General features: G+C 39.0%; 4 protein-coding genes and 1 long non-coding RNA gene across 10 annotated transcripts; 2 read left to right on the top strand and 3 right to left on the bottom strand.

Annotated features, from left to right (window-relative positions):
• Positions 1–4545: 4545 nt before the first annotated feature.
• On the bottom strand, positions 4546–5772 carry LOC122820532 (protein S100-P-like). The gene is made up of 2 exons (XM_044098023.1): positions 5567–5772; positions 4546–4791 (listed from the first exon to the last, which is right to left on the bottom strand). Exons 1-2 carry the CDS (start codon positions 5702–5704, stop codon positions 4651–4653), a joined length of 279 nt encoding a protein of 92 aa, XP_043953958.1. The 5' UTR covers positions 5705–5772; the 3' UTR covers positions 4546–4650.
• Positions 5773–9592: 3820 nt separating this feature from the next.
• Positions 9593–15090, bottom strand: LOC122820531 (B- and T-lymphocyte attenuator-like). Its single transcript, XM_044098022.1, has 5 exons — positions 14939–15090; positions 14062–14415; positions 13827–13931; positions 10033–10133; positions 9593–9782 (listed from the first exon to the last, which is right to left on the bottom strand). Exons 1-5 carry the CDS (start codon positions 15012–15014, stop codon positions 9717–9719), a joined length of 702 nt encoding a protein of 233 aa, XP_043953957.1. The 5' UTR covers positions 15015–15090; the 3' UTR covers positions 9593–9716.
• Positions 15091–31673: 16583 nt separating this feature from the next.
• On the bottom strand, positions 31674–35862 carry LOC122820529. The gene is made up of 7 exons (XM_044098021.1): positions 35725–35862; positions 34668–35033; positions 34530–34598; positions 34339–34407; positions 34174–34233; positions 32698–32814; positions 31674–32607 (listed from the first exon to the last, which is right to left on the bottom strand). Exons 1-7 carry the CDS (start codon positions 35777–35779, stop codon positions 32465–32467), a joined length of 879 nt encoding a protein of 292 aa, XP_043953956.1. The 5' UTR covers positions 35780–35862; the 3' UTR covers positions 31674–32464.
• Positions 34645–39123, top strand: LOC122820530. Its single transcript, XR_006368814.1, has 4 exons — positions 34645–34785; positions 34984–35208; positions 35730–35868; positions 38782–39123. It is a non-coding gene; the product is annotated as an uncharacterized LOC122820530 (long non-coding RNA).
• Positions 39124–42576: 3453 nt separating this feature from the next.
• Positions 42577–70859, top strand: LOC122820527 (equilibrative nucleoside transporter 2). 6 transcript variants are annotated; one of them, XM_044098019.1, is made up of 14 exons: positions 42728–43002; positions 63397–63448; positions 63583–63664; positions 65185–65327; positions 65411–65550; positions 65636–65770; positions 66061–66158; positions 66318–66387; positions 67456–67628; positions 67713–67818; positions 67915–68000; positions 68886–69085; positions 69875–70005; positions 70104–70859. In XM_044098019.1, exons 2-13 carry the CDS (start codon positions 63417–63419, stop codon positions 69984–69986), a joined length of 1377 nt encoding a protein of 458 aa, XP_043953954.1. In that variant the 5' UTR covers positions 42728–43002; positions 63397–63416; the 3' UTR covers positions 69987–70005; positions 70104–70859. The 6 variants fall into 6 exon arrangements, with proteins under 6 accessions (XP_043953953.1, XP_043953948.1, XP_043953954.1 ...); XM_044098018.1 differs by lacking the exon at positions 42728–43002 and adding an exon at positions 42577–42711 and having other exon boundaries at positions 69875–70859; XM_044098013.1 differs by having other exon boundaries at positions 42606–43002; positions 69875–70859.
• Positions 70860–71060: the final 201 nt, after the last annotated feature.

Genomic DNA, 71060 nt, shown 5'->3' with positions numbered 1-71060 from the left:
TGCTCACCGACGTGTTTTCTCCTTCCGGATGTCAGGCCACGAGATGAGCCGGGACACCGTGGTGGATCATATGACCCGGGATGTGTGGCTTTAAAGCTGAGTGACTTATTCATGACTGCGCTTGTCTGTCTCCTCACATGGACCGGGGGTTCAGCAGCGTGTACAGCAGCCGTGTGCTTGTAGATGTGTGTCCCTGTGGTCAAAAGGTCTGACCACCGAAATCCTGTGCAAGGTCGAGGCTGAAACTTTGCTACACAAAATGATTCAGTTATTTTATATTGGTGGAAATATGCTGAGCTAAACGATGTCAGCTCAGGTAAGGTGCTAAACTGAGCGCAGAAATTAGTGACGACTATTAAAAGTAAAGGTAATTTTATTTATATACCACATTTTCAGCGACAAGGCAATACAACGTGCTTAAAACAAAAGTGTTTGTACGTGTACGTGTGTGTGTGTCCAGGTGAGGTTTCTACCTGCATTAGATGAGATACAGGAAGACAAAAATAACTTTATACATCATTAACCTTTTTTAACATAATTTAAATGTTATTTTTGTTCATCGTTGTTGCACTACTGTAACATGAAACTCTGCCGCAGTCTCAGGTTTGTTGGGGCTTATAAGAAGTTTTCTTCCAGCCGTCCTCCCAAACGGCACTCAGGCTTTATGTGCCAAAAATCTGGAACAAACTTCCAGAAAACTGCAAAACTGAAGAAACACTGAATTCTTTTAAATCGAGGCTAAAAGTATTTTTGAGTTGTTACTGATTAATAATAACTGGTACACTGATTAATATGTTTGAAAATTAGATTGACACAATGTAATGTTTGTTGCTTTTTTCATAAAGCGTGCCATGCAAATAACATTCACATGATATTGTCCAGATTTTCTGTCCTTGGTGAAAACAATCATCCCCATAGCATAATGCTTCCACCTCCGTGTTTCACCACAATACAAACCCTAACCCATAGAAGTTCAAGTTTGATTACAGATTCGATCGTCTCTGGCCCCTGAAAGGATTTTCTTCCGCCTCCTGACCACAAGAATGGTAAAAATTTGAAATAGAAAACAATTGATGACCCAAAACATTTGAAAATTGCCTGTTTTAAGGCAACAGTTCAAAGCCATCTTTATGTTTTGGCTCTTTGATTATATACAGATTGAATTTTAAAAATTATTTACTGCTGAGCAGGTAAAACAAAACAAAACCCCCCACTTTTTTCATTTTTAATCTAATTAAGTTTGTGGCCCACCAGTGGCTTAAATTTGCGAGTTTTGCCAAAAAAAACTTGGACACCACTGACCGAGAGATATCAGTATCTAGTGGTATTATTGTGGCCCAGTCAAACCGCTTCTCTCCTGACTCAAGGGCCACATCCTCTTCCCCCGTCTCTGGACACCTAATCCCCATAAGCCTCCGTAATGGCCCTGGACAGGGGAGAGGAAGCGGTGAGGGGAAAGTTTGAACTTTATGACCCCTCAAGCCGATTATTTCGGGCCAGCTGAGTTTCACAAGTGGCCTCAGTCTCAGCCTGGACAGGCACATTGCGACAGAAACTTGAAGACATCGTCAGGATATCTGTAGCTCAGGCCGAGAGCCGCCAAGGCAAACACTCCACTCTACTGCAAACGCTGATCTGACTTCTTTAAAACGAGGAGGAAAAAATATCGTTTGCCACTAGAGGGCAGCACCGACATTTGGTAATTACACAACTGCTCTCTGCGGGAGAAAGTGTGTCACTTGGCCGCTGCTCCGTGGCGGGCCGAGAGGGCGATGACCTGAATCTAAAGCAGAAAGTATCACAAAGGTGGATTAGCAAAGACGCTCATCTAACCGTGACCCCCTTCAGTCAGAGGACCGGAATAGTAATCAAGTGTAAAAACATTACAGGTCAGTAATGGCAGAAAAAACTACTTAAATAAAAGTAGTTTTACTACTCATGGTCAAATCTTACTCAACGAAAAGTAAAAATTGCTCGGTCAAAAGTTTACTCAAGTTAAAGTACTGAAGTGCTTACTTTTGAAAATACTTAAGTATTCATTCATCCATCCATCCATCCATTATCTGAACACCCTTTGTCCCTAATGGGGTCAGGAGGGTTGCTGGTGCCTATCTGCGTCCCGGGCGAGAGGCGGGGTACACCCTGGACAGGTCGCCAGCCTGTCGCAGCTTAAGTATTCAAAAGTACCAAAAATACATATTCAAAATGATATAATTCATACTTGATAATTTAAGTACATCTTGTTTTCTGAGTGCTTTTACACAACCTTGTAACTGATGCCAATGAGGAATTGGCATGTAGAGCCAAAATGTCTACACCACCTGTAAAAATATAAGCTTAAAAATCCATCCATTTTCTATACACCCTTTATCCCTAATGGGGTCAGGAGGGTTGCTGGTGCCTATCCCCAGCCAACGTCCCAGGCGAGAGGTGGGGTTCACCTTGGACAGGTTGCCAGTCTGTCGCAGGGCAACACAGAAAACAAACAGGACAAACAACCATTCACACACACTCACACCTAGGGAGAATTTAGAGAAACCAATTAACCTGACAGTCATGTTTTTGGACTGTGGGAGGAAGCCGGAGAACCCGGAGAGAACCCACCATGCACAGGGAGAACATGCAAACTCCATGCAGAAAGACCCCAGGCCAGGAATCGAACCCAGGACCTTCTTGCTGCAAGGCAACAGCTCTACCAACTGCGCCACTGTGCAGCCCAGCATAAAAATCCATTTTTTTTTAAATTACAGCTACTTTTAACTAGCTTTGGTTTGAATTTCTCCAACCATCTTCATCGTCATCTAATCTATTTTAATGGTGGTTAGCAAACAACTCAAGGAAGCGCTACCGCCACGCCAAAAAAAACAAAAAAGAAAAATTAGAACCTTTTGTACAGGTTATACTGCCTTAAGAAATAAAATATGGCACGATATCCTCTGCTTCCCGAATGTTTCTGCACCAAATCAGCAATGTTCAATTTCATATTTCTAAGATTTTTAGCTACCGTAATTTATTTATTTATTTGAACCAGGTTATTCATGCAACCTTCTCCAACCGTCTCCATTGCCGAGTTTGAATGAAAGCGGGAGCTCAGCTCGGGACACTTAAAGAGGATGACGTAATTCCACGTCTCAGGTGTGAGTGGAGACTATAATTGGTTCTCCGTCTTCAGGAGCAGAGCACATGGTCAATTGCATTTCAGTAAAGAAAAACAGAAGTAGCTTGTTTTAGCTAGCTACAAAGCTAGCCAAAAAGAACAAGTAATGTCAAGCATCCTAGAAATGTAGTGGAGTCAAAGTACATCGTTTGTCTTTTAAATGTAGTGGAGTGAAAGTCATAAGTTCCCACAAAAATAAATACTCAAATAAAGATACTCAAAAAATGTACTTCAGTACAGAACTGAAGTAAATGTACTTTGTTACGGTTTGCCACGGAGAGGTCAGATAAAAACTCCTCTGATCTTCAGGGGGTTATTATCTATAAATTTTTTACCACAGGATAAAACTTTAAACTTTAAGAAGGTCATTAGGTGTTGCTGTGTGTATTTTGAACACCCACTCGAGTTCAAAAATAGCCCTGCTTAAGAAACAGCTTGAGGGAAGGGAAAAAAGGTTTGTTCGTGGCTGACTTTGCAGAGAAGAAGCCGCAGCTCGACCGCTCGCTTGAGATGTTTACAAGGGTCCGTTTCCATCCAAGCCATGCGTCTGGTGAAACAAAGTGACTTGTGGGGCTTTAAAAGATAAAGCATCTCCACGTGTTGAAAACTTTACGCCTCTGAAGTGAAATGCACTTAGAGCTTTCAACTGTTCTAAGATCAGATGACCCCAGTAAATCTTTCGGGACTCAAACCTTCGATGTCCAGACAGCAAACCAACTATGGAACTTCTAAAAGACGACTTTGTCAGCATGATGAAGCATTTCAATGAGGAAGTTTGTGATTGCTGGTAATCTGATGTGTGAGAGAGAACACGATGTACGGGCCTGAGCACACTCTCATTATGAGTTGTCTGGACGGAGTGTGTAGTCTCTGGCTTTGAAAATAAAAGATCTAGGGAAGGCTTGAGAAGAGCATGGCTTTGGTATTTATGATACCAAATATTTTCCAGTGAAAAATTCCATGTGAATTACATTTCCTTTTGTTTTGTTCTGCAAAATGTTTGGTTTGATTTTCACCCGTCTTCGTTTTTTAATGGAGTGGAACACAACAAATAAATTTCAACAATAAACTGAAAGTTTTATGAGATCCAGTTATATTCTCTTTGTTTTAGCGGTAGTCGAGATGCGTGAATTAGTTGTTGAGAAAAATGTGAAAAATAACTTGTGGGTAAGTGAAGTTTAAGGAACTTCAGCAGGGTTTTGTGTCAGAATCTAGTGCACAAAAACTTTCAGTTTCATCCTCCCATGAAATTGCTCCACAACGGCGGACAACTCACTACAAGAGCTTCCTTCCCCTTTTATTTATTGTTCATTTCTCCTTATAGTACTTCATTTGTTGAAAACATCCTACTAAGTACAACTGTTTAACAAAAACATTACACCTCAAGGTACATGTGTGTGAATCTCTTTATTTGCTCAAAGTAACAATAAGTATAAGGTTTTTTTCCTGCTACTCCCGGTGGTGGCCCCTGGGCCTCCAGGGCTCCTCGCTCTCTAGCGTTTGCAGAAGCGGTTGTGTGCTGCACAGGTCAGGGCGACGACCAGCGTGATGAACTCTTGGAAGTCAACTTCAGAGTCCCCGTTGAAGTCCAGATCTTTCATGAGCTTGTCCACTTCGCTGGGGTTCTTCGCTGCCTGCACACCAGGATTAGCAAATGAAGGTTTTACTGGCAAGTTTGCTTTCACCAAGCTCCTTTTACAACCACCTTTAGCTGATTAAATAGGTATATTTTAGATAAAAACAAGGTCTTTGAAGATAGAAATCAATGAAAAGTCGTCTCAGTGTATAATAAGCCCTGCAGAGACAATAGCCTTGACGTAGGTCGACTGACTATTTTTTGTCTAATTTCTAGTATATCTTAGTTCACTTGAAATAAGACAAAATTGCCTCACAAGTAACTTTTCAGCAAGATATAGGAGCTTAAAATCAATTATGAATGAAAAAGTACTAGTTCCACTGGCAGGTAATCACTTAGGAGAAAAATGTTTTGTTATAAGTGAAATAATCTGCTAGTGGAACTCTGTCTTTTTAAAATGAATATTAGGAAATAATTTACCTAAAACCGTCTCCTCTATCTCACTGAAAAGTTACTTGTAAGTTAGTTTTGTCTTATTTCAAATGTACTAAGATATTTGCACCAGAAAATAGACAAAAGTACTTAGTAAGATTTTGTGTTTTTGCACCATAGTCCAAAATATGCTCCCCAGCAATGATGCATTATTTCAATGGACGTTTAGAAACTCTGCCTCTAGGACCCTAGAGGTTCCACTGGTGGGTTCCACCGGTGGAACCCACCAGTGGGTCTGTCGGGTTCTAGAGGTTAATGTCAATGCTATGAGCTCTGCATGATTATCTTGTCTGTTTCCACCCCGATGCACACAGGCATGCCTCCCCAGGTGAACAACGTACCTTGAGCAATCCAGGCAGCTCCTTCTCCATCAAAGTCTTCACCTCAGTTTTGCTCAGCGTGCACTTCTTCCCGTCAGAACCAGCGTATTTGTCGAAGATTTGTATCAGGGTGGCCATTGCTACCTCCAGTTGACTCATGATTGCAGCCGGTCTGGTCCTTAGCGTAGTTCAGAGGAGAATCGGATGCGCAGGGTGTGGGCCACAAAAGGTGGAGGCTGTTTTTATATTGCGTGGACCAGGGATGAGGCTAGACTTGAAAGGTTAAGCAACGCCGTGTGTTTACCATAGGTGGTGGCTCCGACTCTACACACACCCATACTCCACCCAATGTACATACCCACTAAAAGCCAGCTTCTATCATTGTCTTGTTGATTTAAGGAGAGGCCCTATCTTTAATGTAACCACAAGATGGGTCCCAAATTGGAGACCAAATTATTTTAATACTTTAGGTTGTTATCATCTTATTGGGTAATTTTGGATCCAAACATTGCAGATCGTCATCTTTATCTTTCTTTTTTTTTTTTTAAGGATCACGATATCGAAACAGATTTAAATCCTCAATCACTACATTTCACCGTGGTCAGTGGGTGACCATACTTCTGCACACCAGCGAACACAAACAGGTTTCGTGAACACAAATGTTTGCTTTTGCTTGTGTTTTCACTTGTGCACCTGATTTCCTGCAAACAATCCCTTAGGGTTTCTGAAAGTGAGCTACCTTTGCTCACACAGTCAACAGCTGTTTTCTCTGCCTTATTTTTATCTACAGAGATCTCATTGCAGATATATCATAACAAAGTGCATCAAGAAAAGGTACAAATGTTCATTGCTAGTGTCAGTGTCTCATTGTTGATGTGACCTGATGACCCCAGACAGGAAAGTAGAACCTATATTTGTATCCTGGTTGTAGCATGAATGTTACTTTTGTACCTCTGACAACTGTATCTTCAGTTTTCTTTGCATTTATTCTCTACTGGCTGCAAAACAGATTGCTCCTTGGAAATAATAAAGTTTATCTGGATCTTGTTGTACAGCATGTCTCTATAAAAAATGAACTAAACCTGACAGTCAAGCCCCTACTGATGGCCAGAGATCCATGTCAGATTGGATGACTTCACCTTACAGTTCTGTAAAATAATAAGTTTTCACCTTACAGATTCCTTCCCCATTGAAGATCATCAATCAGATACTATTTAAGTGACTTCTTGACTCTTTGGGACTGCCATTATTTAGACCCAGATGTGGCAGCTTTCCAAAACGTTTTAAGACTGCTTCTTGTATTAACTTTGGTGAATTTGGTATAATAATTTTCTTTAAGATCTTAAAAATTTTAAACGTTATCCGTAAGGGGAGAAATGCTCTTTCATAGCACTGTATGTGTATTTTGTCAAAAGAGCTTGGCGCACAAGACCGTCCTACGGATGTGGTGAATATGTTTGTCTAGGGCGAAAGGAAAAGGCAACCAGAATAAACCAGGCCATGATATGAGAAAAGCTACAGTAGGTGGTTAACACCTTCTGCTGGTCAATGCAAGGAATATGAAATTGGTGTGGTCATCTGATGATGCAGAGTTGTTTGGATTCAAATAGGTGAAGGAGAGTTTTGTTGAACTTTTCAACCAGGAGAGAGGTCTCTTCTTTTGACCACATTTTTGGCCACGAATGTCATATCAAGTTGGGCCTTTAGTTGATTTGTTTCTACTCTTCTTTTTCTGGATTATTCTGATTGCATGACATAGATCAGCAGTGTTTTTTTTTTTTTTTATAAACCACGTCCAGTGCAAATGTTTGAATTTAATGTGGATTTTATTCCATCTACACAGGATCAAAATTATACATACGGGCTCAAAGAGAAACATAGACACCCTGCAGAAACATTATTGGGTGAATGTGTTATAGGAAGTTGCACTGTGACCACACACTTCTTTAATTCAATCATTCTTGTACTCGTCAGAAAGCTTTTAGGGTAATTAGCATATTCAACTGTTGTTGACAGAATTGGTGAAGCTTTGGATGGTTTTTTTTTTATTTGTCCAGAAATTAGCTTTAGTTTGCGTTCTGCCTTAAGTTGACATCTTGTTCTGTTATTGTCACGTTTAAACATCCTGTTGATTCCAAGTCTCAGCCACCTGACAAAATCAAATAAGAAGCCCAAGACAAAAACTGACACAAGCTCACTCAAACATTGTAACATGGACGATAAATAGATTCAGTGTGAGGTTTTCTAACCTTATGTGACTTCGTTTTTACTTTAATTCAATCATTGTAAAGACAATTAGAACACAAAGATTGGTTTGTTTTACATTATCATTTGTATTTGAAACCCTTTTCTAAATGCTTCTCTGGGTGTTTTCTGTAACCTCTTTCTTATCCTGTTGTAATCTTTCTCGGTAATGTCCCTATGATACCTCAGCAGCTTTTGCATTCGCTGCATCTCTTCAACAGATTCTGCAGATAAGCTTGAGTTGAGCTCATCTTCTATTTTGGTCCTCTTTGTTTGTTGTGTTGGAAGAGACATTTTCTTGTACAATGCACACATTCACACAGGATCCTTGTCCAAAGAGCTCACTGCCTTTCCTCAGACCAACTTAACAACTTTAATATTATTACTTCTGAATACATTGTTGTTTCAAATACAATGGACTCCTGTATTTGCAAGTGTTAGGGCCCACAGTCACCCACTAATAGCTAAAATTCCCAAATACTAGAGATCCCCTCTAAACATCTGCATATTATTATAGTTCAAATACCAAATCTACTCTATATGCAATAATTTGAAGAGTGGAAAATAATTTGGTATTACCATATACAAGCTAACGTTCACAATCTTCCTTATCTCCGCTCTTGGAGGCACCTTCCTTCTTCATGATGAAGTATTAGCATCGCTAGATGGTTGATAATAGGGTAGAATTGGAATCCAGAAATCCTGGGTCTGACGGATACAGATGACACGTTTTTGTGACTAGATGAGACTTTGTGAAATAAAGCACACAAAAAGACTTTTAGTTTCATTTTTGAGCCGTTTCTTCATCAGATTTGACTGAACTTCTAGCATCTTCTAGTGGCTGCTAGCTAACTAGCTTGAAGAATGCTGCTATGTTTTAAGTCCTTGGGAAGCCACTTGTGAAACCTTATGTAGCCTATATGTAGCTAACATTTTATAAAGTGGTTAGTCCATTGACATAAACCTGTAGTACAGTCCTGCTGTTTCAAACTGAAAGAAAGTTGTGTTTTCTTTACCACGGTGCTTCTATTTGTGAATAGCTGTAGAATCCCCCGTTAATCTGAAATGTGTGTGTTCAGCGGTGCTGGGAGCGTTTTAGCAGTAGATGTATGGAAGTTCCAGTCAGAGGACATAACAACCTGTATGTAAGCTCACAGATAATGAGTATTTTGAACGATAACATCACTGACACACGGTCGCAGCAGAGTAACTCAAAGATGTATTGATACAGACAGACCTTGACCGTCATGTAGTCGCTTTGCTCTTTCCACTTCCTGCCTTTGACCTAGTATGCTGCAGCACGGCAACACCGCACTTTCCACTCAGGGTCCGTATTGTGAAACTTCCCCCCAAGCTGTAGAGGTAGTATGTCTTTGTGATGTGGACCACTGCCAGTAATGTGGTTAAGACACACTGAGGTACTTTTGACACTTTTATCCTCATAAAAAAGTACATGCGTCATATTTGTACCCTTACAGTCACATTCAGTAGATCAGAATGTCTTTCAATGAGGGTTATGTCAGATTAAAAGTACCTTTTCAAAATAACTGTATGCAGGTCATAATACCTATTAATCCCACTTTTCTTTATGAAAAACATTGTTTTTATCTGATATACTATTCTTAAACATATAATCATCATAATAATAGAAATAAAAAGTTGAAAAGATCAGTGTGTATGATGTGTATAGTGTATGTAGTGTTTCACTGAGTGAGCGGTCTTACTGAAAAAAATAAACTTTTCAATAAGTTGAATATGATTGTATGTGAAATGACAACGTGAATAAATGACTTGGCCACTATATTGAATAAGAAATTGTTTATATGAAAATGTGAAATATTTACACGCATAAAATGACTTCTGTTACTCAGATATAGAAACATACAGTATTTACAAAATTACAAGTAGGAACGAGTCGGATGAGATTCTATTTAGTTCTTTTGGGCTCCACTCGCTCGAAGTAATCCAAGGAATCATACATGGCCACTTCACACTAAACAAAACAGAGAGAAACAAGACGTGTCAATACAACAAAGTTCAAGTTGTTTAATATGAGCTTTTTACTTTTTTTTTTGTCATACATGTTTTCTAATTTAAGTGATTTGAATCCACAGATGCAAAGTAGCTTTGTGTTATCATTTTATCACAATGCAGGAAGTGTTTAAAAATAATCAATAAACACTAAAGGCTTTTTTTAATGGTTTCTCATAACACTAAAACTGAATGTCCAGTCTCACACTCACCCACTGAGTTGATCCTCTGGAAGAACTGGTGCTGCTTTTGTCCATATCTGCTTCGACAGAGTCAGTGTGTGGAACTTCATAGATCACCCTGGCCGCTTGTCCTGAAACGCACACACACACATTTTACATTCATGATGAAGTATTAGCATCGAGTTTTCACATATTTACAGGAACAACCATTTGTTTTTTCACCTGAAGAATTAAATGAAATTGTTAAGTTTTGTAACAGTTTCTATGAAAGTGAGACTTGATATCACTTCTACTTTAAAATAGTGTTTCCTCTAGGTCCTTTTTCACCAATAAGCTCTAGTTTAGTCAGACACCTAGAGTCCTATAAACATAACATCACACTTCAAACTGAAGCAGGAACTTATTTTTGCTGTTCCTACTGAAACACTGCAAGCTACATATATCCTGTTGTATTATATATATATATATATATATATATATATATATATATATATATATATATATATATATATATATATATATATATATATATATATATATATATATATATATATATATATATATATATATATATATATATATATATATATATATATATATATATATATATATATATATATATATATATATATGTCATGTACCACAGGGTGCATGCTTTGGTCCCATTTTCTTTCATTTCATAATGTTCTATTAACTTAACCAAATCTTATTTAAAAATGCAGTTTATAAAGACTTCTGAATGGCTTTCAAGAGATTTTTCTGAACATAAATGAATAGCAACTCCCCGCTGCGCATAGTGACAGAATAAATTACTTTATGAAAACTGGTTATATGTAGATTTGCTGGTGCTGCATTGAGATTGGCTGATGGTCAAAAGTTGTTGACTGCAGCTGGTACACCAACAACTAGGACAGGAAGTAAAAGGAGTGGCTACAGATTGTCTCACCCTGGTTCTGGTACACCGTCACGTTGCTCACCGATCAGATCAGTTTTACATTTGTCTCGTCTTAAAACAGTTTGGTGGCTAAAAACTTGAAACAATGTTAGGTTTTTCAGACACTTTCATGTGTATTAATATATCTTTATCAGATCAGGTAAATCATGAGTGGCAAATATAATATGACTGCCAAACGGTCACTGGTGATCATCTTGACTTTAATACTGTTATTGGCATGCAATTTTCAAGTTCCTGAATTAATAACTAAAATGTAAGTGTGTACATGATAGATGGTATTGAATATAAAAAAAAGTGTATTTTTGTAATGGTAATTACTCTGTGTGAAAATATTTAACACGTTCCAATTTAGAGCAACTTCTTCTTTAAACAGAACCATAGCAAACCTCTTTGGCAGAAGTGTTCAGACAACAAACCCACAGAGACCAGCATCTCTGGGCTGCCACTGGTGCTTTACAAATCAACAACCTGCCACACACATTTGATGCGTCAAAACTTAAGCCAGCAACCCAATGCAACCTTTGAACGGTGGTGTGAAACTCAATAAGTTCACAATGTACTAGACATTAAATAAGGTACGAGATATTCCTGAAGCAGAGTTCTTCTACTCTGGTTATCAAGGGCTGGTATCCTGCAAGTTTTAGAAAGGTTTCTGAACCAAACTCATTACCTCCACAAGTCCAGTCAAGTTCTCCAGAGTCGTGCTAATGACCTGATTACATAACTCCTGTGAGCTAAAGAGACACAGCTGAATGTTTCAGGACGTTGGAAGCTGTTCAATCTGAAGACCCCTGTCCTAAAGGGCTGAGCAGGTCTGTGACCCGTGACGCCTTTTTGGTCTTAAGTGTGGTTTTAAGTGTGGTCGTAGTTTCAACTGTAGCTCTTTCTGACGGTACCATGCTTGGCTGAAGTTTAGTGATCTACATAGTTGCCTCAATTCTACCCAATGTCTCTTAACGGCAAAAACTTTGTGTCAAACACAAACCGCACAGGGATGATCTCTGAATATCATCAACTTAAATCTTCAGCTAGTGACGCTGCATCTCTCGAGCAGCAAATATCCTTTAAACTTACACAAGTCAACAGTGACACGTTGTCTGACTCGTCAGGAATGTAACACTGATGGGTTGACTTTAACCCTCCTAGACTTAGTCTTTTCTCAAAACACACAGAACGGGTGAATAGGCCTCATGAAATGTTTTGTTGAAAGCGCTGTAGAATCCAGTCTTGCTCTATGGATGGAGTTTTATGCACATCCTTCCTGTGGATTGAACGTCATATAAACTTTGGGCTTTGAATGATTTATATGCAGTATTCTTTAAGCAGTATGATGGATTTTCGATGGATTTTATAGACAGTGATCAAGTGTACAAATATGAACTTGTGGTCAGTTTTCCCTTAAGCCACACGTACATAATTATACATACAGGATCAAATGTACACAAGCAATCTAAGTAATGCTTGTATAAATGTCCCTGGAGGAAGGCACCTCAGAAGCAAACTATACTAGCAATGAATTGAAGCTTAAATTATTTTTGGCAAGATATTTAAACACATTTTGTGACCAAATTAATATAGTTTATTTGAATTGGTTTGGTTTCCTGGAACTGACCTAACTTGAATCCGTTAATCATGACTGAGGCTTCAGGAAGACAAAGCACTGAAAATTATCATTCCCTGATTTATCAATTCCAAAACAAGTTTTGGCTGCGGTATAGACATGCTAAGATGAATAACCACATATCAGAGAAAAAAATCAATAAATTCAAACTTTTGGATTAAAATTTATGTTTGTAGAAATATTGGTGGTTGTTTGTTGTAGAAAAAATTATAGATGAGTTAAAAATCAGATGGTGAGTGTATGAAAATCGGACCACAACTAACGCAAACGCCCCAGTGAAACTGCAGTAAATTTGTGTTTGTTAAGCCAAAACCCAGTTTAGTTCTGATGTTTGTTTTAGTAAAGCGAATCTTAATCTAAAACTTGTTTTGAATTTTTATCCCTTAGAAACTTTGCAAATTAGAGAAAGATTTTCAGAGAGATCTAGTCCACAATAAAAACCTTGATATGTTTGTTCTGTCAAAAATAAAATCAATGTGTTCAATAATGCAGTCAAGACTATATTTACAGGTAGACTATGAATGTCAAAGTGTTTTTTAAGAGACTCTTTTGCTTCAGCCTTACAAAAGCCATGTTTATAAAGTAAAAATCTGTGGTTGCTAATTTTTCTTTTTTCTGTTTTTCATCTCTGCTGTGAGATTGTTTTTTTATTTTCTGAAACAGTTTCTGCGAGTGTTAATCATTTTTGCGTCTTTACAGAAGGCAAACAACACATTGACTCAGATTTGTGTCATGTTGACATTAAATGGTCTTCACTGCTTTATAAATCACTAAAATGCTCCTTAAACAACCGTTTATGTTGCCTGTTGAGCATTTAAAACTTTATTCATAGAATAACAGCTAACAGTCCAAAGACACAAGATGAACGCTGCAGGTTTGACGTAACATTACAAAGGCCTTCCTCGTTTGTTCTTTGCAGCTCAGCGTTTCGTTAGCGGTTTTATTTTTTGCATTGTCAGTATAATTTGGCTCTTTGGTACATTTCACAATACCAGTCAGAGGAAGCCGAGGCAGCATTCTAGAGAAATTTAGCACAACTTTTCCAAGTTTTTCTAAATGATTCAAAGAAATACAATAAACTTTGTTTTTGGAGATTTCCAAATAAAAATGATTGTGCATCTTTTTTAAATTCAAGTAAACAAAATAAACATTGTTTGAAGGGAACTGTCTGAAAGGGGAAAATGCTCTTTTGCAAAACAAAAATAAAAGATGATATATTTTGTGTTTTTGAGGGAGTTTTCATCGTACCTTCCTTCTTTCGCAGACAGCAGAAACAGATGAGAGTGATGAGGAAGAGCGGGACCACGACACCCATGGCAATGATTACAGGTTGTGGCAGATTTTCTTTTTGATCTTAATGTGAGAAAAGGAATAAATGTTCATTTTTATTAGCAAAAACAAAGCATTCTTTCCTACATTAGCCTCAGATGAAACACAGTTTGTCTATTAATCTATTAGAAAGGCTGCAGGTTTAGTCACCTACCTTTAGTTGTGCTATCAGTGATGTTCTTTCTGGATGTAACAGTGATGGTCGTTCCTTTTCCTTCAGCTATAGCTAAAAGTGGTATCTCCACAGTAACCTTGCAGATGTATCTTCCTGAATCACTTCTTATCATGTTTTCTATTATCAGAACTGAACACTTACTTTTCTGCTCATTCTTAGAGCCTGTAGACTGAATTAAGACAGTCTTATTATTTATTAATGTTTGATTTTTCAACCATTTAATGCCAACTCTTTCAGCTGTTCCTTCCCAGCAGCAGGTGATGTTTCCTGTCTCTCCTTCTTGGACAGAAACATCAGGACTCTGAGTGACAACAAGTGCATCTGAAGAAACACCTGGACAGAGACATGATGGACACATTAGTTTATACAGAACAAATATTTCACGATTGCAGAACCAAAACTAGAAACTGAAAGTTTCCTCAGTTTGAAGGTTTTTGGTAAAGCCAACGTTTAACTTCAACTCTTAAGAATTTACAAGACAGAAACTTGCATGTAGCAAAATCTATATAGTACTTTTCAAAACATAAATATCATATTCCTTTTTTACTTTTATTGAAACATTGACACTCAAATAAACACCTATAAAAAGACTCACTGCATATAAAATGGAAGGTAATAAATGTCTCATCATATATAAAGCGATATTAGATATAAAATATTTAAAGCTTTCAAATAAAAGTAAAGGACTTGTACTGGATGGGTGAAAGACTCCGACCATTGTATGCACATTCATTCTTTTGTCATAAAAATGTCCTGATCGGCTGTAGCTACAATGTAATGTAGCTCAGTCTGGGGCTCAAGCTAAAACGGCGATGCAAAGAAGTGGAACCAAAGCAGACGTTTTGTTTCTACTTACTCCATGATGAGAGCGCGCAGAGAGAACTAAGAAGGAGACTTCTCAGTAGGAGCTTCATCTTTCCACCTCGATTCATTACAGAAGACTGATCTACATCTCCTGTTGCAGCTCTAAGTACCACCCACTGTCCTCCCAGACCAACACACGCTCAGCGACACACATTCGACAGAAACAGAAACATTACAGGACTGTTTTTTTTTTTTTTTTTTCAAAGAATCTGAACCCACAGATTCTGTTCCTTCCGTCTTCAGACAGACGGCAGAGAGAAAGCGAGATGATTCAGAGAAACGGTCTCTGAGATTCACTCTTCTGTCCTTTATAATAACACAATCGCTACAGATCTCTAAGAAACACTGCAGACAGAGCAAGAAAGGAAAGTCAGAAACGTTCAGAACAATGACAAGTCGGTGTTTGTATATGTATCTGGTGATCAGTTTCACTTTAGTGCATGCGCTCCTTAAGGTTTAGCAGGTACACAGATACAGACTCCTGGCTGATAATAATCTATAATAACTTCCTAAAAGCTTTTTTGAACCTGAAAAACAGCCACAGTGTCAATCAGCAAAACCTTAACTTTAACAGAAACACTTGGAGTATCAGTCCCAGAATGCCCTGCGCTTTTATGGGCGTCTGAAACACAGTAAGGCTTTGCTGACTTTATAAAAGGCTGCATTAACTGTCAAATAGTGATATTTTCACATTGATTAAAACATTCGTAATTAAACCTTATAAAGGTATCTTGCTCTGGGACATTTGGTCAACATCAAGGTATCCCAAGCTTTTAAAAAAATGTTAGCTGGGGCGTGCTCCGGTGGCGTAGAGGGCAGCGCACCCCACGCTTGGAGGCCCCCAGTCCCCGACGCGGCCGTCGTTGGTTCGATTCCCGGACCCCACAACATTTGCCGCATGTCTTCCTCTGTCTCCTTCCCCCCTTCCTGTCAGCCCACTGTTGTATAAGGGACACTAGAGCCCACAAAAAAAAACCCTGGTGGGGAAAAATAAAAAATGCTAGCTGTGTCCTTGTGTTTTACCTCCATTTTACTGACCGTTTTGGGAACGTCCATAACTTCCAGCTGCGAAAAACACAGAAAGTCACAGATTGAGCATTACGTCACGTCACCCAGATTAAGGTTGTTTTCAGTTTACAGCTGGTATTCTACGATAAGGATGTTTCTCGTCATCTTCATCATTATGTTAGAATATTTTAGCGTCATTATCTTTGTGTTTCCACTCCTGACAGTCCGATAGATTCAGTTCAATTGGGGACCACAACTTCTACATTGGTTCCATTTTCAGCTGCTGCAGTTCGCTTTCACACTGACTGCACTTTGAATAACCTGTTCCCCTCCTCGCCTGTGGTGGCGCTGCACCAAGAATCAATGGAGGAAATGACACAAAAACCTCTGAAGAAGACATTTAATGCAACTTCCATCTTCACCCAATGTAAACAAAAATGGAGGGACGTCAGATTTTAGCGTTTGTAGGATTTCTCTTTTGTGGTTGATAAAATAAAAATAAAAAAAACACGAGCCATTTCTCAGGCTACTGCTAGCAGGTTTGTTTTGGTTACATTTACCCAGAATGCCCTGTGCTATAGTCCGCTTCCTGCTTTTGGAGTGGTCTACGGTTTGCATGGCGTTCACACATGCATTAGAATCGCATCAGAATTCACTTCAACCGAACAAAGACAGAGTTTGTAGGCGGACCAGAGTTAGCTTTTTTTGGTGCCCCGTCGGAGACCAGTCACCTGAACAGTCATGGTTCTGGACTGTGTGGAGTCCAGAACCCCACAGTGAGAACAGAAAAGCTCTATCAGAACCTTTCCTGATAGAGGAAAATAACTTGACACCATGATATTATTCGTCAATGTTGTCATATCACGACAGTCTCATAATGCCCAATGCCCAGTTTCTGGGTTCTGCATGTCTTATGAAGTGTTACCCATTTTAATCTACATTTAGTTCTAATATCTTTGGACTGTCTTCTCTAATAATGCAATGCATGAAACTGTGTTCATTAAATATTTGCTTTATTTCCTGTTTTATTGTACTATTCATATCAAAGGCCTGTTGGTTTATTTCCTTGCTGATGCTCCCCTGTGGTTTTCTGCTCTGGCCCTGGCTTTCTGGTGGTTAACACTTCAGCAAATGTCAACAAAGCTAATAGCAGGTTGCTAGGAGACACGATTTAAATAAAACGAGGCTGATACTGGATCTGATGGTGAATTTAGCTAAAAGTTAATTGTTGAATGTGTACATTTTTCTTCAACTCCTCTCGGTTTGACCTTTGTCTCGATTATCTTCTGTGCCATCATATGTTCTGAATCATGTTTTCTAGAGATGCACAGAGGAAGGAAGTCACTGGCTGCCCGATCAAAGCAGCAAATAGGAAATAACACCTATACAGTTTAGTAAAATTTTGTGCTAGAGCGGCGGTTTTCAAAGTGTGAGGCGCGCCTCCCCTGGGGGGCGCCAGAGCACTTTAGGGGAGGCGCGGTGCGAGGGAAAAAGTAAACCGGAAAAGCTATCTGCTTGCTGTCTACTGATGTGAGAGAAACGTCTTTTACGCATCACGATCAACTCTTTGGATTTAGGAAAAAGTTGGTAGTGGGGTGCGCGTGTGGAGCGGGGATCAGTGGAAATGTTTCCCACCTTAGAGGATGTTTTGGCCAGTGATGTCAGTAACGTTACTGACGTCGGACCACTTTTTTCTGTAACGAGTAATCTAACACGTTGCTATTTCAAATCCAGTAGTCAGACTACAGTTACTTATCAAAATCATTTTTGCGTTACTGTGCGTTACTATCTTCTTTTGTTATTTAATCGTATTTCCTCTACGCGTCTTGTCGAGTGACCGACGTCTCTATGCAACAGAAATGTAAACAATGGAGGGAGATGCGCATTTTGTTGGTGGAAAAACTGGAACTATTTTGAGTTTCTGTCGTCAAGTCCAATTATTATAAGCGGCTTTGGGCTTCATTTTTTAAAAGTCGCTTGCAAATTTAATGAGTGGCAGGTTGCGCCTTTTTGGGCTCGTTTTTGAACGTGAAGTTACTCATTTGGGCTTGGAAATAAGCAGAGACTCACAATAAATCCCAGAATTTGTCCGTCATTAAGGTAGTTTTAGTCAGTCTCTCCCTGTTCATCATTTCCAGGATGATCCGTCCCGCTGTGTCTTTGTTAATGTCAAGTTAATATATTACCTCTCAATGACATCGAGCTTCACGTTGCGCTCCAGAAAACTGCAAACATCGAGACCAATATGAACAGCGCAATAAACATGAAAACAGCCACGAATAAACGTGTTCGTAGTTGCCAATAATTATAATGGCAAGTTAGCACCGTTATAATTATTAATATTACGTTAAGTGTCGCAGCCATCTGAGCTGTGGAGCTGCAGGAGGAGCTCTGTGCGCTGCGACATCAAACTCAGGGGCGTAACGCAGAATCTGGAGGCTGGGGGGAGGGGGGCTTTAAATCCTTCTTAGAGTTTTCCAGACAACAGTGGACCACACAAATTATTCATGTTTTTTATTTTTTGTACTGTTTTTTGTACAATCTCCTCTTCAGTTCAACCTTATCAGTGGAGACACATTGTTGATGTTGCCATTATAAAATAACTTACAATTAAGTTTTGGCAAAGCTCAATGTGATTTTCACAGGAGGCAGAGCGTTGTTGTTAGCAGCTGCTGAAAGTAACTAAAAAGTTACTTTTAATGTAACTTAGTTACTTTCCAAGTCAAGTAGTCAGTAATATAACTAAGTTACTTTTTCAAGGAGTAATCAGTAGTCCGATTAAAGTTACTTTTTCAAAGTTACTATGCCATCACTGGTTTTGGCCAGAGCGGGGCTGAAGGTGGAGTTTTTACAAATCCACCCCCTTCCACCCCCCTCCACGGGGGGCTGGGGGGGCGCAGCAGGCATTGTGCTCCTTGAAGGGGGGCTCACCCTTTCATACTTTGAAAACCCCTGTGCTAGAGGGTTGGTGGCAATATTTGTTACGGAGGCATGCAATGAACTTTGTACCTATTTCTCACCCTTCTGTTTAGATCCACATCTGAGTAACCAAAGCAACCAAACTACATTGTCAAGTGTAGTTTTTTATTATTATTATTATTATTGCTTAAAAATCTTGTAGACAAAAGTTTCTGCTTTCATTGGAGATGAAAGCAGTGGAAAAACAGGATTTTTATGATTGTTGTGATGAATAACGCACCAACACATCCACATGCTTTCTTTGGTATGATTCCTAATCAACATTGTCTTGTATTATATTAAATGTATATTCCAATGCACTATTTTAAAAGTATCTCAATTCATATATCTGTGCACAAATTAACCTCATAGTGCTATGTTTAACTCCTAACAGGAAGTCATGGTTGTTTTTGGAACAATCTGATTGGCTGACACAGATTTTAGTTTTGCACTACACTGCCTCCTGTGGGTGTTACATGTTAAAAAAAATATTCAGGGGCAGATTTGTGGAGATTCAAGTGGAGGAAACCTTTCCAGAAAACAATCCCGTGTCTATAGATATTATGCTTTTAAATGATGTGATGGAAATTTTGACAAGGCCGCAGTCTTCTCCCACAGCGTTACCGTTCCTAACATTCCTTGAAACTCACATCTCTATAGTGGTAACAATAAGCCTCCACTCTTCTTATTAAATACATTTATTATTGAAATAGGGAAGAACATTATTCATCTACGCAGTGACTACAATCGTCTGCTGCATTCCTGTACCGCTGCAGCTCTAACGGTTGTAGCTGAGCCCATGTGGTCAGAGTCTGCCTTGTCCTTTAAGTAAGCCTCCAGTTGTAGCTGGTGGGGCGTGTTGATTTTAACCACATCCTCAGTTTGCTGCCTCCATCTGAGGGGCCGAGTGTTCATGCTCCCCTCCTCTCTCTCATTACTCTCTCTGCTATTCTACAAGTCTTTCTGACATGAGTGTTTTAAAAGATGTTGTGACCAGTGTTTCTCTTAACCCTCAATAAGCCTCACTTTTAAACTGTTGGTGTTCTAGAGCTCAGCTGGAGTCACGTCTAGAATGTTTAGATCTTTACATCAATGCTGCCTATCAGCTTTTATCATATTTCCATTAATCTTATTCTTTGTTATGTCAATCGGGTTGATTTTCATCAGTGTCTAATTGCATTTTAAACAAGCACAGGTATAGACAAGTTGGATGTTGCTGTTTACAATTTTGTGCATGCTCAGCAAAACGATATTCTTTTAGCTGCCATCCAAAGCCGCGCTGCTGCAGTAGAACAATTTAGTTCACGAACTAAAACCTGGATTTGTAGTTATTGTTAATTAAGTGCCGTCCGCCATGTCAAAGGAAAAAGTAATGCAGAAGAGGCGCCAAAGAATAACTCAAAATGACTCGTTTTCTTATTTTATTTATTTTTTTGCTCTCTGTGTCAGCTACGCCACAGGCTTGTTGCCGTAGCAACTGACTAACAACAACGCCACTAAACGGATCAGAATTCAACACCAGAAAACATGCAAACATTTCCCACACAAAAATAACAGAACATTCTTTACACTGCAGTTTTATGTTTTCAGGTTTGATCTTTATTTTGAAATTCGTAATGTGATTATTAAGTGATTGTTGTGGTAGATTAGCTGCCACAAAAATGGTTTGATTAGCTAAATCAAACACCTGCTGTACTGATGATCTGTCATCTGATGATGTGCGTCGCCTTTTTTTTTTTTTTTAACTGAACCAAACCACCAAATTCTGCAGCACGTCTAAATGTTAAGGTTGTCAAAGTCAAGCTAGCATAACTGACCTTTCTCTCTATTTTGTTTGTTATTGAGAACGTTTCTTGTCATCTCTTCCTCTTAGTGTTGACAGTTAGATAATGTTTTCTGTCTTATGTCATGTGTACATGTAAGATTTTCACGCATTATGTTGACAACTTCACTACTAAAACCAATGGGAGTCAACATTGGTGACCAGCTACTCTAGCAGGGATTTGAGGGAGGAATTTTACTGCAGCATTTCCTACTGGCCACAGGGTGGTACTATAAAATAATTAATCCAATCAATTAATCAAATATTAATAACTTGTAAAACTGTTTAATTGTCAGTGACGTCCTAATCTGATGAAGAGATGTAGATTAGTGTGTAGTGGCATTTGTATTTTTGTGACTGTTCCTGAACACAGCTGCATGCAAGGCCTTTCGTCCCCAAACTGCACCGCAGACGCTTCACTACATGCAGAGAACATGGCTGCCAAAGAGCAATTCTGTGTGGAAATAAAGTAATAAGTTGAATTTTCAATTATATCCTCAACTGATAAAAAGGAGAATGAGATCTAGATTAGCTTGTAGTGGCATTTTTATTGTCCTGACTGCTCTTGAACGCATCAGGCCTCTCATCCTCAACTCTTCCACAGATATTGACGCCCATATTCCACGGCTGTACTTGCCAAAGAGCAACAGAGTTCCTCGAAAGTATTAAATGAAGTCAAAAACTGCTATATTACTGGCATTTGCACAAAGTCACTTTTGGATTGGACATTTGCAGTTATTGAATGTGCATATATATATTTGCATTAGAGATATTTCTTGTCTTCGAAGAATTTTAAACTGCTTTAAATAGCTTACTGTCTATGTTGTTTACTCCTTTTTTTTTTTTTTTTACCATATTCGGTCTCAATTAAGTTGAGAAGCAAAATATAAGTGCACGTTACACGTAACAATGGATGCAGTGGTTAGACAAAATTCCATATTTATTACTAAAATAAGAGTGAGAAGAACATGGCTTACAGGTTAAATATGAAAGAACAGAAAGTTTGTGTGACCCCAACTCAACTAGAGGAGGGAACAGTGTGTGGCTTCACGTCTTTGGTTTAAAATATAAAAACCTGGCAAATAGAGAGAGCGCCTGCGGTATGAACTGCGTTAGAAGTCACAGACCGTGAAGAGGCAGGTATCAGTATTCAGCGGTAAACCAAACTGGAATCATGATGTTTCTACTGAGCTCTCTGCTTATTATCTGCGCCCAACTCTCCTGGAGTAAGTAACAACTATTTTATATATTGCACTTATTTCACAAAGTGCAACTTAAAGTTGTTGACTTTATGAGTGTTTAGATTAACTCGGATATTTGTTAATATATAACTTAAATGCAGAAAACAAACTTTAAAAAAGAAAAAAACATTTGTTGGGAGAAAATAAAAAAAACAAAAACTTAAAAAGTAACTAAGTAAGTAACATTTGGCTAAAAACAAAAGTCATCAAAAGTGCAATATTTCATGGATTTGTTATTGTTCAGTGGCGTTGGATTATTTTAGATTTTTGTAGACACACATGGCAACAAGATCACTGGAAATACACAAAGAGTTACCAATCCAATAAATATTAACATTTCAATTATTATCAAAGAAAGAATAAAATATGAGTTTGACTTTGATCAAGTTTATTTATTTATCTGCTTTGTTCACCTGACGCATTGTTTAAATTTTTTAAAAAGTAGTAACAAAATCCCGATGTGAAGGGAGAAATCATTTATTTTAATTTAAATATTTTTAATTTCATTTAATTGGCATTGTTTTGCAAAATCAGTGTTTCATTTGGCATTAAAGGACTTTAGTTGTAATTTTTTAGTAAAAAAACAAAAACAAATTAAAAAAATTTTTTTTGTTTATTATGATTGATTTGTAAAAGAAACAAAAGGGGTAAAATACTGAAGGGAGTGAATACTTTCTACATCCTTATGCAGGCTTTGTTTGATCATTTGCTGCCTAAAATCAACCTCTTGAAATGTTTCAACCTTGTCTTTTAATTTGGTTTGAAATGTGTGTGTGAAAAATGATCATGAGGCAGATTAATGATGAAAACTAATGTGTCCATCATGTCTCTGTCCAGGTGTTTCTTCAGATGACCTTGTTGTCACTCAGAGTCCTGATGTTTTTGTCCAAGAAGGAGAAACAAGAAACATCACCTGCTGCTGGGAAGGGACAGCTGAAAGAGTTGGCATTAAATGGTTGAAAAATCAAACATTAATAGAGCGCAAGACTGTCTTAATTCAGTCTACAGGCTCTAAGAATGAGCAGAAAAGTAAGTGTTCAGTTCTGATAATAGAAAACATGAAAAAAAGTGATTCTGGAAGATACATCTGCAAGGTTTCTGTGGAGATACCACGTTTAGCTACAGCTGAAGGAAAAGGAACGACCATCACTGTTACATCCAGAGAGAACCCAGCTGACAGCACAGCAGGAGGTAAATGACGAAACCTGCAGCCTTTCTAATAGATTAATAGACAAACTGTATGCATTATTTAAAATACAGAGCCTTTGTCTTTGACAAAAAAAATCTGAATTTTAGCCAGAGAGAACCCGGCTGACAGCGCAGACCACCACAGTTTAAACGGTACGTTAGATACTCATGTCTTAATTTCCTACACTGTAAAAAGAAACCTACAACCTATTTTTTACACAGCGTTTTGTTAAATTGCACTTAACCTTGCGTGTTTATGTCATTTAGGATTAACAACTGTTTGTTCAATATGAGAAATGAAAAGAAAGATTTTTTAAAGATTTCCTTTAAATTCAAAAGTTTGTAAAAAGAAAAGGAATATTTGCCCTACTATTACCTGCCTTCTAAGCTGATTGGGTTTGGTTTAGTGTCTCCTGAATCCTCTAACAGTGGTTGGAAAGAGGTGGAGTTGTGCCAAAACTTCAAACATCTTTTCTCATGTCTTGAGAGGGAACATTAAAGTCTCCATGTAACAGAAAATGGCTGATTTCAAATGTATGTCTTTCACTTCATTGGTCAAAAGAGTTTGTTGTTGAATTACATGAAAATCAACATTATTAAATTCTACTAAAAAAAAAAAAAAAAAGTAAGACATTTTGTGAAACATTTAAACATCAGTGAGATGTCATTCAAACTTATTTGGTTACTTTGGTCATAGTAATATGAAGTACAGTAAATTTATATACGACATTGTATTAAATTTTATGATTATCTCCAAAAAGCTAACTGCACGAGAAGTAAAATAATTTACAGAGGTGGAGAACATGGGAATGTAAGGATTTATTTTTGATGTGAACATAATGGTTCAAATAGGGTGAAGAGGTGAACTGAGCTGCAGGGAGCCGTCTAACACTGGAAAATATGAACTCTTCAGATTCAATCTTCCATAAATCTGTTGAATTCTGCAGCCAAAACAAAATGAGACAAGACTATTTAACGCTAACATACTGAAAGAACTGTTGCATTGTTGGTGCAACAGTGTTTTGAAAGATCCCAACAGTTAGCTGTGGCCGTTAGCATTAGCATACCGAGCCAGGCCGTTGCTCTTCTTTAAACAAAGTAAAGTAAAACATCACAACTCCTTTTTTGTACCACATGACACGTTTTCATTTAACTGTGGAGTGGACGAAAATGACAACCAACGTTTAGAACGACTGAAACTCGATGTAGTTGTTGAGTGAAGTCAAAGTGTTGCGCTAAATGCCGTTGCCTCGAATCGCTGAAAGAATGCAGCACATTCTCGTCTTCTGTACCTATAAAGAGCAGGAAGGGCGGTGTACCAGCACAGGCTTCACCACCGTGTGTGATTCTCATCCGCTACACACTTCAATGGGCTAATATGGTAACTGACAACCACCAGAGACACTTTTTGTTCTTTATTCATTTACTAAATTTGGGACAAAAAGAAATGTTAATCCCTCATTAAGTGTTTACATGCGATTTTGGACAAAACCTTCTGACAAAAGATCACTCAGTGAATTGTTCTCTCTCTATTTTTTTTTATCAGTCTAATTTACAGAGTTTTTCAGATAAACATAGTAGAAATAGCTCTTCTTGTGCATTCTGTCTTGTTTTATACACCTTTTAGTACTTTTGTGCTTACTAACTTTTCAAATTATTTCTGTTTAATGATGACTATTTTCAATGAGGCATGTAGGTAGATAATAAAGATGCTCAAATCTTACATGAAATTAATTTTAATTGCAATCTGGCTTCTAATAACTTTGTTATTCTCTGCTTTCATTGACTGTGGTTCAAATCCCCATTTAGACAAGCTGACAATAAAATTGACACCTAATTAAAGCAGAATAATATAGCAGCCTGCTGCTGAGATGCATTATTTATCTTTTACATATAACCATATTTCAATAGAGACCATAATGATATTATAGAAAATGTTTTAAATAATCCACTTTTAAAGTGGGCGTAAAAAATCTTTCTCTAAAATGACCTGACAAATAATGAGACGTTTTGCTACACTAACCTGACTGACAGATCGAACTTCTGCTTATCTGACCTTCTATCTCTGTGGAGGGATTTCAGATGTTCCCCAAGAAGATATTGTCATATTTGTTCTGCGATGCCTGCCCATCCTGGCCCTCATCACAGCTTTCTTCTGGCTCTACCACCAGGGGATCAAAGGTCAGAGGAACACAAGAGGTATTCAAAAAGTAGTTCAACACATAGTGGTAGGAGGTTAGCTGTGGTGAATCTGACTGGTGTTATGTTTTAGTTTCAGCTACTTCACTGCAAAGCAAAGAAGAGGACCAGGAAGCCAGTGATGGACATGAGAGACTGACAGAAGGACATGAAGGACATGAGGGACATGAAGGAATGACAGAAGGACATGAGGGCAGGACAGAAGGACAAGAGGGACATGAGGGTAGGACTGAAAGACATGAACGACAAGAGGTAATGACAGAAGGACATGAAGGATATGAAGGATTGACAAAAGGACATGAGGGTAGGACAGAAGGACATGAGGAACATGAGAGACTGACAGAAGGACACGAGGGAATGACAGAAGGACATGAGGTAAAGACAGGAGGACAAGAGGGACATGAGGGTAGGACAGGACATGGACATGAGGGAATGACAGAAGGACATGAAGGACATGGAGGATTGACAAAAGGACATGAGGGTAGGACAGAAGGACATGAGGAACATGAGAGACTGACAGAAGGACAGGAGGGAATGACAGAAGGACATGAGGTAAAGACAGGAGGACAAGAGGGACATGAGGGTAGGACAGAAAGTCATGAACGACAAGCGGTAATGACAGAAGGACATGAAGGACATGGAGGTTTGACAAAAGGACATGAGGGTAGGACAGAAGGACATGAGGAACATGAGAGACTGACAGAAGGACATGAGGGAATGACAGAAGGACATGAGGTAAAGACAGGAGGACAAGAGGGACATGAGGGTAGGACAGAAAGTCATGAACGACAAGAGGTAATGACAGAAGGACATGAAGGACATGGAGTATTGACAAAAAGACATGAGGGTAGGACAGAAGGACATGAAGGACATGAGGGTAGGACAGAAGGACATGAGGGACATGAGAGACTGACAGAAGGACATGAGGTAAAGACAGGAGGACAAGAGGGACATGAGGGTGGGACAGAAAGACATGAACGACAAGAGGTAATGACAGAAGGACATGAAGGATTGACAAAAGGACATGAGGGTAGGACAGAACATGAAGGACATGAGGGAATGACAGAAGGACCTGAGGGATATGAGGGTAGGACAGAAGGACATGAGGTAAAGACAGGAGGACATGAAGGACATGAGGAAATGACAGAAGGACATGAGGGACATGAGGGTAGGACAGAAGGATATGAGGACATGAGGGAATGACAGAAGGACATGAAGGACATGAGGGTAGGACAGAAGGATATGAGGACATGAGGGAATGACAGAAGGACATGAGGGTAGGACAGAAGGACATGAAGTGTTGCTCCTACAATACTAGTTATGTTATTTCCTAAAATATTCAGTGAGAATACACAATATATTTCAATGGCAACTGACAAAGAACAAAATACCCAGAATATGAACATTTCTAGATTCAAATAGGCCCTTGCTTTATGTGGAGTCTTTTTGTATTTTCTAGTGTTTGAAGATAGATCCAGTTTGTATTCAGTTTAAATGCTAAATTGGTTTTTGGTTCTATGTTGAGTTTTGGGAAGATTATGTTGATTGTTCATTGATTGTAAACTCAACTCAGACCTAGAGGCTAATCTACTGGAAGAACGACTGCATTCTGGGACATATTCACACCAGGAAATCATTCCTGGATCACCTGGATTAGTGACTCAGACCTTCATTCTGAACCAGGAATCAGGGGTCTGTCTGCATACAACACTGACTCAAGTCACTCAACTGAATCAAATTTACCGCCTCTGATCTAAACCAATCCCCAACCGGAACATTGGTATTGATGTTGGGTTGAGACAATCTTCACCACTTTTGTTCCATTTTTGACACTTTCATTAAACACTGAAAGAACATTGTGATATTTCTGGAAAAGTGTGTAAAAAACACAGCTGGCTTTTTAACTGAGAACTTTGTAATTATTAAAAAAACAAAAAAGACGTCCGCTGCACCAGTCACCATCATCGGAATCAAAAGAGCGACATTCCGGTCCGATTTCGTAGAAGGAGAACATTTGTTTTTCCGTTCCCAGACGTGAAAAGCAGATTATGTTAGTGACCTGGTTGTTTACAGGGTCTGTTCAGGCCACCTGGCCCTCTTGTTCTACTTCTCATGTTGGTCTGCTTAAAGAAAATGGCCACGTGCTCCGCTTTGAGACAAACAGGAAGACGAACCACAAAACCTCACAGCTGCCACTGCCGTGCATCAGCCTTCACATCAAGATGCTCTGCAGTTCAATAAATGACGGCCTCTAGTTTCACAAACAAACATGGTAACTAGTCACCTCCTAGTGAACCGGCTGGTCTCGTTCCTCCACATCGTCACGTTATAGTTCGTCGCTTATTCTCACCCTAGTTTGAAGTTGTGTTTTGTCTCCATGTTTATATGAATGTTTATGCTTCACTTCACATTTATTTCTGAGGAATATGTTGCTGTTTGACACCTATGAGATTCTGTAAACTGAAAGAAAAATATTAGATTATCTCTATAAACTAGCGAGGTTTTTCTGCCAGTTTTTGCAGTTGAGAAATTTTACAGTTAACAATTATTGCATGTAGATTTTATTTCATTTTATTTCTTGTTTATATGACATTAAACAAGTCAAAGTTAATGTAATTATGTGGTGATGTGAAAATGGGAAGTCTGTGTTCAGTTATTATTATCTCTCTGACTCTGTGCTCTTCACACTTCTTACACCTATGTGTCACCTCTGGAAAAGGTGCGACTGCCACTCGCCACAGTCCTACGCTTTCTAGCAAAGTTTGATTTAAACATTCGGCGGTTTGGTTCTAAATGAGCGTTTATGTTTAACTGAGCCACCCAGACCTCCCAAAGGTGATCCAATATCACAAATAACATCTTAATCCCTTGGTGATTCTATGGTAGGGTAATGTCACAGCAGCCTTTAACGTTTGTTCACACTCAAGAACTAAAATATTTTTATCTTTTTTTGCAGTGGCAAAGATATTACTTGGAAAAAAAGTGCATCTTATGCATAATTAGCACCCCTAAAAACTCTGGAGAATCAATGTACGATATGCTTTTCTTTGTTACATTGATCAAAGTACTTAATTAGTATGATTCCATGACTTCCTGTTTCCCTGTGGCACAACTACGATGTCACACGGACGCCCACTTAAATGACTTCATCTTCAAGTTAGGTTCGATGTGTGTTGAGCTTCTTAAGGGAGGAAATGGCGGCAAGAACAAAGCTTCTCACCTCAGGTTTCCCACGTCAAGTCAAGTTTGTTTGCTTTGCACCTTTCAGCTCAGACAGTTCAAAGTGTTTTACGTGAAAATACGTAACACAATGAAAAAGGAAAACAAGAAACATGACGATAGAGCAGGGAGAGAGACATTACTTCAAAACGAATGTAAAAAAGTCAGATTGCAGTTTGCACACAGGAGTAAAGATCTTTATTTCTGTGGAAATGTCTGGTGAAACTTAACAGGAACCGTTTGACCTTATTGACCACTGCTGCATTTGAAGGAACAGTAGCGATTCTAAGCATACCAGTACATGTTGTTTACTTTGCTTTAACTTCTGTAATTATTTGAGAGCCTAAATGAGAATTATGAATTGTTTTGCGTTAGCAGAAGGGAGTGATTGACTTTGCTGAACAGAGAGGTGCATATGTGACCTTTACCGCTGCCTCTCTCAGCAAATATTAGCTGTGGAAATCTCTCATAAGAGATGATCCGTTACTTCAGTGACTCAAAGGTCAGGATAAATGTTAGCACCGCTCCATGCCACCTACCACTTCCCCGTGAGCCTTTCTCATTGCGTGAGAATTCGGTGTGAGAAGAACAGAGTCTTTTTTATCCTTTCATACAGAGTTTTTCATAACTTTTTGTCAATATTCTGGAACCTTCGGATTAAAAATGACAGTCCTCTGTTTGGAAAGCAATTTTACTTTTCCAAATTGTACTTTTACTTTTTAAAATCAAATGGGAACGTTACAGCTGTTTAAACATTTCAAATGTTTGAATGAGCCAGTGAAAATCCGCCTCTGTAGACGCCGACTCCTCACAATCTGTCAACAGAATGGCCACCTATGTAAATCTGAACCTTTGTTTTCAAAACCTTTTAAAACCTCTGTTTTAAAAGGTTCAGATTTAATATGAACTACAGACATTTTTGAGTTAGTTTTAAACACACACACAATCACACACACACTTTCTAAAATAATGGCTTGTGTTTTTTTTTTGTTTGTCTGTTTTTTACCAAAAGACGATTTAGGTAATAAAATCATTTTGGCAAAAGAAAAAAAAAATCCCCAAGGCCATTATTATAGAAAGGTGACGATGTTAAACTTCATGTCAGAAGCTGAGCAAGACGTTAGTTTTACATCACCCTCTGCTGCCATCTGGTGGCTGAAGATTGTAACTTTCTGCTAAGGTTTCCCAGCAGTTTCTAGCCCCTAGCAGCAGCTCTCTAACCGCTTGTTATGTCTGCAGTGTTTGCTACTGCTACCCTCACCCCTGGCTGTGGTTTAGCGCAAACAGCTTCACATATTACCAATGCTTGTTGCGGCTTCGGCTTGTATTTTCCGTGATCTCTACACGTAAACAAACCGCTGAGGCGTTTTTTTCCCAACTTAGCAGGAAATGGTTACATCAAACAAAAAAAGGCCAACCAAACTGTCAAACGATGAACCCCAAAGCAATAGAATCCCACCTACAAGCTGAATGCAGGGAAGAATTAAATGTACTCACCATTCCCTGGCGATAAATCACAAGTTGAAAAATGATCAAATGTGGTTGCAACAGTACATTTTTATGCGGAAAAATAATTGGGTGAAAACACTTGACTAAGTGATGTTGTGAAGGCTAAAATTAGCACTTTTGCTTTAGATTAACTGGATCAACAAATATCAGACAGATAAAAGCATACTGTGTAAAACTGTGGTGTTGTGGGTCAAACCAGAAGGTCATCAGTTCAGGAGCACCACAGGGAACTGTACTCTCGCCATTCATTTTCACTTTGTACAGTTCATACTTCAAGTACAAGACAGAGTCCTATTGGCAGCAAAAACTCTCAGTTTACAGAGCATCAAGACAACATTAAAAACATATGGTGGGGTATTTATTGTGCAGTGTGGGACCAATAATCTTTGAGTTCATACAAATCAACTGATTGTAGCTTTCAGGAGAAACAGGAAAATGAGGAAGTAGAGACATAGATGTCTCAGTGTTTACCGGTCTACCAAAAGAGACAGAAGAAGGTTTTTCCATTCAGAAATTGTGGCAAGATGTTGTATATCTTCTATGAATGATGACTGTATTGTGGAGAGTGAGACCTCTTCTGCTATCATCCATTAGGCTGTAGCAGCATCACAACCAGAAATTTAAAAACTGTAATACTGACCCCTACAGGAGACCTTTCCTAACCACAGCCTTCAGCATCTACAACTCTTGGTAGAAACTTGAATAGTTTGAGTTCAGCAACATTTCATTTCCCTTTTGGAATAATAAGAGTATTTTTTGAATTGAAATGAATTAATTGAAAATGAAAGCGAAAGTGGGAGCGAGCTCTGTGTTCCTGATGTCTGAAAAAGAACTTACTTTAACATTGTTATCACTGCATAAAAGAGAAGACATCTGATCCAAGTGACCAACGACAAAAAGCTAGCAAGAATTCAGCTAGCAGGAATCACATCCAGACTGGTGAAGCATCAGTTTCACCAGCAGGGGGCGCAAGACACCAGTATTCTGAGTGCAGCCCTCTGCGTTTTCATTTCTAGCTTTAAAAAAAATGGATTTTTCTTAATATGATGCCAATACAATATTAGATCAATTGTAATGTTGTGATTTTATGTCAGAAAGTCTTTGTTGGGTTTAATAAATTTAAACATAAAAGGAGTTTTTATAGCTCTGTGTGAAGGTGGTGGTAAACCTTCGTGTGGTTGACCACTCAGAGCAGATGACGCAGAAACGCTGTCACGCTTTCCTGGAGACGACCTTCGTTTCTGTAGAAGAGGTCAGGAGAAAAGCTCTTCATTCTTAAATTAATCTTAAATCTACAGGTTACACAACAATGCTTCGTAATGAAGATAAAGGTTTGTCTCTGTGTTAGCTTCCAGTTACACTCATGGTTTATATGCTCCATGCTTTTTCCACATTTTGCAATGTTGCAACTAGAAACACGATGGAGTGATTTTGAAGTGTGTGGGGGGGATTATGTGGTTTCTAAAATTTTGACAGATAAAAATATGAGTTCCTCCGTTCTGTGAAAGCCTCAGATTTATTAGAAAACAGCAAACAAGCAGAAAGTGTCCAAGAAAACTGTATTAATCCCTTATAAAGTGACAGCAACAGTTAACCCTTGAAGTGTTATCACAAGCTCTCTATTTCACACAAAAATAAATGTCCAAATGTTTATTTTCTTCTGGTTGTGACTGGACACTAGATAGTTCAGTCTTGAACTGATATTGGATAGTAAATTTGTGTACATGTTCCACCGATAAGGTAACAAACTAGCACAACTTGAAAAATCTTGGCTAAGCAAGATCTCTGTGATTTATTGCACCAGATTAATAACAAAAAAAGTAAGTAAAATGTCTTCAGTTTTTTACATGACAAGGACATGAAATTTGTGTGCGTACCGGTATTACATTGCACACCTTATATATTTAATATCACAATACCTTCATTAAAACATGTTTTAACCAATCCAGCTAAACGGTTCAACTGTTTTAATGATATTCTGTTTTTCTGGCTTCCATACAAAATCCTATTTGGGGTTGAAAAGGAACATTGCACTTTGCCCTGGCCCTTCACCCATACGTACACAAATTTCTTGTAAGTTTGTAGTTACTATTTTGTTTGTTGAAGCACTTAAAGTTACTTCTTACTTTCTTACTTCTTTCCTTCCTCCACAACCATACATGTTTGGTTGACTGGATACTTTACCTTACACTTAGTTGTGTTTGAATGTTTTTGTCTAGTTTGTGTCCACGTTGACCTTTGTTGGGCTATTAGCCAGCTCAGTTCAGGGAGAAATCCTGCCTCTCACGCATTGACTATTAGAGATAGGCTCCAACATCCCTGAGACCTACAAGTGGCCTGACTGAAAGTAAAAATAAATGGACCTATAGGCAGTTCAGTCCACGTCCTCTACTGGATCAACATGATGATCATTAGACATTCCGGCCTTCGTCCGTTTCCCTCTTGCTTCTTTTGTCACAGTCTCTTCTCGGTTTTCCTCTGTGCATCGTTGCGAAGACGCTTTATTTCCAGAAGCAGCTGAAAATTAAAAAAAAACAAAAAACATAACATCAGTCAACTCCACAGCTAAGTATCGATACAGGAAACCTTGAGAGGATGTTCCAATACCTGGGTTTTCTCTCTGGGCTTTAGTCCCTAAGTAGTAGAGCCAAAAGAAGGCAGTGATGAGTGCGACGACGGGCAGGGACCTCAGGATGAAGGTGAACACTAGCTCCTGGGAACCGTCTAAATACAATATCCACACAAGTTATTGTTGTCAGTTCAGCTTTCATTTTTCTCTAAGTGATTGGCATGAACAAGTACTACTGGGAGGATGGACTGAAAACTTTAACAAGACAAGTGGAAATTAAAACGTCCGAAGGAAGTGCTAAGTTAATATTCAAACGTCTTTTTTTAGTGACACTGAGTTCACTAACCTGAACTCAGTGTCACTTGTTAGACTGTTGATTCTCTGTCATGTCTTTTGTATTGTGTCTAACGTTGGGGAAGTGCTTTAACTGCGCACTGCCATTCATAAAAATGAGGAAAATGGAAGTCAAAGCCCAAGTAGAAGAGGAACCCTTGCTCTGTATGTCAGAGAAAACTGCCACAATACCTTACAATACTAGTAGAGAAAGACAACAATTCAATAAAAAGTATGTATGTATGTGTGTGTGTGGGGGGGGGGGGTGAGTGTGTGTGTGTGTGTGTGTGGGGGGGGGGGGGGGGTGTGTGGGTGTGTGTGTATGTGTGTGGGTGGGTGGGGGGGTGGGGGGGTGATAAGAACGCAGTTACAAAAAGTGGGCCAACTCCGCTGAAACACGCTGATTGGGCTTTCGCGGCGTCCGTAGATAAGAGCACTGAGCACGCGCGTGCTTGTATGGGCGCTGAACAAGCACGCGCGTATTTTGCCGCCCGGACGCGCGGTGCCGAGCGGCGAGGATACGCTGGAGGAACCGTGTCTGATGGATGGGGAAAGGCGAATCTCTTTTTACAGTTTATCATGAGTAGTAGGCTATTTGTTAAATGTATTATTTACATAACCATATAACATACATAACTCATTCAGTTTATTTACTCGCATTTTGAAGTATCCGCACTGGAAAGGGCAACATTGGACATAAGTTTCTCAATTTCGATTGTGGTGGTTTCAGGGCTTTTCCGAAAAAGAGTGCTATCTCAATTTCTCTGAAATGTTCGGTCCATGTTGGTTTGAGGCCTCTACGTCGTATTTACTTTTAGCCTCAACATCGGACAAAATTATGCTCAGCGTAGCCTGACTTGCTCCAAAACGGTTTGGAAACATAATTCACTATTATTATTATTATTATTATTATTATTATTATTATTATTATTATTATTATTATTATTATTATTATTATCATCATCATTATTGTTGTTGTTGTTATTATTATTTCTTTTATGTAAAATGTTCGCTCACAATTCGCACTGAGTAATTGAGTCATTATATATTTCTTACAAATATTTGTAGCGCTCCATTTCCAGCGAACTGCAGGAAATGAAACATCTTTGTTGTGGTTAGCTGTTATGCGGGTTGTGCAAAGTCTTGACGGCTCAACATATTCAACAAAACATCTGATTTACCGTCAGCTGGTCGTTGGTTTTCTCTCTCTCCCGATTTCTCTCTGGTTTTCTCCCACTTATCTGTAAAAAAATCCAGATAAAACTTCCTGTATGGATTGTTGGTAGCTCCCTATGGCATCGCAACAACAAATTACTAAAACTGTAAATATCAGATATGTCACTTACCTTCAGTCACGTGATTAATTGGTCTGTCAGTTGTTTTCTCTTTGTGTATGACTACCTTCTCTTTATCTTCTAAATAAAGATAAAGACAGAGTTTCTAGAACAGACATTCTCCCATACATTAGAAAACATCACATTGAACAGTCCGTTGCTGTATTTCTATGAGCATCAGGTCTCTGGTGTTTGTCACCTACTGTCTGCAATGTGGGTTTTACTGTTGTCATCTCCTTTGTCTTCACCTCCTTCATCTATCCTCTTCTTCTCTTCAAATTAAACAAATCTGTTATTCTACAGGGTGCAGATATCTTGGTCAAAAGAGTCTTATTGGTTACCGTTTCCAGTCTGGTGGTCTGCGCTGTCGGCTGGGTTCTCTCTGGGTGTAACTCTGATGGCTGTACCAGTTCCTTCACTTTCAGTCAAAACTGGTATTTCCACGCTGACCTTGCAGATGTATGTTCCTGAGTCAGTTCTTTTAATATTTTCCAACGTCAGATTCTCACATTTGTTTTTATGCTCCTTCCAAGAGCCTCCAGGCTGATTCATGACAGTCTTGTTCTTAATTAACGTTTGGTTTTTCAGCCATTTGAGGCCGACTCTGTCGGCAGTGCCAGTCCAGCAGCAAGTGACGTTCACTGTCTTTCCCTCTAGGACAGAAACGTCGGCACTCTGACTCACAACAAGAGCGTGGGACAAAACACCTGCGGAGGGACACAGTCACAAACATCGGAAAAGATATTCGCAAAATATGTGGAGAGGAGGCAGAACAGTTCTGTTTTCTGTAGTATTTATTAGTTTTTCTGGAAAAGTGAAAGTTCTGATGAGGCTCATTCATCAGATTATAAGTACCTTTTCAAAATAACAACCTTCAAGCAGGTATTAAACATATTTCTTATTATTTATGTGTTAAAAATGTATTTCATTTTGGTCTGATGTAATATTCTAATCCCAGTTTTGTGTTTTCATTCACTGTAAGCGGAAAATCATCATAATTAACAGAAATAAAGACTTGAAGTCATCAATCTGTGTGTAATTTATCTACATAAAATGTTTTACAAAGTGAACTAAACTGAATTTTATCTACTGAAATAAATGAACGTTCAAGAATATTCTCATTTATCGAACATGACTGTCGATGTGCACGACAGAAACACAACTTTCTTCACTTAGTTTTCCGCTTTTATTTTGTAGGACCATCAATCAGAACTATGAAGCGAAATATTTAGATCTATTTGAACTAGATTTTGTCTTCAGGCTTTGCAGGATTCATTCAAAAAATTTTTATTCAAATGTGTCCTAGCTCAACAGATTGTGAATAACGGTTGTGTAGATGACGTTAGTTACATGTTATGAATTTGTGATAAAAACAAAAGATTTTCTGTTCTTACTTACCCCAGGATGGATCTAAACCAACACACAGGAGCAGAAAACCCTTGAGGAGGTTCATCCTGTCACCAGACGGTCTGCAGCCTGAACAGAGTGATGATGAGGAGAGATGAAGACTTTCATCTGAAAGAGAAACGCAGGAAACCACAGGTTATTTCCTCCATATGTACTAGAGACACACCTTTCTCTGAAAGCCCATTTCTCTACTTTTTTTTAAATTTTTTTATTGCTGCCACTCTTGAGCAAGTAGAAATCTAAACATATAGAATATCTGAGGGACAAGCTAATATTTCATAAATGTATTTAAAAGCCGTGAACGTCACAGCTCTTCAAACGTCGTGAATCACCTGATGCAACATAATCCAAGTGCTTCATTAAATGCTATGATATAAACAGCATAAGAGCCAGAGCATTTTAGCTTAGCTGTCAGTACTGTTAACCTTTTAATCTTTGCCCTATGGACGTTTTTGTTTGTTTGCTGATCTGGTGGAAGTGAAAAATTGTGTTTTCATAGAACTGCTCTTCTTCTTTCTTTAGGTCTAAAACAGATTTCCCAGCAGAACCAGAACCTTTTCTTTGTTTCCTCTCAATCCGTTGCTTTTCCTCCACACCATGTCAGTAATACGATGGCAGCATGTCGTTCAGAGACTCCAGTTCGCATGGAACTCTGAACCACCATGAGGTCTGTTTATCGGAAATGGCTTCACTCTCTGTCTCGGACGGCTGAACAGGAAGACGCTCAACCACAAACCTACAGACTCATAATAATCGGTCTGCAGTAGATAAATGCAGGAGCGACATGAAAACTCACAAACTAAAACGAGAAACACACATAGAACAGAAGCAATTTAGAGAAATACAATGACAACTCCTTAAATAAATACAGTCATGTTGTATGTGGAAAAATATGGACTGTTTTAGCCTATCTATTCTAAACGCCAAATTAAAGAACAGGAGGATTAGGTTGGTGGCATTTGCACTCAAGAATATTCTGATTTCGACAACTTGTTGGGTTTATTTCCACAATCCTCTCACAGGAAGATGAAAACATGGCTCCAAAAATTAAAATCTTTGTCCCAGAGGGCATTTTCAAATCACAATCTAGCTCACTGTGCTTCATGCTCTCTCTGTGGCCTTTCAGCCCAATGGGAACAGGATATTGAATCCCTCTAACAGGTTTCAGCCAGAACCTCTGTGGAGGATTGGCTTGTGGAGTAGTTCTAATTGTCATAATAAGCTTAAAGACAAACTGTTCAGTTCTAGTCACTTATTTATCAGAAAATTCCACAATTCCTCTTCAGAAGCCTGTTTGTTCCTGCAGCGTATTGAGGCCAGATGCGTTCATGCTGCTTATACAAGCAGGTAAGTGTGCAAACAATAAAGTGGCACTTTTCAGGCCTGTGGATGCTGCAAAAGGAAGCAGCGTGGTCGAAGTGTCGTTGTGCTAACATGCATTCACAGCTTGTGAAGCCAGACGTCACAGACGGCATCATCACTTGGGTTTTCTCAAATGGTTTATAGCCACAGTCGGCTCAGTGTGTGTAAAATTCTGACCGGAACAAATATTTGTTTCTGTCTGGTTGGGTCCCACACATGTCAAAGGTTGGTCCAGAGTAGCGCCACCTATACCTTTTAAAGTTTGTGGTTGAGCTTTTTCCTGTGTAGCGCTGCTTTCACACCTTCAGAGGTCATGTTTCATTAGCATGACCTCAGATGGACTGGAAATAACTGAGCCTCTAAATGAGGAAGTGTTTTATTCTTAGTGTTTGCAGACCTAAGAATAAGAAAACAGAGATCTCTGATCTCAGATATGTTCTATCTTCATTTTTATTTTTATTTGTTTTATTAACAATCATCCGAATGGACCTCAGCTCCCATTCTCTTTCCTCATCCAGATAGCGTGTGCTGCTTCTATGTGTCTCATTTCTTTGTAGTTCTCTTAAGGTTGGACATTGAACCCCAATGGAAATCCTTAAAAATACATTAGCATATAAAACATGCATTAAAAAAAAAAAACGATCTGCAAAACTCATGTATTTACTTTTGAGAACAAATACAGATGGATGGACTTTACCAGCTGTCTGCTTGAGAAATGAAGTGACGCTTTAGAGAGGAAGCAACCTGGTCTGTGGTTTGTCACATTACTCCTCAAAAACAGTTGACATTATTCATAATAAAGACAAAGGGGACAGAGTGATCTGTCTTAGAGGTCATACTAACGGAGAGGAGAGACAGTTTTCGTTATTTAAAAGTGTTCCTTGGTCAAATGATGGCACTTCCACTCACCAGTCTGCTGCTCCTCTGTGCAGGTTCATCTTGGAGTGAGTAACTTTTTAAAAATATTTTCATTTGTTTACTGTTTGTTCATTTCTGCTGGATGCTTTCTATTCCTCAGAAATGAAAGCTGTAAAAATAAAAGGATGAATGTTTGCTAAACAGCTAATTTCAGCTAATTACACTTGGTTAGTTTGTTTGAAAACACTTTTATTCTGAGAAACACAAAACCTCCTGCTCAACATGGACGTCGGGTTCAAAGACTAACGTATAATAGCAGGCTGATGAAAGTAAAGCATTTACTACTAAATTAAACTATTATCATAGATGAGTAAACCATGGCTGGGAATTGTTACAAAGAAACAGTAGGAGTGCACAGCTTGATCGATCATTAGTCAAATAATAAAGGATTAATAGAACAATTAAACTACAATAAATGCAACACCGATGAGCCGATGACTTCATGACCCAAGGTGGAGGAACAACTCAGATCCAACTCTGTTGAAAACTGATCTTGATGTTTGATGTCAAAAGTTTATGTCAGGCATTATGTAAATATGGATATTTTCTAAAATGACAATTAAAAACATTTAATTCATCACTGTCTGGTCAGGAAATGCATTTGTAATGAGCAAGAGAGACATTTTCCCTCAGCCTTGTTTTTTCTGCTCTTTGTTTAAATCAAACTTGTCATATAAATATACCTGTGTTGGTCATTTCCATATCAAAGTGCAAAATCGGGACATTTTCAGCTTCACACAACTGACTCTCAGCTATGTCTCTGTCCAGGTGTTTCTTCAGATGACCTTGTTGTCACTCAGAGTCCTGATGTTTCCGTTCAAGAAGGAGAGACAGGAAACATCACCTGCTGCTGGGAATGGACAGCTGATAGAGTTGGCATTGAATGGTTGAAAAACCAAACATTAATAAAGAATAAGAGTGTCATAAATCAGTCTACAGGCTCTAAGAATGAGCAGAAAAGTAAGTGTTCAGTTCTGATAATAGAAAACATGATAAGAAGTGATTCAGGAAGATACATCTGCAAGGTTACTGTGGAGATACCACTTTTAGCTGAAGCTAAAGGAAAAGGAACGACCATCACTGTTACATCCAGAGAGAACATCACTGACAGCACAGCAGGAGGTAAACGACTGAAACACTGTTAATCTGACTGCTGGGTGGAAGTTTAAGTTCAGAAATCAGAGAATAATTACAAGTGTGAATCTTATTTGTTATTGCATAGCTGCCTGTCTGCAGACTGTGCAATAATAATTTTTCATGTAAAATTGTTCATTTTACAAGAATCATTTTATGAAGTAAATTTGCCTTGGTTGAAAATGTGATGATTAATTAAATCATGGCCCTAATATCCTGCACTGTTTCCATCTTAGTTTACCATTTGCTATTTCAGACATGTTTCACTTCCCCTTGTAGCACACCTATGAATAATTATAAAAGGATTATAATAAACATAAATCAAAATGAATTCTAGAATATTTAAAAGTCAAAACAAATATAATGACTCTTTCACTGTTTGTAAATAAAAGAAATAATACCAGCAAGGCTTATAAAGAACATCAGAACATTTTAGTCTAAATCCAAGTAGCTAACAAGTTTATGTTTGACATTTTAAAAATATTTATAAAAAATATATAATTTCAAGATGCCTTCTTTAATAGGGGTTATAAAAATGTCTAGAAGAGTTCAAACCTTCTGTATTTTTCTTCCTAAATCTTGCTGTGTGAAGAAAACAGAAGGATAAACGATTGGTAAAAAAAAAAAAAAACAACAACTAACAGAGCTTAAATGGACCAGAATTATGTTCAGACAACATTTCAGCGCCAGATTTCCCTTCATGCAGTCTGCATTTATGATATATGCTCTTCTAAATATTAAACTATTTGTAAAACATGCAAGAAAGCTTTACTTTCATTGACTTGTACATTTATGTTCCTCTGTCTCTGTAAAGTACCTAACTACAGCTTAATCTTCATCCTGAGATGCCTGCCCATCCTCCTCATCGCTGCCTTCGTCTGTGTTCAGTGTTTAGTTCATAAAGCTCAGAAGAATCCACCAGCAGGTACTGAGAAGTTGTGAGATTAGTGGCCTTTACTGCATTAACAACATCAGAGCTGACTGATGTTTCGTTTCAGCTGCTGATGGAAATAAATCCACTTCAGCCCAGAGCAGAGAGGAAGAGCGAGGAGACGACGGAGGAGCGGAGAGGGAAGAAGAAGAAAATGAAGAGACGATGAGATGAGGATGATCACTTCATCTAGAGGAGATGCAGTTACATAACACACTGTAACAAGTGTTTCGTTACAGTGTTGTATTTTTGTGAATTATTCATCCAATATTTTTAGTGTCCCAACTTCAGAAACGTGAAGAATAAGCAAATGTAAGGATTCCTTCATGGTAACAAATGAACTGGGTTTGAGGACACGGAGTGGTTCTGAAGGCAGAACCACCTTCAGATTGAATTTACCAGATGTAACTTGGCTTGGTGTTCATTCAGGATTTAATCCTGGTATCAAGTCAGAGAAAAATGACATTAGGTTAGATTAGTAGTTTTCACTAATTACAAAGATAATACAAGCCAAAGCTACACAATCTGGTATTGTGTTTATATACAATCCATGTATCCATGTAACAGATTCCACCAAAGGGATTATTTCAGTTGTAATTGCAGATTTTCATAGACATGCTGATAAAATTGCTGACTGTTCTCACTTCATTAATTGAACAGAAAACTAACAAATCTTTTTGTCTTCAACTTGTCCAGCATCCTGCCCTTTCAAAGTCACTACAGTCAGACATTTCCTCCTGCTCACAGCTACTGCTATATACAGTCTAATATAAAACATGAGAACATACATCCTGATGAGTAAAAAGGAGCTTTTGTAAATAACAACCTTTAAATAAGTTTTAAATGTACTTTTTGTTAAGGCCACATTTCTGTTTTAAACATAGTTTTGCTTTTTTAGTCTGAAGTAATGTTCTGATTGTAAATGCCACGTTTTTACTAGCTGCAAGCAGAAAATTGTCATAAAGAAAGGCTTTCAACTATCCATCTGTGTGTAATTAATCTTAATAATAAGGTTCCTAAAATAAACTAAAATAAGGCAAGCTACCCTTCTAACGATATTAAAGAACTCAGAAATCAAAACCCAAACACTCAGAGGCTGTCCTCTCTTCAAAGTGACCTTCACCATGCAAATTTAAGCAGTTCACAACCTTGATCTTTTCTTACAACATTCATTTTAGCAATGCTTTGAGAACATGAATGTATATGTACAGATAAAAGGAATAAAATGTTATATATCTGTGAAAATCCAATGTCTTCACATAAGAAGCCGATCTTATCCACCAACGTTATCAACCTCAACAAAGGTCTAAAAACCAACCAGCTTTTCTTTTCTCCCGTGAGAGAGGCCTAACTGGCAAACCAGCCCACCAGGTCATGTCTGCACATTCACAGTTAACAATAGTCACTCCATTGTTGCCAATTCAGCAACTTTTTTGATATATTGAACAACATTTCTGATATAAAAAAGAAAATGGTATTGGCCAAAATCGGAAGTGGTCAGTTAGGCTTTTCAAAACATCGGTGATCGGCGATTGGCCAGAACACTGCAGTCGGTGCACCCGTACTTATAACCTGTGATAAAACATTTATCACAGGTTATAAGCATTTACCACGATTTAAGGGGATGACGGTTCAGAAAAATGGCTTTTTAACAAGGCAGTTGGGCTTTAAACTTTCGTGTAGCATGGGGATGCGTAGATAAATCAGCATCTGCACTGTCTGGAGATTTACTCTCACTTGTTGTAGCTGCTTGCTCCACCAGAAGGGGGCGCAGAAAACCAAACAATCTGTTTTATGATGGCGGTTGTCCTTGAGTTTCTCTTTTCCTCTGGAGCATATTTTAGTTTAACGGTCTGCGCCGTCGCAATGTTTCAAAAGCAATCCCCGTACAGAAATATGACAGAGATAAATTCATATAGCAAAAAAGCTTTCCACCAACATGCTGTTATTAGAATAATTTTAAGAAATCTATATTAATTTGACTGAGCAACAAAAAAAATCTGAGGAGACATTGCAAAGAAAAAATCATTATAATAAGACTAAATTAAGACAGAAGAAAATGCTATAGACATTATCATCAGGGATTTGTTGTTTTTCCCCAGTTGTTGCTAAGATGAAACATGAGAATGACATCTTTTGAACGACAAAGTTGATGAAAAACTTTTATTTCACCTCATAATCATACGTTCATGTGCGGTACTATCGGCCCCGGCTACAACCGGAACTAAAACTCTGCAGATTTTCAAAAGAATAATCTCGTAGTTTATTCTTTTGAAACTTGTATTCTTTTGAATACATCTTTATTCTTTTGAATAAACTTGTAGTTTATTCTTTTGAAACAGTTTGACCATTAGATTCTGATGGTCAGAATCTAATGGTCAAATATATTTTAATTTTTTTCAGATACATAATGTTGTTTTGCAAATTAATTAACACAAAGCTTTAACCTCTTATCGCAGCCGGAAACTGAAATTTTAAGTTAACCTCCGTATATATAGGAGAGTTTGTAAGTTTTGGCCCATGGAGGCTCTCGTAGGTGCTTCATATGTCTGACGTGAAATGTACGGAGCTTTATAGTTTCCTCCTGTGATGAACAGAATAGGTTTGACCGACCTAGCTGGCTTATAATGGAGGTAAAACTGAACTGCTCCTGGCTTTGTGTGACTCGCCCGCCAAACGGAAGTGTTTTATTTTATTTTTTGTGGTTTTTTTCCATTAAGTGGGGAGGAGCTAACTGACTCCATGGTGCTGTTAATGGAGTCTGCGTTTTATTCTGCCGCAGTCTCTTCTCCACGTGTTTAGATAGAAACAGAGTTTGTAGGTTTATTTTCTTTCCAGTCGTATCAGACCGTATAGATAGTAAACAGCTCGCAATGGACGGCGGGAACATTATAGAGACATAATAACGGGAACATTTCCCCAAGGTGAGTCTCTTGACACTTCGGCATCATGTTAGCTAAGAGTGGTGCGGAAACACGAGTCCGAGCTACAGCTAAACTCCTAAGTTTTAATTAGAAATATTAAATAAATTATCAAATTTGTAAGTTATTTAGTTTCCTGTGGTCTGGGTGATGAAACATCTCTCGGCTTAGGTTCCCTCTGTTATGAATCTCATTACTATGTGTTTGAACTGATGGATGTTAACATATTTAGGATGAATTAACATTAACATCCAAGTTATTATTTTGTGGATGAAGTTGTTAATGTTACTTTCTTAAATTAGCCGAACAGGTGCGCATAGGGCAGTATTTAGAAAAACTAGAAAATTCCTGAAGAAATTTAACTGGGGCCTGCCAAAGTGTGCCCGTCGGTTTGGACCCAGCGTTCTGATGCTAAGAATTAGCATCGATGCTAAAGAAAGCTGCAATGTAATCAATAGCATGTGGAGAATCACAAGAATGTTAAGTAAGCTGGACATGCAACATTCAGTATGATAAAGCAAGTGTATTAGCTAAAATGAACAAATATGCTAATGTAAGCATAAATACTTTCAGTACCATGTGGGGTATCATTAGAATGTTTACTGTCATTTACTTACTCCATTAAGTATACTAAACATGGCTAATAAGTCTGAAAAATAGAAAATAGCTTATTTAAGCTAAAAGGCTAATGCTAATGAACTGCCTTGCTGCGCAAGGCAGTTCCCTAACCTCGGATAAACAGATAATGCAGAATGATATCACTGCACCGCCTCTGGCGGTGCACTGTCCAGAGGGGCATTTTGAGGCTTTTATTTTGAAATTTGCAGTAAGCTTCATATTAAATGCCCACACTAATCCAATGTGTAAGAGTGCTTTGGATAAACCAGTCACATAAAGCCAAAAAGAGCAATTACATGATGTAAAAATTGCCAAAGCTTTTATTTTGAAATTTTTATTTAGCTTCATTTGAAAGGGTCAAAGTCATCCCATGTGTAACAGTCATTGGATTAAATCAGTCATATAACGCTCAAAAAAGCAATGACCTGATGTAAAAATTTTCAAGGGCTTTTATTTTGAAATTTTCAGTAAGCTTCATATTAAATGCCCACACTAATCCAATGTGTAAGAGTGCTTTGGATAAACCAATCACATAAAGCCAAAAAGAGCAATTACATGATGTAAAAATTCCCAAGGCTTTTATTTTGAAATTTTTGTTAAGCTTCATTTGAAAGGGTCAAAGTCATCCCATGTGTAACAGTCATTGGATTAAATCAGTCATATAACGCTCAAAAAAGCAATTACCTGATGTAAAAAATTTCAAGGGCTTTTATTTTGAAATTTTCAGTAAGCTTCATTTCAAAGGGCCAAACTCATCCCATGTGTAACAGTGACAGGGTTAAATTAGTTATATACAGCCCATAGCAGCAAGTTGTTCTAAAGGCCATCTCAGTCCTCCTCTGTTTTAACTGAACTACTAGTTAGAACTACAGTGATGCGTATTTGTAGTCCTTAGCAGCTCTCCCTGCTCTGGGTTCCGTTGCCATGGTAAATAATCCTCTCTGCCAGCTGTGAGTGAGACATCCAGGGGAGACAATTCTCTGTTTGAGCCAGCCAGTTTGACTAAAAAAGCATTGCAAAAACTGTTTCCCGCTCGGGAACCGTAATACATATTCGAAAACCGCTTGAAGCATATGAGAGGGCTATTTGTCGTCTCACATAGTCCCGCCATTCATATCTCTCCCTCACTCACAGTATTAACAGCGATGAGATGAAAAAAGTGTGTGCCAAGGTCTGAAATTTTTCAGAAATACATGGAAGTGAATCAGTGAGATCTGTCTGCTACCCTGGCGCATGACTTTGCTCTGAAGCACCTGGAGAGAAAACTGTAAGCGCTAGATAATTTTTGAAAACATTTGACCGGAGCAGGCACGCGTATCAATGTCATGACCAAGTTTGATACCAATCATGCAATATTTGTGAGCGTGAGGGCGAGTTAAAAATGATTTGGGGTCAAAATGTCGCTCTGACTCTCACTCTAGCGGAGCGGCCTTCACACTCTGATTTTTCCAAAAATCATAAACTTTGGGTCGCTTAGAAAGTAGTTGTGGACAAACCATAATACATATTGACGTGCTGTCTTCACTTTAAAAGAGATCACGGACGTATCTACAAAATGAAGTTTGAATGGCGTTTCTACATAAAGTTATGATTTACACAGAAAATCCTCAAAAATAGGGTATTTTCAGGATTTACTGGTTGCCTCATCCCTTGACGACAGAGATGCACCTGGTGAGCTCGTTAGTGATTTTGGGGTCGTTTTGCTTTTTACGCCGCCATGGTAACTCCAAATCCCACCAAAAGTAATAGCACACCTCACGGGATCGAGCCGCGCTTTGATACCACTTTTGTGGGTGGGCTCAAAGGCACGAGCCGCATTCACGGTGACGGAAGAATAAGTTAAGAACTAGAAAATTCCTGAAGAAATTTAACTGGGGCCTGCCAAAGTGTGCCCGTCGGTTTGGACCCAGCGTTCTGATGCTAAGAATTAGCATCAATGCTAAAGAAAGCTGCAATGTAATCAATAGCATGTGGAGAATCACAAGAATGTTAAGTAAGCTGGACATGCAACATTCAGTATGATAAAGTAAGTGTATTAGCTAAATGAGCAAATATGCTAATATAAGCATAAATACTTTCAGTAGCATGTGGGGTATCATTAGAATGTTTACTGTCATTTACTTACTCCATTAAGTATACTAAACATGGCTAATAAGTCTGAAAAATAGAAAATAGCTTATTTAAGCTAAAAGGCTAATGCTAATGAACTGCCTTGCTGCGCAAGGCAGTTCCCTAACCTGGGATAAACAGATAATGCAGAATGATATCACTGCACCGCCTCCGGCGGTGCACTGTCCAGAGGGGCATTTTGAGGCTTTTATTTTGAAATTTGCAGTAAGCTTCATATTAAATGCCCACACTAATCCAATGTGTAAGAGTGCTTTGGATAAACCAGTCACATAAAGCCAAAAAGAGCAATTACATGATGTAAAAATTCCCAAGGCTTTTATTTTGAAATTTTTGTTAAGCTTCATTTGAAAGGGTCAAAGTCATCCCATGTGTAACAGTCATTGGATTAAATCAGTCATATAACGCTCAAAAAAGCAATGACCTGATGTAAAAATTTTCAAGGGCTTTTATTTTGAAATTTTCAGTAAGCTTCATTTCAAAGGGCCAAACTCATCCCATGTGTAACAGTGACAGGGTTAAATTAGTTATATACAGCCCATAGCAGCAAGTTTTTCTAAAGGCCAGCTCAGTCCTCCTCTGTTTTAACTGAACTACTAGTTCGAACTACAGTGATGCGTATTTGTAGTCCTCAGCTGCTCTCCCTGCTCTGGGTTCCGTTGCCATGGTAAATAATCCTCTCTGCCAGCTGTGAGTGAGACATCCAGGGGGAGACAATTCTCTGTTTGAGCCAGCCAGTTTGACTAAAAAGCATTGCAAAAACTGTTTCCGCTCGGGAACCGTAATACATATTCGAAAACCGTTTGAAGCATATGAGAGGGCTATTTGTCGTCTCACATAGTCCCGCCATTCATATCTCTACCTCACTCACAGTATTAACAGCGATGAGATAAAAAAAGTGTGTGCCAAGGTCTGAAATTTATCAGAAATACATGGAAGTGAATCAGTGAGATCTGTCTGCTACCCTGGCGCATGACTTTGCTCTGAAGCACCTGGAGAGAAAACTGTAAGCGCTAGATAATTTTTGAAAACATTTGACCGGAGCAGGCACGCCAGATCAATGTCATGACCAAGTTTGATACCAATCATGCAATATTTGTGAGCGTGAGGGCGAGTTAAAAAATGATTTGGGGTCAAAATGTCGCTCTGACTCTCACTCTAGAGGAGCAGCCTTCACACTCTGATTTTTCCAAAAATCAAAAACTTTGGGTCGCTTAGAAAGAAGTTGTGGACAAACCATAATACATATTGACGTGCTGTCTTCACTTTAAAAGAGATCACGGACGTATCTACAAAATGAAGTTTGAATGGGCTTCTACATAAAGTTATGATTTACACAGAAAATCCTCAAAAATAGGGTATTTTCAGGATTTACTGGTTGCCTCCCCTTGACGCATTTAGACTTGCACCTGGTGAGCTCGTTAGTGATTTTGGGGTCGCTTGCTTTTACGTCGCCATGGTAACTCCAAATCCCACCAAAAGTAATAGCTCCAATGCCGGGTTCGAGCCGCACGTTTTGATACCACTTTTGTGGGTGGGCTCGCAGCGGTACGAGCCGCATTAACGGTAACGGAAGAATAAGTTACTATAACTAGAAAATTCCTGAAGAAATTTAACTGGGGCCTGCCAAAGTGTGCCCGTCGGTTTGGACCCAGCGTTCTGATGCTAAGAATTTGCATCAATGCTAAAGAAAGCTGCAATGTAATCAATAGAATCAGTAGAATGTTCAGTAAACTGGACATGCACCATTCAGTATGATAAAGTAAGTGTATTAGCTAAATTGAGCAAAAATGCTAATGTTAGCGTGAATGCTCTCAGTAGCATGTGGGATATTATTAGAATGTTCTCTGTAATTTACTTAATTCCTTCAGAATACTAAACATGGCAGATAAGTAAGAAAAATAGGTAATAGCTTATTTAAGCTAAAAGGCTAATGCTAATGAACTGCCTTGCTGCGCAAGGCAGCTCCCTAACCTGAGAGAACCAGATAATGCAGAATGATATCATTGCACCGCCTACGACGGTGCACTATTCAGAGGGGCATATTGAGGCTTTTATTTTGAAATTCGCAGTAAGCTTCATATTAAATGCCCACACTAATCCAGTGTCTAAGAGTGCTTTGGATAAACCAATCACGTCAAGCAAAAATTACTAAATATTTGATGTAAAAATTGCCAAGGCTTTTATTTTGAAATTTTCAGTAAGCATCATAAGAAATGGTCAAACTCATCCCATGTGTAACAGTGAATGTGTTAAATCGTTTCTATAATGCTCAAAACACAAGTAGTTCTAAAGGCCAGCTCAGTCCTCCTCTGTAGTAACTGACAGTTCCACCATGTTGTAGTTCTAACCTTCAGTCTTTGTAGTTCTAAAGAGCAGCTCAACTGTCATGACAATGAAACACAGGGAGAGATGGAATACTAATAGTTTGAAGCAGTTAGTTTTTCTGATCAAAGCAGGCCAAACATATCTTTACCTAAGTGTTGCCAATAGCATGTGGGGTATCATTAGAATGTTTTCTGTAATTGATTTACTCAATTCAGTATATTTAAAATGACTAATAAGTAAGTAAAATAGCTAATAGTTTATTTAAGGTAAAAGTCTTGTCTTAATGATCTGCCTTGCTGCGCAAGGCAGATCCCTAACCTGAGAGGAGAATATAAAGCATTCTAATATTATTGCATCGCTATACGGCGATGCATTAACCTGAGGGAAATAAGAAGGCTTTTCTTTGAAATATAAACATAAGCTTCATATTAAATGCTCACACTAATCCAATGCCTAACAGTGTTTGGGTTAAATTATTTACTGGCCTAAACAGCCAGTAGTTCTAACTGGAAGCTCTGTTTTAACTGAGTGTTAGTTAGAACTACAGATATGGTGTTCTGATAGTCCTATTTATTATCATTAGGTCAAAGGTTAATGCCATTGCACTGGCTTGCTGCAAGCCAGTGCCATTACCTGAGAGGACAAGAGGATATAGGCAGAGACCGAGGCACTGACCTGACAGAGATATTGGGGCTTTTATTGGGAAATTTCCATTAAGCTTTATTTAAAATTGACACATTAATCCTGTGTGTAACAATGGTTTGTTAAAATCTGTTATAAAATGCCCAAAACACAAGTAGTTCTAAAGGCCAGCTCATTCCAGAGTGTCCTCCCATAAATCAGCTGCTCTGGCCTCATGTGTTCCGTTGCCATGGTAAATAATCCTCTCTGCCAGCTGTGAGTGAGACATCCAGGGGGAGACAATTCTCTGTTTGAGCCAGCCAGTTTGACTAAAAAAAGCATTGCAAAAACTGTTTCCCGTGCTCGGGAACCGTAATACATATTCGAAAACCGTTTGAAGCATATGAGAGGGCTATTTGTCGTCTCACATAGTCCCGCCATTCATATCTCTACCTCACTCACAGTATTAACAGCGATGAGATAAAAAGTGTGTGCCAAGGTCTGTAATTTTTCAGAAATACATGGAAGTGAATCAGTGAGATCTGTCTGCTACCCTGGCGCATGACTTTGCTCTGAAGCACCTGGAGAGAAAACTGTAAGCGCTAGATAATTTTTGAAAACATTTGACCGGAGCAGGCACGCGTATCAATGTCATGACCAAGTTTCATACCAATCATGCAATATTTGTGAGCGTGAGGGCGAGTTAAAAATGATTTGGGGTCAAAATGTCGCTCTGACTCTCACTCTAGCGGAGCGGCCTTCACACTCTGATTTTTCCAAAAATCAAAAACTTTGGGTCGCTTAGAAAGAAGTTGTGGACAAACCATAATACATATTGACGTGCTGTCTTCACTTTAAAAGAGATCACGGACGTATCTACAAAATGAAGTTTGAATGGCGTTTCTACATGAAGTTATGTCGACACAGAAAATCCTCAAAATAGGGTATTTTTAAGATTTAGAGGTTGCTTCGCCCCTTGACAATTTAGATTTCACCTGGTGAGCTCGTTAGTGATTTTGGGGTCGTTTTTTGCTTTTTACGTCGCCATGGTAACTCCAAATCCCACCAGAAGTAATAGCACACCTCCCGGGATCGAGCCGCACGTTTTGATACCACTTTTGTGGGTGGGCTCGCAGCGGTACGAGCCGCATTCCGGGTGACGGAAGAATAATAAATAATAATACTTAAAGAGACATTCTATTGGGTGTAGAACAATAGGTGCCTGCCATGCAATGCATGGAGGCAGTGACTGACTTGCTTCGCAAGTCAGTCACTGCTCTCCTTATGCATTGCTATGGGCAGGCCCCAACTAGAAAATTCCTGAAGAAATTTAACTGGGGCCTGCCAAAGTGTGCCCGTCGGTTTGGACCCAGCGTTCTGATGCTAAGAATTAGCATCGATGCTAAAGAAAGCTGCAATGTAATCAATAGCATGTGGAGAATCACAAGAATGTTAAGTAAGCTGGACATGCAACATTCAGTATGATAAAGCAAGTGTATTAGCTAAAATGAACAAATATGCTAATGTAAGCATAAATACTTTCAGTACCATGTGGGGTATCATTAGAATGTTTACTGTCATTTACTTACTCCATTAAGTATACTAAACATGGCTAATAAGTCTGAAAAATAGAAAATAGCTTATTTAAGCTAAAAGGCTAATGCTAATGAACTGCCTTGCTGCGCAAGGCAGTTCCCTAACCTCGGATAAACAGATAATGCAGAATGATATCATTGCACCGCCTCTGGCGGTGCACTATCAGAAGGGCATTTTGAGGCTTTTATTTTGAAATTTGCAGTAAGCTTCATATTAAATGCCCACACTAATCCAATGTGTAAGAGTGCTTTGGATAAACCAGTCACATAAAGCCAAACAGAGCAATTACATGATGTAAAAATTGCCAAGGCTTTTATTTTGAAATTTTTGTTAAGCTTCATTTGAAAGGGTCAAAGTCATCCCATGTGTAACAGTCATTGGATTAAATCAGTCATATAACGCTCAAAAAAGCAATGACCTGATGTAAAAATTTTCAAGGGCTTTTATTTTGAAATTTTCAGTAAGCTTCATATTAAATGCCCACACTAATCCAATGTGTAAGAGTGCTTTGGATAAACCAATCACATAAAGCCAAAAAGAGCAATTACATGATGTAAAAATTCCCAAGGCTTTTATTTTGAAATTTTTGTTAAGCTTCATTTGAAAGGGTCAAAGTCATCCCATGTGTAACAGTCATTGGATTAAATCAGTCATATAACGCTCAAAAAAGCAATGACCTGATGTAAAAATGTTCAAGGGCTTTTATTTTGAAATTTTCAGTAAGCTTCATTTTGAAGGGCTAGACTCATCCCATGTGTAACAGTGACAGGGTTAAATGAGTTATATACAGCCCATAGCAGCAAGTTGTTCTAAAGGCCAGCTCAGTCCTCCTCTGTTTTAACTGAACTACTAGTTAGAACTACAGTGATGCGTATTTGTAGTCTAAGCAGCTCTCCCTGCTCTGGGTTCCGTTGCCATGGTAAATAATCCTCTCTGCCAGCTGTGAGTGAGACATCCAGGGGGAGACAATTCTCTGTTTGAGCCAGCCAGTTTGACTAAAAAAAGCATTGCAAACAACTGTTTCCGTTGGGAACCGTAATACATATTCAAAAACCGTTTGAAGCATATGAGACGGCTATTTGTCGTCTCACATAGTCCCGCCATTCATATCTCTACCTCACTCACAGTATTAACAGCGATGAGATAAAAAAAGTGTGTGCCAAGGTCTGAAATTTATCAGAAATACATGGAAGTGAATCAGTGAGATCTGTCTGCTACCCTGGTGCATGACTTTGCTCTGAAGCACCTGGAGAGAAAACTGTAAGCGCTAGATAATTTTTGAAAACATTTGACCGGAGCAGGCACGCGTATCAATGTCAGGACCAAGTTTGATACCAATCATGCAATATTTGTGAGCGTGAGGGCGAGTTAAAAAATGATTTGGGGTCAAAATGTCGCTCTGACTCTCACTCTAGCGGAGCCTTCACCACTCTGATTTTTCCAAAAATCAAAAACTTTGGGTCGCTTAGAAAGAAGTTGTGGACAAACCATAATACATATTGACGTGCTGTCTTCACTTTAAAAGAGATCACGCAGACGTATCTACAAAATGAAGTTTGAATGGCGTTTCTACATAAAGTTATGATTTACACAGAAAATCCTCAAAAATAGGGTATTTTCAGGATTTACTGGTTGCCTCATCCCCTTGACGACGAGACTTGCACCTGGTGAGCTCGTTAGTGATTTTGGGGTCGTGTTTTGCTTTTTACGTCGCCATGGTAACTCCAAAGCCCACCAAAAGTAATAGCACACCTCCCGGGATCGAGCCGCACGTTTTGATACCACTTTTGTGGGTGGGCTCGCAGCGGTACGAGCCGCATTCACGGTGACGGAAGAATAAGTTAAGAACTAGAAAATTCCTGAAGAAATTTAACTGGGGCCTGCCAAAGTGTGCCCGTCGGTTTGGACCCAGCGTTCTGATGCTAAGAATTAGCATCAATGCTAAAGAAAGCTGCAATGTAATCAATAGCATGTGGAGAATCACAAGAATGTTAAGTAAGCTGGACATGCAACATTCAGTATGATAAAGCAAGTGCATTAGCTAAAATGAGCAAATATGCTAATGTAAGCCTGAATACTTTCAGTAGCATGTGGGGTATCATTAGAAGGTTTACTGTCATTTACTTACTCCATTAAGTATACTAAACATGGCTAATAATTCTGAAAAATAGAAAATAGCTTATTTAAGCTAAAAGGCTAATGCTAATGAACTGCCTTGCTGCGCAAGGCAGTTCCCTAACCTCGGTTAAACAGATAATGCAGAATGATATCATTGCACCGCCTCCGGCGGTGCACTGTCCATAGGGGCATATTGAGGCTTTTATTTTGAAATTTTCAGTAAGCTTAATAATAAATGCCCACACTAATCCAATGTGTAAGAGTGGTTTGGAGAAACCAGTCACATAAAGCCTAAAAGAGCAATTACATAATGTAAAAATTGTCAAGGCTTTTATTTTGAAATTCTTTTTAATCTTCATATCAAAGGGCCACACTCATCCAATGTTTAAGAGTCATTGGATTAAATCAGTAATATGCTCATGAAAGCAATTACTTGATGCAAAAATATTCAAGGTAATAGAAAAATAGGTAATAGCTTATTTAAGCTAAAGGTTAATGCTAATGAACTGCTATGCGCAAGGCAGTTCCCTAACCTGAGAGAAGAATATAAAGCATTCTAATATTATTGCATCGCCTTACGGCGATGCATTAACCTGAGGGCAATATGAAGGCTTTTATTTTGAAATTTGCAGTAAGCTTCATATTAAATGCCCACACTAATCCAGTGTCTAAGAGTGCTTTGGATAAACCAATCACGTCAAGCAAAAATGAGCAAATATATGATGTAAAAATTGCCAAGGCTTTTATTTTGAAATTTTCAGTAAGCATCATAAGAAATGGTCAATCTAATCCAATGTGTAACAGTGAATGTGTTAAATCGTTTCTATAATGCTCAAAACACAAGTAGTTCTAAAGGCCAGCTCAGTCCTCCTCTGTAGTAACTGACAGTTCCACCATGTTGTAGTTCTAACCTTCAGTCTTTGTAGTTCTAAAGAGCAGCTCAACTGTCATGTGAGTGAAACACACAGGGAGAGATGGAATCCTAATAGTTTGAAGCAGTTAGTTTTTCTGATCAAAGCAGGCCAAACATATCTTTACCTAAATGCTGCCAATAGCATGTGGGGTATCATTAGGATGTTTTCTGTAATTGACTTACTCCATTCAGTATATTTAAAATGACTAATAAGTAAGTAAAATAGCTAATAGTTTATTTAAGGTAAAAGTCTTATCTTAACGATCTGCCTTGCTGCGCAAGGCAGATCCCTAACCTGAGAGAAGACTATAAAGCATTCTAATATTATTGCATCGCCTTTACGGGCGATGCATTAACCTGAGGGCACACGGCTTTTATTTTGAAAAATAAACATAAGCTTCATATTATATGCTCACACTAATCCAATGCCTAACAGTGTTTGGGTTAAATTCCTTATTTACTGGCCTAAACAGCCAGTAGTTCTAAATGGAAGCTCTGTTTTAACTGAGTGTTAGTTAGAACTACAGATATGGTGTTCTGATAGTCCTATTTATTATCATTAGGTCAAAGGTTAATGCCATTGCACTGGCTTGCTGCGCAAGCCAGTGCCATAACCTGAGAGGAAAAGATAATATAGGCAGAGATTTATTTAAAATTGACACATTAATCCTGTGTGTAACAATGGTTTGTTAAAACCAGTTATAAAATGCCCAAAACACAAGTAGTTCTAAAGGCCAGCTCATTCCAGAGTGTCCTCCCATGAATCAGCTGCTCTGGCCTCATGTGTTCCGTTGCTATGGTAATGGATCAGCTGCTAACTGTCAGTGTGTTTGAGACAGAAAGAGGGGAAAAAAATTCTATCTTTGTGAGACACCCAGCCAATTAATATGGAAAAAGCACTCCGAACAAACCTTTGCCGTTCAGGAACCGTAATACATATTTGAAAACCGTTTGAAGCGTATGAGAGGGCTATTTGTTGTCTCCGATAGTACCGCAATTCATATTTTTACCTCATTCACAGTAATTGCAGTGATGAGACAAAAAATTGTGCAGAAACTTTTCAGAAATACATTGAAGTGAATCTGGGAGAGCGTCAGTTACCCTGTCCCATGATTTCGCTCTGAAGCACCTTGACAGAAAACCGTAAATGCTAGAGAAATATCGAACACATTTTACCGGAGCAGGCATGCGTATCAATGTCATGACCGAGTTTGATACAAATCGGGCGATATTTGTGGGCGTGACGGCGATTTCAAAATCGCTTTGGGGTCAAAAATCTGCTTAAATTCTCACTCTAAAAAAGCGGCAGTTGGTGTCAGTTATGCTCTGCGTTTCGGCAGTTGGAAATTTTGCTCGTTTTTCACTTTTTACTTCGCCATCGTAAGTCCGATTCCTTATAAAAATAATAGCTCCAATGCCGGGATCGAGCCGCACGTTTTGATACCACTTTTATGGGTGGGCTCGCAGCGGTACGAGCCGCATTAACGGTAACGGAAGAATAATATATAATATACTAGAAAATTCCTGAAGAAATTTAACTGGGGCCTGCCAAAGTGTGCCCGTCGGTTTGGACCCAGTGTTCTGATGCTAAGAATTAGCATCAATGCTAAAGAAAGCTGCAATGTAATCAATAGAATCAATAGAATCACAATAATGTTAAGTAAACTGGACATGCACCATTCAGTATGATAAAGTAAGTGTATTAGCTAAAATCAGCAAATATGCTAATGTTAGCGTGAATGCTCTCTGCAGCATGTGGGATATTATTAGAATGTTCTCTGTAATTTACTTAATTCCTTCAGAATACTAAACATGGCAGATAAGTAAGAAAAATAGGTAATAGCTTATTTAAGCTAAAAGGCTAATGCTAATGAACTGCCTTGCTATGCAAGGCAGCTCCCTAACCTGAGAGAACCAGATAATGCAGAATGATATCATTGCACCGCCAAGGCGGTGCACTATTCAGAGGGGCATATAGAGGCTTTTATTTTGAAATTTGCAGTAAGCTTCATATTAAATGCCCACACTAATCCAGTGTCTAAGAGTGCTTTGGATAAACCAATCACGTCAAGCAAAAATGAGCAAATATATGATGTAAAATTTGCCAAGGCTTTTATTTTGAAATTTTCAGTAAGCATCATAAGAAATGGTCAAACTAATCCCATGTGTAACAGTGAATGTGTTAAATCGTTTCTATAATGCTCAAAACACAAGTAGTTCTAAAGGCCAGCTCAGTCCTCCTCTGTAGTAACTGACAGTTCCACCATGTTGTAGTTCTAACCTTCAGTCTTTGTAGTTCTAAAGAGCAGCTCAACTGTCATGAGAATGAAACACACAGGGAGAGATGGAATCCTAATAGTTTGAAGCAGTTAGTTTTTCTGATCAAAGCAGGCCAAACACATCTTTACCTAAGTGTTGCCAATAGATTAGAATGTTTTCTGTAATTGATTTACTCCATTCAGTATATTTAAAATGACTAATAAGTAAGTAAAATAGCTAATAGTTTATTTAAGGTAAAAGTCTTATCTTAATGATCTGCCTTGCTGCGCAAGGCAGATCCCTAACCTGAGAGAAGAATATAAAGCATTCTAATATTATTGCATCGCCTTACGGCGATGCATTAACCTGAGGGCAATATGAAGGCTTTTATTTTGAAAAATAAACATAAGCTTCATATTAAATGCCCACACTAATCCAATGGTTAACAGTGTTTGAGTTAAATCTCTTATTTACTGGCCTAAACAGCCAGTAGTTCTAATTGGAAGCTCTGTTTTAACTGAGTGTTAGTTAGAACTACAGATATGGTGTTCTGATAGTCCTATTTATTATCATTAGGTCAAAGGTTAATGCCATTGCACTGGCTTGCTGCGCAAGCCAGTGCCATAACCTGAGAGGAAAAGATAATATAGGCAGAGATTTTTGCAGCGCCTTACGGCGCTGCACTCACCTGACAGAGATATTGGGGTTTTTATTGGGAAATTTCCATTAAGCTTTATTTAAAATTGAGACATTAATCCTGTGTGTAACAATGGTTTGTAAAAATCAATTATAAAATGCCCAAAACACAAGTAATTCTAAAGGCCAGCTCATTCCAGAGTGTCCTCCCATGAATCAGCTGCTCTGGCCTCATGTGTTCCGTTGCTATGGTAATGGATCAGCTGGTAACTGTCATATCTGTGTGAGAGACAGAAAGGGGGGAAAAAAATTCTATCTTTGTGAGACACCCAGCCAATTAATATGGAAAAAGCACTCCGAACAAACCTTTGCCGTTCAGGAACCGTAATACATATTTGAAAACCGTTTGAAGCGTATGAGAGGGCTATTTGTCTTCTCCGATAGTACCGCAATTCATATTTTTACCTCATTCACAGTAATTGCAGTGATGAGACAAAAAATTGTGCAGAAACTTTTCAGAAATACATGGAAGTGAACCTGGGAGAGCGTCAGTTACCCTGGCGCATGATTTCACTCTGAAGCACCTTGGCAGAAAACCGTGGGACCTAGAGAAAAATCGGAGACATTTTACCGGAGCAGGCATGCGTATCAATGTCATGACCGAGTTTGATACCGATAGGGCGATATTTGTGGGCGTGATGGCGATTTCAAAATTGTCTTGGGGTCAAAAATCTGCTTAAATTCTCACTCTAAAAAAGCGGCAGTTGGTGTCAGTTATGCTCTGCGTTTCGAAAGCTGGAAATTTTACTCGTTTTTCGCTTTTTACTTCGCCATCATAAGTCCGATTCCTTATAAAAATAATAGCTCCAATGCCGGCAACGAGCCGCACGTTTTGATACCACTTTTGTGGCTGGGCTCGCAGCGGTACGAGCCGCATTAACGGTCACGGAAGAAAAATAAATAATTATAATACTTAAAGAGACGTTCTATTGGGTGTAGAACAATAGGTTCCTGCCCATGCAATGCATGGAGGCAGTGACTGACTTGCTTCGCAAGTCAGTCACTGCTCTCCTTATGCATTGCTATGGGGCAGGCCCCAATAATAAAGAGACATTCTATTGGGTGTAGAACAATAGGTGCCTGCCATGCAATGCATGGAGGCAGTGACTGACTTGCTTCGCAAGTCAGCCACTGCTCTCCTTATGCATTGCTATGGGCAGGCCCCAATAAAGAGACATTCTATTGGGTGTAGAACAATAGGTGCCTGCCATGCAATGCATGGAGGCAGTGACTGACTTGCTTCGCAAGTCAGCCACTGCTCTCCTTATGCATTGCTATGGGCAGGCCCCAATAAGTCCCTGCGGGCGGACTAGAGCCATTTGTTGTGTCATATATATATATATATATATATATATATATATATATATATATATATATATATATATATATATATATATATATATATATATATAAAATTACAATAACGCATTTTACTCACAGAAATTACAGTACATTAATAGGCAGGCCTGCACATCCACAAGTTTAAAACATCCCTTGTGAGACAGCTCAATGTTGATCCCAAAATGAACTATAAAATCAGAATTTCCAAATGTTTGAATATTGTATACATTCATTACAAAAATGTCCTACATATTTGAAAACCTATGGGCCCTGTTAGCCCATTTTAAACTGTTAACAGGACCACGTGTCTCATCAATGACACGTTCTTTGATAGATGAAGATGTTAGATTGGTTTATGACTCATTAAGATTCTTTAGCATTCCTAGTTACAGATAGTAGAGATACAGATTTTTACAGTCATACCTTAACTATCTCATCGATCCATCATTAGATGAGAACTTCAGTATTACTCTTTCGCTTTACTTTAAAATAAAGTTTATTCTACAGTTTAACATCATTGTTATAAAAGCAACCAGGCATCTCAATGATGGGTGAAACATCTGAAGTCTTGGTTCACATCTGGATGTTTCTGATGACACAGCTTTTATGAAACTTGATGGCGACAAATTAATGAGCTACAAGCAACATGTCTGTGACGTGGCTGACAAGACCTGGACCCTGATGAGATTCTGACCGTACGAGGATGTTGGGTAAACATGACAGAGTTTCAAGATATCATGGTATCCATGGGAACATTTAATAGTTCAGATAGAAATGCAACAGATGTTAACTTAACGCTGCAAAACTAATTTAAATGATTTAATACAAATGGATAAATGTAATCTAGGTTTTCTATACATTTTTTTTATAACAGGCCTGTCTCCAGATAGATTTAGTTGCCAAGTTACTATTATGGAAGGGTTTTTGACTGTTTTTTTTAATTGATGGAAAAGTCGCAGGAAATTTGCATTTGACTTATCCTGTGTTACAACAAAAGACGAACTGGAAGATGTTAGACAAATGATGTTTTCAGAGTACCATTTGAATAATGGTCAGAGCACCATTATTCAAACCAAGCAGTAAAATCTTAATTAAATGAATAGGTTGGGACAGGTCTACTTCAGGTTGGGTTGGGCTCAGACATAATGTCTAAGGACTCGGTCCGGGTCGGGTTGGGTCAGATCTGAACTTTGTTTATATGGAGTCAATTAAGATAATTGTTCGGTCTGTTGTTTTTATCACTGCAGAGAAAAAGTTAGTCATCTTCATCTGCTTGACTAATGTGTGATGGGGTCTGGATTGTCTGTTCAACTTGTTGAATATTAAAAGTTTCTCATTTGAACTTGCAGTCCTAGATTTTCGACAATACATGGAAAATATGTTATATAAAATGAATTTAGGATGATTTCAAAGCCCAAATGTGATCCTTTGAAATCAACTGTAAGTTTTTTGTTATTTACTTGCGTGAAAGGAAGAGATGTCCTGGCATTAAACAAGATCCCACTTGTTTTGTGCGGCATTTAAGGTAAATATGGGAGGATCTCATCCAGATTTCTTAAGGGATCATGTTAATCTTTTTGTCATCTGCTTCATGTAACAACAGAAGCTAACTGGGTCACAGTTGATGGTCTGAGAACAAAACGCAGGATTAGCTCAGGTTATGTTGTTGTTACTGTTGCTAAGAGGAGAAAAAAAGACAAGTAAATAAGAGGAGAGATTCTCACATTCAGCCTGAAATCTCAAGTTGTTGTTTTCTTTCTTTGAAAGTTGAGAGGAAGAACATTTGAACGGAATTCCAATATGGACAGTGGTTCTGGATAAAGTTCAGTGAAAATCTTTGAACGTTCTGTCGGACATATTTTCTATTGATATTGACTAAGTGTTTGTTGCGATAGATATTATTTAGTTTCTGAGGTGTTTTGGCTACTTCAGCTGCCGTACCCGCCGTTACGCTGGGCTCTCCTCTCCTTTCTACACACACAGAATGAATGGACCTTACCAGAGGGGCCGCTTTTCATTGGCTGATGCCCATTCTACGTGGTCACGTGGGTGGTCGTCTCACAAACACGAGCTTCCCGTTAGCTAAGTACAGCATAATAGCAGTACTGATACAACGTCTACACCTTGAAGCCTGTCTGCTACACAGTCTTACGTTAGCTAAACAGATCAATATGCAACTGTTTACTGTGACTAGAAACCGCGACACGTTGGACCGGGTCCTGCAAAAAACAGGACATTTCCTCACTTTCTAAAAATATCCCGAGACGCCCGGGACAGGGCGTGAAATACGGACATTATCCCGGGAAATACGGAAGTTTGGTCACCCTAGCAGAAAAGGCTTTGGACTAAACTGTTACTCGTGTTAGCCACTCGAGCACCAAGTACAGCTGGTCAATCAACCATCGCTGTGTTCAGGGAAGCGCTGATTAATAATCCAGAAATAAATATCAAGCCTGGAAACTTGATGTCGTAACGGACTGAATGTTTTGTTTTTAACGTAATCTTTGCTCGTCTTGCGGGGTGCAGGCGATTGATACGGTAACAAGTGTGCTTAAACTATAAAGAGAGACAGAGTAAAAAGGTACGAGTGGTTTTGAGTTGATCACCTGTTCGGGTTATTTTAACTTTGTTTACCTTTGCTGTGGCTCATTACAGCCGCTGTAGTTTCTAAACGTTGCACCAATTACCCTGTTTGTTTGTGATTATACGTCATTCATAACAAACATCAAATAGAACAAATAGATTTCATAAAATTTTAACAAACAAATGGCTTCTTTACCTTAACATAGCTCTATGGTTCCTCTTATCAGTCTGTAGCTTCTCATATTGAGGTCATCAAACCAAATTTCAGATCTACCATAACTGACCGACTGACACCTGCTGGCCTCAGGTTTGCAACCAGCTTGTGACTGAGAAACCAGTAACCTCCTCCCAGATGATGACATGAACTTGTTATTTCCTCTGTCTATTGTAGTAGATGATATATTGTGAAAATCCGGTAGAAATGATGCACTAATGGAGTCATGTTTACATAGAAATAATGCGCTACGAGGCTTTGCTTGTGAGACTTGCGGTCACGTGGGTCGGTTGTGGGCGGAGCTTGGTAAGGTCCATTGGTCATTCTGGAAAAAAAAAACTGAAACACCAACGTCTTCCCAAGAAAATAAATAAATCACTCAGAGTTTTATGAAACATACAGAAACATTTTCTGAATGTTTTGTCGGCACACGGTTGACTGGAGGCGCGAAGATACAACAATTACAGGGAAACATGGAGAAGAAGCTAGCTAGCTAAATAGCTAGCTAGCCGCAGCTAGTTACCTTGTTCTGCTGGACTGCAGTAGTTTGTTTGGTTGTGAAACAGAATAACAATAAATTAACTTGTTCATTTTTAGTCATTCACATCATTACTACATACTGTTTGGGTTCATAAATGGCTAAGATGGAATTCAGAAAAAGTGAATTTTTTGGGGGGGGATCTAATGGATTTAATAGTTTGTCATATTCTGCTTAAAATACATAATTAATTCTGCTTTGCTCTGTTTTACTTTTAGTAAAACAGTTGGATAATGTGGATCAGAGGAGTCTTTTTAGAAGGGTCCGGAAGTGTTTTAAGCAGCTTTTAAAGGGGTTGGAGGCGTTCAGAAACGCTTTGTCCTTGAAAGACACAAACAGCTGCCTGTCCGTCCCCCTGGTGGAACAGTGTATCATTAATCCACAGTGGGATTTCTCTGTCATTAGTTCCAGAAGGACAAAGCTTTGGGGAATATTAAAGCTGGAGGCAGCGACTTTCTGAGCTTTGCCTTTATGTTTTATTAGAACACCAGCTACTTTTATCACCTTTGTTTTTCCCTGGTTCATAATTTACAAGCTGATTGTAATTAGTTCTGCTTGGCTTCATCAGACATGCTGTGAACGAATGTTATGAGTTCTGGAAAACCTCATTTCCTGGTATTGACTACGTCTTGTTAAAGGAAAGCTACCGTGAGTCACTATGATTAAACATTCTGGTGTTTTGTGAAGAATCCCAAGGCCATAATGGTGTGTGTGTGTGTGTGTGTGTGTGTGTTTCTGTGCTGCATTGTGGTGTTTGAGTGACGGAGACATGCCTGTGACTCATGCACTTTTATTGGTTAGAAACAGGAAAACTGAATGCTGACAAATGAGACCAGAACAGATGATTCTGTGACAATCAACCAAACAAAAAATCAGGTTGTTGGGTTTTGTTTTGTTTTGTTGTTTTTTTTTGTTTTTTCAGCTAAGGCTTCCCGACCGATGTTGTGTGTTCATGAGGAACAACATCAGACTGCTGATGTTGTGGGTTCTGTTCAGCACAAAGCTCAGCCAAAGGAGGTCAGACTGAACTTCAGTTTCCAGTGAGCTGCCAGCCTCGGGGTGTCTGAGCAAACAGGAAGTTATTGAACCTTCAGTCCGTTTGCTCTTTTAACTGGAGGACATGCTCACTCCTGATGTTAGTGGGATTCTGCTCTGTCGATAAATCCATCAGGTTTTATTTAGAGAGCTCTTTTGAATGCAGTCGGATGTAACAAAGTGTCTCTCAGAGGTTTAAATCAACAGGAAGAAATTAGTGATACTTGATTTGATGACTGGAATAAAGAATGATCTGAAATGTAGAAGAAACAGACAGATGTAGTGGAAAAAGTACATTGTCGGACACAAAACAATTTATTCTGACAATTTGAGAAGTGTGTAAAACATAATGTTTAGAAATGCATCGATTGCAGTTTCCTGACTGAAGCTGATTTTGCTCTTCGCCGATGCCAGTGTTTTTTTTCTTTTTTCGTTTTGCTTTGTTCTTGAAAAAGTCGCTTAGTCGGCAACAGTGGGTTGACCATAATTAAACGCTCACGTTCAGATGTGATGCAGTAGGTGGGTCTGTTGGTCAGTCCTCTCTCACAGCAGATGTCTGAGGACAGCGGTTGACTTCTCAGACATTTCCAGAGGCGGATCAGATCGGCGGATCAGATCGGTTTCGCATGTAAGGCTGAGGCAATTAATCGGGTTAATCATGATGAATAGATTATTGAAATGTCAGCTAATTTAGTAATCAATTATTAACTGAACAAGAAAAGGACATTTGCTGAAAGAGGAACATTCAGAGCAATAGGTGAGCCAAAACTGTATAGGATATAAAATAAATGCTGTTGTCTGTGAATCTGTTCTACCCAGAACTCCTCAAGTAGCAGTTTTAGCTTCACTTGGTTCAAATTCTGTTTTAAAGAAATTCTCCTATTAAGCACCTTTTGCTGTGTAATTATTAATCAGTGAATCCAAAACATTGTCAACAGATCATTCCTACACTGTATTGATGTTAAGCCTAGCAGAACAGGCTGAGCTCTTCACATGTTACAAGTATTTTGGAGCTGCTGACTCATCCGACTAATGGTCGAGAGTTCACTAAAGGAATGTTGTTACTGCATTTTAGGCAATAAAACACTCCTTTAAAATAAATGTAACTCCAAATAAATGTAAAAAAAAAAAAAACAATCGAAAACGTGAGTTAAGTACCAGAAATAATGTGATAAAAAATTTGGGTGCACCTATGAAAAAAAGTTGGTGTATAGCAGCCTGTAACTGACCAGAAAATATCTTGATAACTTTATGACTAAGTAACTAAATATGCAAGTACCTTTGTTTTTTTTTTTTTCTTTACAGATATTCAGTGGAAATAGATTTCAACCTTGAAATCTATAAATACTTTTTTACAATATTCAGCATTTCACAGGATCGTGATGTTTGTTTTTATTCCTCTGGTTTCAGCAGAAACTCCAAACGTCAATATGAAAGTCCGACCCGACACACCGAAGGACCGGTGAGTGAAACACCAAACCGTCGCCTCCTCTTATTCATAAAACCAACATGGAGTCTGTTGCTGAAACTTCTGGTTTTCACATCCATCTCTCTCTCTCCTTTCTTTCTGCCCCCGTTTCCTCCCATAATCCCTAGATGCTGCTTGGTGGGAATCTTTTTCTTCATTCTAGGCCTGGGAACGCTGCTGCCATGGAATTTCTTCATGACTGCCTCACTGGTAAGAAGAAGAAGTGAAAGGGTTTCCATAGAGACGATGTATTTGACAGAATGTGACAAAGAAGGATGTGGGTCCTTCAGCGCTTTATTTAGAGAAGATGGAAGGAGTGGGATCTCTACAACAGGAAATGTGTTTTAAAGCAGGCTGTAAATGACTCTGTCCTCTATCAGACCAAAAATGATTATTATCAGCATTATCCTGTAAGTTCTACATCAGAAAACAGGCTGTCAGGAGTCGAGTTTAGAAAACAATCAGCAGCAGAGGCTCTAAAAGTCAAACAGTAGCTGTTAATGACCTGGAAAGTCAGAGAGGCTGGTTACATTTTAACTGATGATAACAATGTTGCCATAACTCTGCTATCAAACGATTCGTTGACTGTGCTGCAGACAAACGCAACACATGGCTTTGGAAAATGAGTCCTATGACACAAGAGGTTACATTAAAGATGGTTTTGTTTTTTTTTTTAGCAGATCTCAGACAAAATATCTCGATCCAAACGAGTCAGAACAAAACACAGACTCTGTTGACGACAGACATGCTATTCTTATTATTTTACCAATGGAAACTGAAAGGAGTAACGAGCGTCTTTTAAAACCCAAAATAACCCCAAATAATATCCAGTTTCAACCATTTGCTTTCAGTTTTACCTTCTTAGTTCAAAGTTCACATGGATAAGTTAATTATTAATTGATTAGAGAACAAATGGCATCTTTCCAGACAAAAAGATGTAATGGGTGTCGGCCTAAATTAGAACCAGCAGGTCAAGATCGGTAACCGGCCAGAAAACAGCAATCAGTTCACCATTAAATATTATGATTTACATTTTTGTCCAATGGTCAGAATAATTGTTATCGTCTCTGAAAATGTACTTTTTATTTTTATTCCAGCTACTAAAACCTGACTTTTCACTTTTGGTCAATACTGATATTAGGTTTTGGGGGGGGGTTTTTAATAACTGATGCTGTCAGGTGCTATAAGGTCACAATACACATTTAGTGTTCTGGTCCTATTTTAGTAAAAAATATGATTGGTCCTTTAACATTTTGTTTCCAATGTATCCAATGACAGAGACAAATAAGTTTCTGGGTTTGTCACTAGTTGTTTTTCTGTAAAGTCTGTAGATTTGTTGCTGCTCCCTATTTTGAAAAAGAGCAGGTGGATTTGTCAAGGTAGTTGCTGGAGAAGTCAGTCAATCACTTCACAACTAGCTAGCCTGTCACAACAGTAATGAGACTTTTATACAGCAGCAGTCTTTGGTCAGAGGCTCCTTTACATTCACTGCAACACTGACTGCTTGTGGAGATAAATGAAGTATTTTTGAATAGAATACTGGAGGAAAACCTGCTAAAAAAAACAAACTGTTTTTGGATCAGAGCAACAGAACAACTCTAAACATTAAGCCAGAGGTACAACAGAATGATTTAGATCAAAGCACATCCGTATGTTGGAGTGGCCTAGTAAAAGCCCAGCTTTGTTTCCACATAAATGGCTCTGATTTGTCTCCTGCTCTCTGTTGGCAGTATTTCCAAAGCCGCCTCAACAACACGGAGCTGATGAACGGGACGTCGGTCAGGAAGGAGTATCACTTCAACAACTGGATGACCTTTCTGTCCCAGCTGCCCCTGCTGGTCTTCACTCTGCTCAACTCCTTCATGTACCACAGGTCAGCGCTAACAGGCGGCGCCGCCCTGCCGGTGACCTGTCGGTCCCGGTGCAACCCGATCACCAAGATGTTTTCCGTTCCAGGATATCGGAGGCCATCCGCATCGCAGGCAGCCTCGTCTTCATCCTGCTGTTCTTCATCCTCACCGCAGTCCTGGTGAAAGTGGACATGGATGAGGATCTCTTCTTCTCTGTCACCATGGCGATCATCTGGTTCATCAACTGTGAGTTTCTTTGTCTGGAGGTGTGAAGAAGCATCAGTTTTTTGTTTGGTTTTGTACATGTTGTGATGGAGTTGCTGGTCCGCAGCGTTCGGCGCCGTTCTGCAGGGCAGCCTGTTCGGTCTGGTCGGCCTGCTGCCGCAGAACTACAGCGCCGTCTTCATGAGCGGCCAGGGCCTCGCCGGGACCTTCGCCGCCATCGCCAATCTGCTCGCCACAGCCAGTGAGCCGCCCCCACACCCAAACCGCACCGCTCTGTTGCCTAGCAACGTAGTAAAGTCGCTATAAACGGGCGCTTGAAGTCCTTGAAAGTGCTTGGGTTTCATTTAGGTGCTTTCAGGTGTTTGTAAATGTTTTATCAAACTGCACAGTTTTGCAATGAAGTCAAAACGATTGATTACAAGATTTGAAAAACGTTATTTACAGTTGCAACCGGATATTTACATTCATAAATACAGACATTTTAAATCTGACTTCATGCCGAGTCTTGTTCTGTTCCCCGTTGTGACGCAGGTGACGCAGACTCTGAATCTGCAGCTTTGGGTTACTTTATCACGCCCTGCGTGGGAACTCTGGTCACCCTGTTGAGCTACCTGCTGCTGCCACGCATGGTCAGTACGACATACAGACCCTGACCTCTACGTCGTCATTAATGACAGTAAAAGCTTCTTCATCTGCCTGAGAACCCGTGTGGATCAGTTCAGCTCTGCCATGTTTTTATAGTGCTGTCTGGACTTGTTTGAAATTCCTTTGTTGTTGTGTCTCTGCAGGAGTTTGCTCGGTTTTATCTGAACAGAAGCAGCAAGTATGAAAAAAGCGCAACGGACAAGCTGCTGACTGGTGAGACTTTGTTTAGGCTGAGCAGAGATGGGAGGATAAATGTGCTGCACTGTGTGACTGAATCAAATCAATTCACTGGAACATTATCTCATTAGGTTTGTTGACTCTCCGTTTATCCAGTTAAAAGCCAGACATAGACGGCTCTGTTCGTTGTCACACACACTCACTCACATTTTCCGTCCTGCTTCGAGCCCTGAGGTGCCTCCACTGACACGAATTAGACACAGGATGTAAAGGATGTGATAAACCCAAATGGTCTGTGTGAAAGCAGAACTTTTTCCCCTTTTTTCTCCTTGCAACCATAAACTTAAATATATTTTAGTGATATTTTTTCAGACAGACCATAAATGAAGTGGAAGGAAAACTTCACAGTTAAAAAAAAAAAAAAAAAAAATTCAATTCAAAACCTCAAAAGTAAAGTGTGTGTATTTTTATTCAGCTGGTTGAGTTTTGGAGAATTTTTCCATACCTGATGGTTGACAAGGAACAAAATTGTATTTTTTGTCACATATTCCCCTGGTGTGGTTTTTCTTTCACGACAACAAGAAGGTTTGAAGAACTCTTTCATCTTCTCGCCTGTGGTGGCGCTGCACCAAAAACCACTGAGAGAAATGACATGAAAACCTCTGAAGAAGACATTTAGTTCAACTCTCTTCTTCATAAAATGAAGTGGTGTCAGATTTTAGTACTTGTAGGATTTCTGTTTTGTGTTCGGTAAAAAAAAGAACTGGGACCCATTTTTCCTGCTAGCGCTAAATTAGCATGTTTGTCTTGGTTGTAATTACCCAGAATGCTCTGCGCTGTAGTCCACTTCCTGCTTTTGGAAGTGGACTACTTGGCGTTCACATATGGACTGGAACTGCACCAGAGTTCACTTCACACAAATGGAGACCTAGATTTGTATTTTTTGAGAGTTTTTCAGAGTTCAGTTTCACCATCACAAACCGGACTTTTTAGACAAAACGGACTGGAGTTGGATTGAAGCGGACAGACAGAACTGGTGTGAATGCGCTGTTAGTTACAGCTGTAAGCGGAACAAAATCTTGACCAGAATGCTCTGAACTGCAGACGGAGCCTCTCTGGAGAACGAGAAGCTAAACGGCCACGCTAACGGCGCGGTGGCCACCGTAGCCCTCAACAGCAGCAGTCGGGTGGAGGCCAAGCTGGAAACCAGTCCAGACAGGAGCGAACAGGCCGACAGCTCTGCAGACAAAGCCTCAGTGATGGAGGTGTTTAAAAAGGTACGGGATGAAATTCCGTTTTCTCTCTGCTGCTGCTTCAAACGTACAAACCGTTTTTTTTGTTTTTTTTTCTTTTTATCTCAGATTTGGGTGATGGCGTTCTGCGTGACGTTTACATTCACCGTCACTCTGTCCGTGTTCCCCGCCATCACTGTCGATGTCAAAACAGCATTCCCACATGGAAAATGGCGTAAGAGTGAGCAGCGCGGATTCAGAGAAGATCTGCGTTCAACATGGAGCCGGTTTATTGTCGTTTTCCTGACTTAAATTGTCACTCCTCTCTCAGAACGCTACTTCATCGCGGTGTGTTGCTTCCTGGTTTTCAACATTAGCGACTGGTTTGGCCGGAGCGTCACTACGTGGATACGCTGGGTGAGCATCCAACTAGGGCTGAAACGACTCCTCGAGTGATTCCAATACCCCGATTATTAAAATTCCTCGAGGAAAATTTGCCTGCCTCAAAGCTTCGTTAAGTTATGTTTTATTATTTAATGCACCGTGTTCCGGCCGGGTCGTTACTTGCGTTGCGCAGCGCTCTCACTTCCGCCTGAGTTGTTGACGAAAGCTAAGTGAAAAAATAACATCTTGTCTTAAATGTCATTACAAGTTGTTTAGGGTCAGGGTAGCTATATATAGTATTCAAACCCATGCAAATGCTTGTTCTTTTATTTGCTTACTGACATTTTATATTCCTTGGAACACAACACGACCTCGTCCAATCAGGGCACCTTATCCTACGTGTTGCTCAGTCTTAGCGTGACGATTGATGTGAGAGTGAATTTTGGAGCCAAAAGTTCCAGAATAACATCTATAAAAACTACCTATAAATTTAAAGAGAACCTGGCTGAACAAATTGCATCAAGATTAACTTGAGTCACTTTAAGAGATTAATAACACCTTTATTGGCCCCTCCCGCATGGTAAATGGACTGAACTTATATAGCGCTTTTCCAGTCATTTTGACCACTCAAAGCGCTTTACACTACAGTCACATTCACCCAGTCACACACACAAACACACACACATTTATACACCAATACGCAGATCGGTAGGCAATTTGGGGGTAAGTGCCTTGCCCAGAGGCACATAGACATGTGGCAGGAGGAAGCTAGAATCGAACCTACAACCTTCCGATTGCAAGACGACTACTCTACCATAGAGCCGCAATCGCCCACGTACAAAATAACCCTGCAGAGGAATCTCCAGTGGGAGGGTTATACATGAAATGAACGTTCCCTCTCTCCCTCCTCCGCTGCAGCCTGGTAAAGAGTCTCGTGTGTTCCCGGTCCTGGTGGTCTCCAGGGTGATCTTCATCCCCCTGCTGATGTTCTGTAACGTCGAGCGGCGCACCTACCTGCCCGTCCTCTTCTCCCACGACGCCGCCTTCACCCTCATCATGGCGCTCTTCTCCCTGTCCAGCGGTTACTTCGTGTGCCTCTCCATGTCCTACGCGCCGCAGTGAGTACCCCGCAGCAAGCGCCTGACCTCTGACCCCTGAACTCTGTCCCACTCGGGTCACAACTCCACCAGCTGCGTAGCTGTGAGCTAAATTGGAGATAAATCTGGAGGGAAATGATTATCAATTCGAAAATATGCAAAATATTAAGTACGACACAAAGTGTTTGTCTTTTAACAGCTGCACTTCTTGCTTTCTCTTTAATTTTGTAAAAATTGGGCCGCACTTATCTTCTGAGTTATGACCTCTTCAAAGGTCATAGGTCAACATGCAAATCCAGACTTTGTCATTCTTTGTCTCATTCAGATCTCACCTGTTCTTGAATTGAGTTATTGCATCATCTGAAAAAAAAAAAAAAAAAAAAAAGAAAACCATTTGAACTTTAAACAGTCAGACTGGTTCTGTGTCCATGATTCTCTTCATTCTGTTGGTCTGACTGGTCCGGTCTGGGTGTGACGTTGCAGCAAATTCATGATTTAACAAGGCAATCATCATTCGAGAACTCCTCTTTATTTCAATCCTGTCTGTCTCTTTATTACTAGAGCTAATCAAATAATAAAGGGAGAAAGAAGCAAAAACAAAGATGGTTGATCATTTTTCAAGAACGCAGTAAAACATAAACCCTACAATCGCCTCTGTAGTTCCGAAGCACGACTATCGCTTGAAATCAAACTGAATGGAAAACCTTATTCAGTGCAAACGTATGCATGTTTTAGTTATAATATTCTGAATAACATGGTCTCTAGTGACTTGCTGCTAGTCACTCAACTGGTTTTGTGGTGTTTCTCCAGACTGGTGGAGCCTAAAAACGCAGAGACTGCAGGAGCCCTGATGACCTTCTTCTTGGCCCTGGGTCTGTCCGTCGGGGCCGCCCTGTCCTTTCTCTTCAGGAGTCTGGTGTAGTTCCCATAGAAACGGCACGGTAACGCACCTCCACGCTCCTCGGAGGAGTGGCTGTCGGTTTGTTTAGAAACGCGTCCAAGATTGGTTTTCATTTGAATCTAAACTGGTTCTGTTCAGCATGTCGTTACGGTGGAACACAGAAACATTTGAGGACTTTCAATCCAGAACAATCCGTAGATCATTCTGAAACCATGTCAGTTTTATTTGTTTTCATCACTTGTTTTAAGACAAATATTTTTGTATTTTTTTTTAATTTGTACATTGTCGTTTTGCAATGAGTGGAACAGGAAGTATTGCTGAACAAAACCCCCGAAAAAACAGGTACTACAACAGGATTGCAGAAGCTAATGTGATGGTAAATACTGCCATCTGGTGGCTACAATGTGTATTAAAACGCTGGCATGTTGCCACATTGACTAATCAGTACCAGGATTGTTTATCTCTGATTTTATTTTCTCATCACTTTTACTGGTGAGGTGCCTTTTTTATTTTTATTTTTTTTTATGTGTTTTTACATTCTTTCCCAGCCTGCAGCTTCACATGGACTCCATGTGATCAGCTGCTGGGCTTATTTCCTGATTAAAGACCAAGCTTTTAGTTTCAAACTTTCATTCTTTTAAATAAAAAAAAAACAAAAAAAATAAAAAAACATAACTGTTTTTCCGTACTCAAAATTCCCCAATTTTACTTATTTATTTATTTAACATTTAAGTCTAAAATCTGAACTTTTTAACTGCTCAGCCAACGTTTGGGTTTTATCTAGAGATTCCACATCTGAGGGGGAAAAAATGCTGGAATCTGTTTTTGATTTCTCTTAAAGTGTTGAAAATAAAATGGTTTTTTTTTTTTTTTTTTTTTTCTTTTTTTTTTAAACCTTTGGAACGACCCGGTTTTCAGTCGGAGTAAAAATAACTTTTTTTATATTTCCAGTCCTGGTACGAGTCGTTTAATTGGAAGATGAACTCTGTGTGTTTTACAGTGTGTGCTGCTCCATGATGTTTTACTTCTCAGTTTGACTCCACCAGAGTGTTTGTGTTTCTTTACCACTGAAAATAATTTTTAGTGCGTTTGTGT

Source organism: Gambusia affinis, linkage group LG18 (genome assembly GCF_019740435.1).
Source record: "Gambusia affinis linkage group LG18, SWU_Gaff_1.0, whole genome shotgun sequence".
NCBI classification, from domain to species: Eukaryota; Metazoa; Chordata; class Actinopteri; order Cyprinodontiformes; family Poeciliidae; genus Gambusia; species Gambusia affinis.
This window is presented reverse-complemented; position numbering and strand designations above follow the sequence as displayed.

Coding starts and splice junctions, on each gene's coding strand:
- LOC122820532 (XM_044098023.1), bottom strand. CDS start 5,704: ATGAGTCAACTGGAGGTAGCAATGGCCACCCTGATACAAATCTTCGAC. Junction 4,792..5,566: donor AGCTGCCTGGATTGCTCAAG/GTACGTTGTTCA, acceptor CCTGGTGTGCAG/GCAGCGAAGAACCCCAGCGA.
- LOC122820531 (XM_044098022.1), bottom strand. CDS start 15,014: ATGAATCGAGGTGGAAAGATGAAGCTCCTACTGAGAAGTCTCCTTCTT. Junction 14,416..14,938: donor CTGCGCGCTCTCATCATGGA/GTAAGTAGAAAC, acceptor GTCTCTGTCCAG/GTGTTTCTTCAGATGCACTT. Junction 13,932..14,061: donor CACTGATAGCACAACTAAAG/GTAGGTGACTAA, acceptor TCTCACATTAAG/ATCAAAAAGAAAATCTGCCA.
- LOC122820529 (XM_044098021.1), bottom strand. CDS start 35,779: ATGAACCTCCTCAAGGGTTTTCTGCTCCTGTGTGTTGGTTTAGATCCA. Junction 34,599..34,667: donor AGACCACCAGACTGGAAACG/GTAACCAATAAG, acceptor TTTAATTTGAAG/AGAAGAAGAGGATAGATGAA. Junction 34,408..34,529: donor TAAAACCCACATTGCAGACA/GTAGGTGACAAA, acceptor ATCTTTATTTAG/AAGATAAAGAGAAGGTAGTC.
- LOC122820527 (XM_044098018.1), top strand. CDS start 63,417: ATGAAAGTCCGACCCGACACACCGAAGGACCG. Junction 65,328..65,410: donor AACTCCTTCATGTACCACAG/GTCAGCGCTAAC, acceptor TTTCCGTTCCAG/GATATCGGAGGCCATCCGCA. Junction 67,819..67,914: donor ATTCCCACATGGAAAATGGC/GTAAGAGTGAGC, acceptor CTCCTCTCTCAG/AACGCTACTTCATCGCGGTG.